A 72089-nucleotide genomic window follows, 5' to 3' on the forward strand; every position below is an offset into this window, starting at 1 on the left:
CATGCCGAAGTTTGGCTCTTCTCTGGCTAGCCACTGAAGTGCGAAATAAGTGCCAAAAGTGGCAAAGAAAGCCAAGAGGCCAGCCCAAGTTTCAAATATCTCTGTGTGTCACATAAATGTTCTTTCACGCGTTCCAGAAGAGAAATAAATTAAATAAGCGTTGAAAACAAGATGGTAAGATGTCATCACCTCCGTTCCCAAGCAGCAAGGCAATACTTTGCAGTATCGCGCCAGTACCGGCCGAAAGTCGGTTCCAATATCGCTCAAATGTCCAGTTTTGCACCATCGTTTGATACCCAGCAGGCATTGCCGTACAGCTGCTTCGCGTCGGCCTAGCGTTCGCGCAATATTGTGCGAAAACTCTACGATGCGTCTGCTCCGTATTGGCCGAACGTCGTGCAAGTATGTGTACGTTGCATGTCATTCGTTGCATATCCAATCCCTTATACGGACGAACAAATTTTTTTTAGATCACTCCCAGAAGTTTATTAAACCACTATCATTACACACAGTGCATTCTCGACATATTTACAAAGGTCACACTTCTCTGTAATACGAAAAGCAAATTATATTATGCAATTAACACTCTCCTCATGCCAAGCAAAACTCATCACACAAAAAACGCGGAGATTGAGAGGAAAGCAGGACGACTATCAGAATCATGCTTGCAGTGCACTTACTAATAAAACCGCGATATCATGTAATCCTTGATAGATGCATAATCCAACTCATGCACCTCACAAACACATTCGAGGAAGAAGGTTGCGCACATTCAACTGACGTCTCGTTGTCGGCGAAGAGCAGTTTTTGTTGAAGCGTGTCCAACAAACAGATCACAAGTATTCCATGAACTCCGGTGAAAAAAAATGGCTGTTACCGAAAAATTGGCATTGACGTATTCCGACCCTTCAGGACGAAAAAACACGGCCGCGTCTGCAACGCACGAAAGCAACAGAACACTGAAGAGCGCTGTTCGAAAACCGGACCTACGTGGCCCGCTTATTTCTACAACTATGCGAACGGCGAAAACGACAGCTCAGAGATCCCATCAGCGTGACAGAGAAAGTCACTTGACAAATTTTCGTCCAAACGTTTTTGTCCTACGCGTCCTACGTAGAGAGGTCACGCCGGGTCATGCGTTTCGCTCCACCCTTTTGATTTGCTTAAAGCGGCTGTCGCGCTCGCTGACAGCCGCAGGAAGGCACAAAAGTAGGGAGCCTTCACAAAAGCAGGTGGGAAGGATTTCCAAAGGCGAGGTCGAAGGGGCATCAACACACGCATAAAAAAAGGCCGCTTCTGCCGGTGACCTAGTAGCCTTGCCTAGTCTGTCAGCGTTCGGCTTCCGTTGAGGGCCTCAGAAAGATAATCTCCTTTCTTGAGAGCGAAATGGAAGGGGTGCTTATGTTTTCCGGGCTTGTCGCCATCCGATAGGCCTCACTTATTTGTCTCCCCACTCGCTCGCAGTGGCCTCTCATGGCTGTCGTGCCGGTGAAATTAAGAGCGCAGCCGGGACATTTTCTCCCGTGAATGACGATCGGGTGCTTGGAATCCGAAGCAGCTCTCTCGGTGTCCATTTGATGTCCTCGGAGTCGGTCGTTGAGGCATTACCCCGTTTGCCCGATGTACCTGGCCCCGCAGGACAGGGGGATTGCGCACACTTCCTTCGCTTCCTGTCCTTCCCCCAAGATTTCTCTTTCCGGTAACCCCACAGAGCGGGCGGGCTTTGAGCTTGAAGCCGAAAATAAAGTTCGCTCTTTCAACTTTTTTGCGTTCCTTCCACTCCTGCCCTCCTTTCCTCCCTTCACCGCCCTCCGCCACCTGTTGACCGCCCTCCCCCGAGGGGTCAACACGGAAACTGAATTAGCAGACGCCTCCGTTAATCCGGCATAACCCGCCGAAGAAGGGGCCTGCTGCTTGACTAAAGATTATCTCAATGCCCCCCCCCCCCCCCCCCCAAAAAAAAAAAAGAAGAAAAAAAACAAACACAAAAAGAAAAAAGAAAACGTTGCGGGCAGCAACGCAATGCGCTTTGCCGGATGCGCAACGCTCCGTCCGCCTTGAACAAGCTGGTATGCACTGGACTAACATTTTTTGAAGCGCGGCAGGTTTAGTGCAGATCCTATCATATACACTCCGTGCGACGCGACTGGCGCGCCGCCGCGCGGCCGGTACCGAAGGTAGGCAGCGAGAACCCCAGAGAAAACGAAACCGAAACCACGCCGCGAACGTTGGTACGCATTGAAGTCGGAGTGGTGCGGTTGCCCTGGGTTCACAGCATGAAGTGCTGCCTGTGCTGCGTCATTTAGTGCTTCAATAGTTATGCGTCGTATCTCGTGGAGACAAAGTTTCACAGTTTTTCACCTCGCCGATGTTTTGTAGGACAGCGACAACGATGGAGCCGTGCCGTACGACGTGACAAATTTGGTCTCCCGATCATGTCTGCCAATGTGTCGGCACGGCTGACATATTCTACACTGCCGCTTTGCGCTCTGCGTTTGTTTTCGTACCTGTAACGCCTACATGTGTCAGCGCCGATGGGACAAACCCACACTCGCAGGTATGCAGTGCCAATTTCGTTGGAGGAATGCCTTCCAAAGAAGCTTCGTCCCCATCGTACGGGTCGATGATATTTCCGGACAAGTATGGCACGCAATCTGTACTTCATGAAGAAAGATTCGAAAGGTAAAAAAGTGACAAATATAAATCTAAAGAAAACAACAATGAAACTCGGAATCACTGGAGAATCGACGTTTGAGTATGGAAGTTTATGTGGTGTGCTTTCTTTCTTGACCAGCCTCCTTTTGGATGTGGAAACGCTGACACCCCGAGTTCTGTAGACAACATTTTTTTTTTCTCGGCTTCTTTTTTCTCCACTGTTCCCTTCCTACCTGTAAAGTGTGCACCTCCCAGGATGAGTGGTATTATCTGACAGCCTTTGACGGTCAAAGCCAGTTCCCATTTAGTTACGCCGCCCAAACTAAATTTCCACCTGGTTTCGCTATGCCAACTCTTTTTGTTATAATAAGTGTTGTGCCAAGTGATGGTCATGTCAAAGTACCTGTGCGCCGAAAATCAGCACCTCGCACAACAGGTTATTACACAACAGCTGACCGCAAAAGCCCTTGGCGGCCAAACCGTGTGTTGGCCGACAACTTTGTTTTCACGGCTTTGGAACCACCTTTCGTGAAGTTCTTTAAATTGGAAGTACAGTCCACTAGTCCCTTCCTACCTCTAAAGTCTCCACCTCTCCCGACCAGTGGTATTCTCTTGACAGCCTTTTCATGATCAAAACCGGTTCCCATTGAGTTACGCCGCCCAAACCAAATTTTCACCTGGTTTCCCTATGCCACCTTTTTTTTTTTGTATAATAAGTGCTGTATCATGTTACTGTCAAGTCCAAGCACCTGTGTGCCCAAATCTGCACTTTGCACAGCCCGCTATAACACAACATTTTGGGTCCAATATTGGATACCCCGTACAGCTTTATTTCTTTATTCGTTAGAAACATAACTTTCACACCTGCTGTCTTAAAGAAACTTGGCTCTCTTCGTGCACAAACTTAGTGAACCTCTCACTCGCCTCCAAATATCATCGTTCCAGCAGTCCTAAATTTACAGCGACGAGCGAAATAAATTTCCCACTCAGAGCAATTAAGGTGGCGGCCGTCTTGTTTTTCGGAAAATTACTCCAACTCCTTTTTCGGCCGCAACTAGAGAAATTACCCCTAATTACGACTCAGACTCAATATATAAGAAGTGGAGAACAGCTAAATGCCCTTCTGCCCAGCACTCATGCAACGTCACCCTCAACTTATCGGCTCAAAAAGCAAAAGTTTCGTCCGTGCGCGCTTCCGCTGCCACGGCTTGGCATGCGAAAAGGCGCCGCAGGCTGCTGGACGCGCCTCACAGTCGAACGCCAGCTCCTCCGCTAGCGGCGCTGCGCGCGTTTTTCAAAGCGCCCCCTATAGTTCCCGCACGGAGTGTATACTGTAAAACCCTTAATGTTCGCGAGCCCTCAATTTTCGCGAATTTCGAGGATTGAAGAATTCGCGAAATGTAAGGGCGCGCGAAAATTTTGGTCCTTAAGATTTCCAATGCAGGCGTCTGGAATTCGCGAAATTTAGTGGTCGCGACTATGTCATCTGTGACCGATTCGCGAAAAATAGTGGCCGCGAAAATAAAGGGTTCTACAGTAGTCCTGCAAGACCTCCCTGTCCGCCACAAGCTAGCCAATAATTCAAGGACATAACGACGGCAGTGTATTCAAATAGTGTAGAATAAAATGTATATATTATTTATAAGAACACCGTTGTCTTTACTGCTTGGATTTCAAATTTTTAGCCCTGCAAATAATCGTAATCAAAATATTTTTATGATTGAAGACCCCTCGTCGTGCATCGAACCCAAAATTACGCTTACGTGAAACATGATTTGGCGCGGGAGCGGCTCGAGTCACCGTGAACATTTTTTTTTCGACGTGGAGTTTGCTTTTTAATCTAACTGAGGTACCACTGGCAGAACACGAATCGCATACTTGGAAGGTATGAGAACTCATATAGCTGGTTAAGTGAATCAATACTATCGCATTCGTTGAAGCTCCATTTGCTGATTCGAACTTCAACAAATCACACGCACCCATTCTCCCTATTCCTGTTTACCCAGTCATAGTCGTTCCCTCACGATGCAATACGAGTACAAGTAACGGCAGTTTATGCAATGTTTACGTTACACAGCCGTGATCGCACGGTTTTTAGAAGCGCTATAGAACGAGCACAAGCGTCGAATTTCGGTACACTGATTGATTTCTGTCTTCCCGCCGTGACGCCACACGAGAAAAGCGATTTCGTTCTGTCTGTGAAACTAGGAACACAGAAATCAAGATATAATCCCGGTAATAAAACAACGCTAAATGGATCTCTGCAGCCAATACCCAACCGTTCGCCAGGTGACTAGGCACCAGCACATATTACCTCGGTGCCTTTACCCTCTGCACACCGCCAGAGAGTCATACAAACTCCTTTGCGCTATTATCAACATGATTGCGTTTGCAAGCCGGCAGTTTGACTCGGCTGCGATTCGTCCCTTTTGGCTTTCATAGCTCTCTATGAAACCAGAAAGGTAGATACTTTTCTAGATTGGGTGGGTTTGCCGGGGCCCTCCAGTTATTTACGGCCGAAATCACACTAGAGTTGCTTCAGTAATGTTCACTCTAAAGCCCCTGTATACGGAAAGGTAGCGACATCCTGTGAAGAATGCCACCTGCTATCTTGGAGCCATCCAGTCGGCGCTACCGTCGTCGCGCGAGCGTGAAAGAGCAAAATATAACAATAAAAGTTTGCATGAGGCACAAGGAGGGAGAAGGAATGCTTATGCTGATGGAGTGCAGTGCATGCTACGAGCTCATGTCGCCAATCAAATAACGCCGACTGTGTAACGTCACAGCTCTCATCATCTTTCTTTGAGCACATTCTTCGAGCCTGGTAGACCGTGACAGTGCGTTTTCGAGCCTGTGTGTATGTATTTTGCGTGTCTTTCAGCCTTTGACTGTGCTCTGACTCAAGTACAGGAAGGCCGTCTGATATCTTGGAGCGATCCAGGCGACGCTATAATCGACGCGTGGGTGTAAAAGAGCAAATCACAAAGATAAAAGGAGTGCGCGTTAGAGGATGAGGGAGAAGATGTCGCTACCTTTCTTATTCAGGAACATTAGTTCACTCTGGTCGACACACGTGCTCTTTAAAAATGCCTGTCGTCTACTCTTTCCGAAAAGATACTTGAAGAGCCAAACTTAGAGACCGACGGATAACGAGGCCGAAATTATGCTTAGACCTCAAAGAAATTATAACAGAAATTTTGCGTCGTCATTCCCAAACTAGTTGCCGGACAAAATTCTCTACGCGAATTGCAAGCCAGGGTTGGTAATAGTAACATCAGATACGTACGGCAGAATTCCCTGCCATAAATGAAATAATTTGGCTACCGCCAAAGTAACGCGAAATAGGTTTTGCGAAAGGAAGCGTAAACCGAAAAAAAAAAGAAAAAAAAAGAAAGAAGAAAGACTGAAGAAAAGGAGAACTTAGAAAAAAAATCTCTGGTGACGTGGCCAAAAAAAAACTTCTGTTCATGTGATTTTTCTTGTCCCGTGACCGAACAAAAAATAATAAACGAAATGAAAAAAATAACACGAGAAAAAAAAGATCCTTTCCCGGTTTCGAAGCCAGGCCCTCTTGATCGTGAAACTAGCGCGCTATCCGTTGCGCCAATAGAACTTTTTCTTTCTTTATTTATTGCAAATTGCTCCAACATAACTCTGCCTGTAATGCTCACGCATTCTCCCAAAATGGGAGAAAGCTTAGTTGCCTTCGTAGTTTTTCATGCATGTGTTATTTTTATTTGTGGCACGAGTCCACGTTCCAGAATGCTTTTAGAGTTTTGGAGCAAAACGAGTTTTCTTCATCCGAGTCACCTTCTAGAGCCAGTAGACCGCACCGGATCGTCTAGCTAATCAAGCAGCTATTTTCAAATTCTCTGACGTGCCCGTCCTCGCATCCGAGGTCGCCGTTTGACAAGCTTATCTTTCTTCCACCTGCTAGCAGGAACCCCCAAGGCAGCTTTGTTCCGTCTCCACTGCCTTTCGAGAGGATGGCTCGCCCCGAGGCTAATCTCATTCTCTAGAGTAGACGCTCTTTCTATCCAACGCTGGCCCTTTCCCTCCCCGTCCCCCAGCTTCGGGAGATAGGTTCTTCTTTGCAGAACGTTCCGTTTGTACAGCGGCCTTTAAAGTTCAAAGATTGTCCTGTCTGTAACGTCCTTTTGTGTCTCCACTTTTTAATGTTTAAAAAGTATCAACGCGCTAAAATAGTACAATTTCCGGGATTTCATTTTCATTCCCCAAGTCTGATGCGGGAGCCGCGCCACGGAGCCCCGGTCGTTTCCGCTCTTTGTTATCGCTAGGATTTGACAGTGCTCAATCACAATGCAAGACACGCACAGAGCCATGCTCGCTTTTGCAATGCGCCGCCTAATAATAATATCACTTGTGGAGACGTGTGCACATCCGTCTTGCCCAGTGTTAGCTCAATGGCAGCACTTTCTGTAAAGGCGAATTCACACCTGGGATGTAAGCAGGTGCGCGATCCAACTAAATCGTATCGCAAAAAAAGAAAAAAGAAAAAAAGAAAAGTAATTAGTTGGTCAATCTGGCGTGCACGATGAGCGAGTCCAACCCCTTTGTTGGCGAGTCGCTTCTCTAAAACTCTCGCTCCGAACGCCGTTGGTTGGCTCGGCCTCTCCGCGACTAGAGTGCATCGCAAAAAGTCGGGTCAGCAAGCGACTGCTCAAATCGCGTCGCTCTTTGCCCGCGATGGTCGCTTTTGCGATGAAAGTTATCGCGCGACTAGATCGCATCGCCGGTGGGAACGCGCCTCAATGTTGGACCAGTCTCAGACACCCAAAATAAGATAAACTGGCCAGCCGAATAAAACTCGATTTCTATTTAATTAAAATGAAGACCCCCCCGCGTACATCAAATACCTCATCAGCCGAACTTCAAGGCAGTAAGCCTATTTCTGGCACTTGTTTGGCAACTTTAGCCCGTAGCTGCCAGATGAATGCCGTACTATAGGGAAGCGAAGCCTAACTTTGGCACTTGTTTGGCGACTTTGGCCCATAGCTGCCAGAGGACAGCCGAATTATCGGGAAGCGAAGCCTAGCTTTGGCACTTGTTTGGCGACTTTGGCCCGTAACTGCCAGATGCCAACCGAACTACAAGGTAGTAAGCCTAACTCTGGCACATTTGTGGCGATTTTGGCCCGAATGTGCGAGGTGACAGCCGAACTGTCAAAAAGTGAAGCCTAACTTTGGCATTAGTTTGGCGATTTTGGCCCAAAAATGCCGAAGATCTGCCGAAATACAAGGTACTAAGCCTAACTCTGGCACATCTGTGGCGATTTTGGCCGGAATGTGACAGGTGACACCCGAACTATCAAAAAGTGAAGCCTAACTTTGGCATTAGTTTGGCGATTTTGACCCAAAAATGCCAAAGATATGCCGAACTACCCGGCAGTAAGCCTAAATCTGGCATTTGTTAGGCGATTTAGGCCCGAAGATGCCAGATGACAACCAAACTACCCGGCAGTGAAGCCTAAGTTTGGCACTTGTTTGGCAAATTAGGGCCAACATACCCAGACTGTTGCCAAGGGAGGTCAGGTTTGGCACTACTTTGGCTTCTTCGGGCTTTTTAATGCCCTAAACTGCCAGACGCAAGCCAATTTTTGGCCCAGAACTCGGTGCTGCCTAGGTAGCAGCCCATTTTTCTGCAACAAAAAAAGAGTGACTTTATTCACACGTGGTGATGAGTGACGCAACTTGGTGATTTAGCGTATTTCTTATCGGAGGTTGTTTGCTTTAGCTGTTTTTAAATAAATATTCAGTTAAGAGTAAGCGCTCGGCCTGTTCGCCTTCATTTTTTGTCCTTGCCTTTGTTAGCGCTTTTAATTTTATAAGTTCTACAAAATCAGTGAAAAATAAAATGTTATCCAAGCTTGTGTAATTCAGACCCCTAACCTCGATAGGTGAAGCATGATATTAATTGCTCTTTACAAGTGACCATATTTCGCTAGTGTGAGCACCAACTCAGAGGCACGCGCGGCAATAGTCTTTACAGCCTTGTTGTAAAATAAAAAAATGACAAGCGTCACCGCACCCTAATTGAAATTAAGAAAAAACGACTCGCAAGTTTGTTCTAGAGGCTCGGTTATTTATGTTTTATACGAACACTATCCGCTAAAAACACGGGCATCGCTTGAAGCCGTTACTCATCTAAAGCGATCCAGAACGTTTTGAAGGTGGTGATTCCTCCTACAACTGCCTCGCGTTAATTTAAGTGATTATCAAAAATCAGTTTTATTTCACTAATAACTACACAAACTATAAAGTAAAGCAAAAAAGTCACGAATAAGCTTAGTTAGCGCTGGCAACCTTTCTCCCCCTGGTTATCGCTTGCAAGTATGCGAGCGCCACCCGCTGGATGGGTTTCAACGCTGTGTATTGCCTGCCGACTTTGGCTGCTTCATAGGCAAAGCCCAACTTAAAAATAAAGACCCCTTACCATCAATACGCAGTGGCGGCGGCCATATTTTGGGCGGCGCTTCGTTCGCGAACTGTGTGATTGGGTCCAAGTTTACGCCGAGCGCTGACGCAGCGTTTGTTTCCGAAGCATGCTCAAAGAGGACGCCCAAGATGAGACAGCAACGGATAATGCACACAGCAGCTTTTGGAGTTTTTATCGATTTATTTTCAGCCATGTATTTGGGAATATACATTGCTCTTTTTTGGTCACAGAATATGTTGTCATGTCTGTAGCTTGGCGATGTTCTCCGTAATCCAGTCAGTGAAGGTCGGCACCCTGGTGTAGAAGCCATACGCCGGAGCCTGGGCACAGCCCCGGCCGAACGAGACCACGCCAACGAGGGTGGATGATTCGCTTTCCATCTTCACGACTGGACCGCCGGAGTCAGACTATATACAAAATACAAACGTGACGCCGCTGTTTTTTTTTTCTATTGCACTCACACAAGGTAATGTGAAACTGTAAGAGATATCGACTAAGTTGCTGGCCTACATGAGCTCATGCCATTCCCTGTGTACATTTAATTATGGTGTACGTTTGTGAGATTAAAAGTGCAATCACCCTTCCATTAACTTTTGCGATATGTCCTACCTAGGGTATCAAATACTAGAGATTCCTTTTTTGCATTTTTTATAAACACATCCTCTACGTACATCCAGTTCACCAATCCAGTTGGGTTTCAGTGCGCATATTTTGACCAATCTGTCCAAGTCAATTTATAACTAACGCGTTGCTTAAAATATTATTCTTTCATTTAAACCTCATCTTAAGATTAACCTTGTACCAACCAAATGTGATTGATTGCAGTTAGATATGCCACTCTGTAGCCCGTCATTTGTGTGAAGGGCAAACTGTCGTAGCCCCACTCTGAGAGTTTGATATTTCATTCAAGAAGCTTCGGGAACCCTATACTACTCGAATTCGCGTGAGCGAAGACTGAACATGCGAGATGCCTCTTACTGTGCATGAGTCTTTTCCAGGGCTTCCGCCGCAGAACATGGTCTTCGAATCGTAAGTGACCTTAGTCTCACTTTCACAGATCTCAGATGATAATACAGGAACTGATACAGCGAGTAAATGCGAAGACTTAGGTCCATCTGAAATGAGATAACACAAGAGATTTCCCTTAATATCCAGAAAAAAGTCCATGAGAATATATTTTTCGCTTTTATACCGAAAGTTTAGTGAAACAGAAGTACGTCAGACATGCCTGCCAAGAAATAACCAGAGCTGGCCAAACATCTGCCGTAATTCAACCATATATTTATTTATTCCCTAGCGATATCGATAAGAGTATAAAAAAACTGCTTCACGTGACCGTAATGTACTGCTGCTGATGAATTTCGTTTCCTCTCGTGGTCTGCAGGAAACTGAAAGCAGCAATCACTTTTTTCAATACTGTTCGATATAACTTTCATGAGATAGGAATGGATTCGAGGAAACCAAGGACCCCCAAATATCTCCACCAGTAGAATATCAAAGAAATACCAGACTCTGACAACGATCGAAGGATATTGAGCGTTCACTCAATGTGGGCTCGTAACTTAAGAGACTGTTAGTCTTTTTTTTTTTTTAATTTGTAAATCGCAAGATTTATACCTGCTGTAAGTAAGGTTTCTGGAAAAATCGAAATTCCATAAATGACGAGAATTGTTTTTTTTTTTATTTTTTTCCAACAAAAACAAATGTTTGCGTCTTAGGAAACACTCGAAAGGTGAACGATATACGACAGCGAGCGACGGGAAACCAAGCAGGTCAAAAAAATGCCCGCCACGGAGACCGGATACTAAGGGTGCGAAGTGTTTGTTTTGCTTATTTCATTGCTGTTAATAAACAACTTGTCTGACACCCTTATTCAGTAGAGTAAATTGGACTTGCGGCACACAAGGTACACAAATAAAAATCGAAATCAATGAAGCGACAATTCTTTCTCTCCTGGTCTTGTCTAATAAATTAAGTAAATGTATAAATGAATGAGTGAACAATTAAGCAAAAAAGTAAGTGACATAATTTAAGTTGTGCATGCAATATATTTCAAAACGAACCTAAATTCGTATGAGTATTTGCAAAATCACACCTGAAACAATGCTGCCGATATGACATGCAAGAAAAAAAAAGGCACAACGTTTGGAGGACAAAAGACAGTGTAAAAGGTCAGCAAAGCAAAACTGAAAGTTAATGTAAATAAAACATCTCAGGGGTATAGACTATACCAGCCGGGGTTCTTAGCTTGATCAAAAACACTTGAGGGATTGCTTGATATAGAAATAGATCTTGCAAACATATATGACCCTAGCGCGAGCTTCAGCAAAGTTTTCGGTACCACTAAATAGGACTGTGTATCCCGGCCCTCAAACGCGGTTACAGAATTCTCTATGAAATTTCTGCTACCCATATTCTAGATTTTTTAGAGTTTGTGTAGCTTAGATAATATCGTGCTATCCGAGAAAATTCTCCCTTTATAAAAATTAGGAACAAACCAACAGCAAAACAGAAACACATAAAAGACGTTTACAATTTTCTGTAACCTCGAATCAGAGCGCAGCTCTTGAGGAGGAGGAGGGGAGGGTATGCCCCTCTTCCTTTCCGCAAAATGTGGTGGGGAAAAGTTTTCGCTAAATTTAGTGGGAACTTTTTTATTTTTCGTGACGTCACACGTGACGTCTGAGGGTATATTTAGCGGAATTTGTTTTTTGCCAAATTTAGCAGAAAATTTCCCCGCTAAATTTAGCTGCAATATTGGCAATGTAGGTGCGTCTGGCGTCACGCGACTTCACACGTTATGTCATACGTCACGTGATTCCTATATTGACGTCACAAATGACGGCACGTGTGACGTTATGAGGGCAACCCTCGTGAGGGTAACACTCGAGACCCTCGTGAGGGTAACCCTCGTAACCCCCGTAAGGGAACCCTCGTTACCCCCGTGAGGGTAAACCTTGTGTGGGTAACCCTCCTGACCAGCGGTGTAGAATTTCCATTTTCCCGAAGGGGGGGGGGGGGGGGGGTGTGCTGCGCGTTACCTTTCCGCCAGAACTGGAGATTGAAGCTAACGAAAGCACGCTGTGATTCCATTTCCCATGTATATTTTAAATAAAAGCAACGTATGAGTTATTTCGTTTACAAACCACTACAATAGAAGCTCGTTACATGGCACGTAAACGGCGTCTCGGTAAGGATCATGGCCCGGGCCCGGGGGGGGGGGGGGGGGGTTCTGTGATTCCCGGATCACACCAGGGGGCGGCACGAGCCCCGATGCCTCCCTGAAGTCTACGCCTGTGCTCGTGACCATCGTGAGGGTAACCCTCGTAACGTCACATGTGACGTCACGTGCGACCTCATTGTGAGAAACGTCCCATAATGCAATGCGTGATTACGACGACGCCGACGCCGCTTAAGCCGGATACGTGCACTAAAAGCTGCGCTCTAAAGTATAAAAAGCACATGCCATTCTACTGCGACAACACACACTGCTAAATAATATCACGTCGCTTCTCAAAAATTTAACTCTCTGCCAAAGTGACACGCAAAAGTGACACCAACTCCCTTTTAACTTCTGTTAAAAAAAACCAAACTCATTTGACTTTTGAGCTATGCTTATGAACTTAGGTCATTCCAGCAAACATACGATTCATTAGAAAATAAAGTATAGTGTTTTATTTTTGCTTTTAGTAAATTGTTAAAAAAAAAGAAAAACAAGAGCATTGTTGAAAGCTTTACTAATCTGGTTTGTGAGGGAGAGTTATGCAGCCAGTGGGACATAAGATAGGTGGCTAATCTTCACGATAAGTAAAAAAATTAAGTACAACTAGTTTTATATATTTCAAACTAGTGAAAATAAACATATGGTTTCAATTGAAACTTTCTGAGCGTCATCAAAAGCCACTATATGAGTAAAATTTAGAAACATTCGGGCCGTGTAGGAAGTGCAGTGGTGCGCTAAAGTTACCACTCGTGCAATGGCCGCAATGCTGGTGGTGCGAATCCTCGGATGGTAAGAGACGGAAAAAAGTGAAGGCTCCAAACCACATTCTAAAGGCAGTTCGACAGCGAAGCTGTGGTATCACATGTAACGACTGCCCACTGCACTATAGAACCTTTTTTTAAAACGCCACCAGGTAGTACTCTACTCTTTGACGCCCCAGATAACTTGCTGTTTATAAAACGAATGAACGACGTGTTGATATGGCAATGAGGCCACCTTAACACCGATGTTTGAAATGAAGATGAAACGTTTTAACACCACTTCTCCAGGTGAGCGCCTAAAGAACGAAGGAGTGCAAGGTCCGTTAAAAAATTACGAGTATTATTGCAAAACAACTTGGGTCCTCCAAGATGTAATATTGTACAGCCGAATAGCCGTGTTAAATCTCCAACTTTGTTGTTCATTTAGCATTTATGTTTTCTCGCACTGGTGACATAAGCAATCTCCAGAGGCTTACAAAGACGATGTGACCGCAAGTCGCTTGAGACGCAAGCGGCAGTTCATGTCTGTAAACAGCAGAAGGGTCTATACCAAATGATTGATAAAGAAGAGTAAATGCACTGTACCAAAGTTTTTAATATATAAAAGACTTGGTACGCTGAAGTTGCCGCCGCAGCTTATGCAACAGCAATCTTTACAGAGAAATGCATGCGGGGAGCGTTACGTGCTTATCATCTATCACGTGGTTTTCTGTAAAATGTCTGGGTTTTGGGTACCAAACCAACGACGGCCATCTGGCACGTCCCAGTGGAGGACTGAGGATTAATTTGTACCACGTGGTACAAATTTTGACGCGCAACGGAAAGCACGGTAACACGGCGCCTTCTCCGTAATAAGCCTCATTAGTTTGCGGGCACCTGGGCCAGGATTTGAACCCTCCACATGGGATCCGTAGGCCGGCGCTTTGCGTCGAAGCCACAGAGGTTGTTTATCACGTGGTTTTGGAACTTTTTTTGTGGTTTGCTTATTGAAACAAGTGTAAAACAAGATGATAAAAGATGAGGCGCGCTGTAACGGTGATAAGCCGCGTGCGTGGGGTTTTCTATCGTCTATTTTTGTCGACTACTGTTCTGTCAACGGGGACGAAACAAACCGACCAACGAATCGTATACAGCATCGCTGTAAAACGCGTGGGCGAGTTTTCGCACCACTCGCCTTGCGCGTGGTTACAGAAACCTATAGCGCATCACCACGTGGTGCGCTACCCACGCTTCCATGCTACGCAGACGCCCCAAATGTTTCTAGCGTTAGTAATTCAGTGTTTTTTTATTGACGATCAGTAAGCGTCTGATTAAAACCACGTCTTCATATTTTATAATTAAGAAGTTAAAGAAGGAATCTTAGTTCATTCAGGAGCTTATTAAGGCGATTATCCCCTATGTTATGTCGCCCTGGCCCTGACCGTATAACAGACCTACAAATATCGTATTAATATAGGGGTATTCACGGGGGGCCATTTGGTTGGACGTTTTTCACAGCGCTTTCTCAAAACGATGCTCGAGGACAAATTTGTATGGCATTTCAAGAGAAGCGGACACCGTCCCGCATGCTCAGCTTTGATCGGTGCTCAAGTTCCGCGAGCGCACGGGTACCACTGCCTGCTAGAAAAGAACCAGTATGCACGTTCAACGTCCACTCCACACAAGCACAATCCTTTTTCTTGGAAGTCGACAAATCAGAGCTAGCTAACTGTTCGCGTTGTAAACTATGTTCAGTATTATGGCACCCCGTGAACATCCCCTATAAACCTCTCCAAAAACGGAGCTCCTGGCCGGATGCATTTTCAGTGTTCGTGCGTAGCGTGTGATTGACTCGCTTTCTGAAGCAATCAACATGCGCGTGAAGGTTGAGGAGATCGCACCCTGGGCTGAAGACATGTCTGTATTCGAATTGTTTCTTTTCATGGGAATATGAAGTTATATTGTGTTGGAGTGAAGACGACATTGCAAAGGCGTGCTCGTCCTACTTGGACCCAGGTATACTCCCTCTAATCTCCACTGATTAAGAAGCCTCCTTGATGCGGCGAAATTGCGAGAAGAAAACCGGACAATTTCCTTCAGTCTTGCCTTTGGAAAGCTTTATGATGTATTTGTGGGATTGAAGCCCCCCACCTGACGACAATGGAGCGCGGCTCATGAATTTTCACGAGAACTGTGTGGGCTCCCGACTTCGGCTCGTAACAATCATTGAATCGGCGGATATTCGGGTAGTGGCTTGTTTTCAACCACTGCGATGGTAAGAATAGCTGAACTCTAACAATTCTTGCTCAGCACGCGTTTTCTCCTTTGCCAACCTTAGCGCGTGGCTATGATTAGCGTTGGCGCCAACGTACAGGTACCAGGCCACGTGGCCACTTGTTATGGCTTCAAGTTGTAGGGACGAACGATGCTCATATTTGTCACATATTTTGACGATTGTCATCGCCTGGAAAGGAAAACTGAGGCAATTTTATTCAGTTATTAAAGTTACACAGTGATTCAAGTAGTATTTAAACGAAAGTAGTAAAATCGTTTCAATGGCTCCTTTAATAAAATTGTAAAGCTTGAGGCCGCGACGCCGGGCCTAAGCGATATTTGCTCTCGTCGTATTTTATTGTTTCATTTTTTGTCGTTTTTTTTTCTTTGTTGCTAGATGTCCTATTTGTCATGAGGAAGATCGGTGGCCGAGCGCTGCAGAACCCAGGGATATTGGGCTCAATCTTCACCCCTGCCCGTTTCGATCTGGATGAGCATCGTACCAGCGTGCGGTCATGTATCACTACAGCGTGGTGCAGGTTAAAGTCCCTGGGCTAGCGCTTGTACCGCAATAGTTAGATTACTTTTCTAAAGCTCCAAGACAAGTGGCCAGAATTGAGGTAAACTAACTTCATGTTGCGTAAACATACACACAAAAACACATGCTTGCATGGGTACTTGAAAGTTCCTAAAGGGATGCTGCATCTCAACGCAATTGTGCCATTCTTCTCTCAGCAATACTGGATTTCTAGAGTTCTATTGATATCATAAACCACTGAAACGGGAGATGACGAACCGACATAGATCCCGCGTTGGTGACATTTCTATTTCTTTTCAACTGAAGTCTACTAGCCACTGTTTTATTTGTTTTGTTTTTTTGCTTTTTTTTGTTTATGGCTGGTTTAGCAATGTGGTAAGGCGTACAGAAACATGACAAACATCATGATGGTGGGCTTTTGACGCTGTCTGATTTCTCCCATCATCTCGTTGTGTGGGCATAGCTACACAGTGCTGACTAGAAACGGCTCTCGCATGCGCATTGTGACGAAGTAAAGTGACCAGAACAGGCACTAACAACACGTAAGGGCCAGTAGTAATTGCATCAAACTACAACTGCCTATAATTGTTCTCACATGAAACAAGCTACCTTGAGCGTAAGCATTTACGTCACACGTAAGCTCTGGCAAAATGTCAGCAGTCACTGATTTGCTTCAAAACTGCTTGAACCCATTTTCAGACAGACCTCAATAGCAACAACAATTTCAAGTCATATTAATTTGTTTTCGCGAATGTATTGAAGTTTTAAACATGGTTCGAGAGGCTGATATGATCTGCTGCTGGGAATTTAGGGGAAATATAGGGGCGTCACAGATTCTTTCCGATGGGTTGCAATGCGTTTGGTGCAGTAAAATGAATCCTAGTTAAACTTCACGCCAGCAAAAAAAAAAAAAAATTACAGACACGTGCTATTTTTAATTTTTTTTCTGGGGTACCTGCTTGTGGTGCAATTTATACAAGATCACATTCCCGCAAAGGGAAAAAACTGCAAAGATTGCAAGCTAGAAACCTTATCATAATATTTCACGCAAAGGTTATCTTATGGTCTCATTGACCACACTTGCATTATAATGTTATATCAATAAGAGCTTTACAGTCGCACATATGCAAAACCAGGAATTCTATAAATGTGGGAATCGTGCATCTCGCGTTTCGAGTTTGTGAGGTTTAAAATGTTGTCGTAAAGGGATACTAACACGAAATATCGGCGCTCATTTTTTGGTCTATATGTCTTCAAAGGAGGAGCATCACATCGAACATACCAATATCTGGTTAAAAAATTCACGAAAAGGAATTTCAAAACGAATTAAACGATTAGCAAAGAGCCCGTGGTGGATGTCTCTGACGCCTCGCTTGTAATGCCCGTCTAGGAACCTTGACAGCTAGTGACGGAGGTTGTCTCGCCTGCGGCCACGACGAGAGAAGAGGGGCAGGAGGAACTCCCCTCTTCCCGAGAATGACTTTTGTGTGTCGCAGAAGTCGCTATTGTCCCCTTACAAGATTACAGAAGATTATTCCGTCACTCAAAATTCGTACAAAAGAAGCCGCTTCGGTGATTGGAACGACTAGGCCATCCTCTCGACGTCAGCCTCGCCGTAGCTCTGCTCGTCCTGAGACGACCTACGTCACGATTGCGTCGGATGTCACATGGTCTTTGCTGCGCCTTCTCTGAGCGCTTGCCAGAGTGGGCCGTTTATAACAAAAAATACAGCCACGAAGCTCACAATACAAAAGTGCGATTGTCATTCACGGATATTGTGGATCATGTTCAAACTATTTTTGAACACGACGGGAATATTTCAAATTTCGTTGAAGTACCCCTTTAAAGGAGGGGGGGGGGGGGTGCAACAATTTCCACACTTCTGTTTAAAAGTTGTGGAAGTCGCCCTCTGAAACGTCTCAAGTAAAGAACAGAAAACTGAACAGAAAACTGATTTCGTCTGCGTGTCCTAGTTGTGTAAAAAAAAAAATCTATATTGCCATTTTTGGCACCCCTCATATCACTCCCAGACTTCATAATCACACCTGGTCGCACTCCTAGTAACGTGATTCAGGGTTCCGTGTAGGTTACCGTGTGCTCTATCGGAGGATGCTTCCTCACCCTTTCTCTGCGGAAATTAGCGGGCGTTTTGCTGCAGCTTAGAGCCGAGCGAGGTCACGTAAGCTTCGAGTCGTAGTTCCTTCGGCTACGGCCGGTGGGGGCGAAAGCTCGACATTTGCTTTACAATTATGCAGCGGAATCGCGACATTTTCTAATGAGGGAGAACTTTTTTGTATTCTCCGGGACACGATAAACAAAGTAAAAATGACGAAATTCAAATTCTTTTAATCTTAAAGACTTTGGTCCCCCCTTTCCTTTAAGCAAGCAAACAAAAATATGAATGGTTAGCAATGGAGGAGTTAAAACTAACCTCAGCATTATTTCAATCGGCACCAATCAAACAGGGGTAACAACTCAAGCCTCTATTACCCTGTGATGTTAGTCCCCAGCCGGTGACTACAACGTCGCCCTCCAACGGGCGATCCTTGGCGGGAAGACAGACAGCGCCGATGTGCCCCTCGCTCTCGCCAAAGTCAAAAGGCTCAGCCAACTTGAGCAGTGCTATGTCGTTGGGCTTTCCTTCATTCGACCACATATCAAACGACTCGTGAGCAGCAAATTTTTGCACCTGCGGGCAGTGAGAAAACGGTCGATTTGTTGTTTAGAATTGTATATTTTGAATTGCAGTCTTAACTGATTAGTTCGTTCATCAAAATGACGTATCGAGAGCCAGCGTAACTGCCAATAATAAACTTAGTAACATATCGCTAGCAGACATGTAAACGTTGCCTCAAAATGTTCATTAAATACCATTACTGGTTACTCGCGCAAGAGGAAACTAAAAACGTTACTGGTTACCGATTTACCGATTACCGAAAAACGCTACTGGTTACCCAAATATAGACAGTTACTTTTTTCGTTTTTTTTTGTCAATCAAACACACAATTGCTTTTTGTTTCATAAACGTTTTTTTTTTTCAGTAGTCGTTGCAATTAAGCAGTAACTAACTCTCAAAGTTTTCATCAAATATGATTCCCTGCTTCTTTGAGAATACATCTCAGGCGACGCCCAAGAGTCGTTCTACTGACGCGTTTCGTTTTCGCTCCACACGTTACTCATCAAAAGTCACCTAGAATACCGTTACTGGTCATTTTGCCTTTAAGGTCACTAAGTACGTTACTCATTCCTTTACTTAAAAAAAAACTAAATACGTACTCGTTACCGAAACAGGAACTAGGCAGCAGTAACTCGTCACTAGTAACGTGTTACGAACTTACCGAATCTCTAGTAACGACACCGCTGGAATAGAACAGCCCTCCAACACCAGTTGCTAGCCTCAAGCCAAGAGTGCCGAATTAAGCAGAGCTGTTTCGAGTATGTCTTGTTTTCTTAATAACCTTGATTTGTTTATTCACTGCTCAATTACACTATAATCTCGGCAAACATAAATGATTCACTGTGTGGTCGGTTTTCCTTGTTGCATACCTGACTCGGAGGAATAACACGGAGCCAACGGTTTCAACAACAAGAAACTACATTCATTGGACATGGAAAAGATGATTAACATTGTTACAGGCGGTGCTGAGTCCAGCCAGCGACTCCCTGAGCGCCGCCTCTGATGCGCCTTATCAAGGCGGCGCACACGATGTGCGCGTGGCTGGCGTGACATCGCCGCAACGCGGGAAAAGTTCGGCACCTTTACCTCGCAGTCGGGCAACTGGGCTAAGACACCGCCGGAGTGCCCCCCCCCCCCTCCGCCCCCCCCCCCCTCCGCCCCCCCCCCCCTCCCCCCCCAAAGCTTCGTCCGGCATGTCGATGACGGAGACGTTGTTGTGGGCGTCGGGGGTGGATGACGCTGCTGGGCGGACTGACGTTGCAAGTCCGGCCGACGCCTGCTGGATGAGCGCGATGGTTCGTTGGCGGTCGCGCTCGCCACATTTGTTGACGCGCGCGATGCGTTCAGCGTCCGCTCTCCCCAGCTCCTTGGTCACATGCTGCTCTTTTTGCAGCTGTTTGGTCAGCTTCAGCTGTCGCTTGAGCTCCTTGCTCTCGATTAGGGCTCGCCTGGCGGCCATCTTGATACCCCGCAAGCTACGTCAGCTTCTCATCCAATACATGCACGACTGCCTTGGCAGGACACAGCAGTGGAGCAAACTTACATAAAGTTATCACAAATTGCTACCCATGGCCAGGCATGAGGCAGGATGTGCTCCGATACGCTCGTAGCTGCTCGGTGTGCCAGAAAGCGAAACCACGTGGTGGTCAGCCCCCCGGTCTCATGCAACCAACTGTGAGCCAGAGCCCTTGGCAGATTTGTTGCTGTGACGTCATGGGGCCCTTCCCACGTAGTACCCGGGGCAATCAGTACTTGTTCGTGGTAACCCACCGCTTCATGAAGCGGGTTGAGTTATTCCTTTTGCGGAAGCCGAATTTGCAAATAATCTGGAAGTGTCTACTTGAAACATGCTCTAGGTTGGGCTTTCCAGCACAACATGTAAGCGATAATGCCTCCTACCTAACGAGTAAGGTGTTCCTGGACGCTTGCGCGGTGCTGGAAATTAAGCACAACAGAAGTTCCCCATACCACCCACAAGTAAACATCACGGAAAGGGTAAGCCGGAACCTTAAGATGTTGTTTGTGGCCTACACTGAGCGCCACAAGGACTGGGACGCGAAACTGCCGGAGCTGGCATTCGCCACCGGTACGACGTCTAATCGGTCAACGGGTCTCATTCCTGTCGAATTGAATTTCGGCAAGGAGCTCGTGTTCCCGCTTTTTAACGGTCTCCTTTCCACAGAGTCTGGGAAAAGGCTTAGCCCTTACATGAAGTTCGCAGAGGACCTGCGAAAGCGCTTCTCTGATAACCTTCGAAAGGCCCGAGAAAATGTCGACGTCTCCCGAGTGCAGCAAGGCAAACCGACCACAACTGTTATAACACACTCCTCACCGAAATGCATTTGCACCTACGCTCGCTTTCTCTTCTAGTGTCGTAGCAAACAAAAATATCGGTTTTTCGCGGAACGTTACTAATTTGACGAATCATCTGTTGAATCAGTCTGTATGTAGGAGCATCTTAGCCTAGGTTTGTGCCATTTTATCAAGACGTACACGTTTCAAACGCTAAAACATTCATCTTCCTTTAGCGACCGTATCTTTTAAAAACTATATTGCGAAGAGCGTTAATAATGCTCAAACCTTCATTTTTTTGACGTGACGAGTATAGAGGAAATACAACTTCATCTTTGGTGAACAGAGTGGCTAGTGGACTCTCAATTATACAATATCTCTCTAGTAAAAAAAACCCTAAAAACTCAGTCAACACTATAAATAAGAATGCTGTCATGTTTTTAACGCTATGATACCTACATTGCGTACTTGGCTGTAGTTGGGCGGGTTATTGAGGTCCAAGAGTCCAGCCTGGACTTGTATATTGGCTGGAACTATTCTGGAAAAATGAGTGCACTGCTTATGCCATTTTTATCAGCAAGCAGAACGTATACGTACCCTCGTAGACAATGCGCAGCTGTCACAACAATGTCCGGTTCGATGATAGATCCCCCACAAAAATGAGACCCGAATGCGTCCTGGATAGCCACCTGCAGCAAAACACGGTGCGAGTGATAAACTTTTTGCTAAAAATACCTCCACCTCCACCCTCTTTACACATATACACACAAAAAAAATTCCACAATGTGAGTTGTTTGTAATAAAGATACAAGGAAGCACGCTTTTGCCCAGTTCGCCCTCATAATGTCGACATCATGCAGGTGTTACATACGTCCAAAGTTAGGTCGCATACGAGAGACAACTGGACGGCACCTCAACGCCTCACCCCAAGTACAGCCTGATTTTTCGGTTTATACAAGACCGCTCTATGCCAAATCGTGTGTATTTTGGTTTTATGAGCCACCGTGTTGAGGAACACTTTGGTGCCAAAATCCAATGCTAGCAGCACAAACGGTTTGTACATATCGAACAAAACTGCAGGAATAAAAGGTTTTGCAAGATGTGGGCAGCTCCACGTCAACACAAACACTGCAACTATCTCTCTGAACCAAACTGCGCGAACTCCGGATGTTCTCATACGAAAACATTTGCCGGCTTCTCCAGCAAGAATGCTGCCCCCGTGCTGAGGAAACAGGAAATACTGAACGGTCGCGTCCCCAGCCGTAGATCGGCACCTCCGAATCCAGAGACGGTACACGTGCCTGAAACACAGAGTCTAAAAAGAAATATCAACGCCAAAGAAAGAACGGACGTACTCACATATCTTGAAAAGACCTTCGAAGAAACAGTCAAGTACCACAAAAGTGAAAGCTCAACGTGATCCAATGACCTTTGCCCCAATTTTACTGGGAACATCTCTAAGGTCACAGCCATCGGTGCCTACCGCACCTGTCGCACGCAGAGCTTCAAGAACCTCAACTTCTCGTCTAAAAATGTCCAACACTTGTGACATGGCCATCCGCGGTACTGGCACACCGGTAATCCACCACACCTAGGGATGGATCTACAATTGCTTCTCCAACTGGTCTTTCTGGCAGTGAAAGCAAACATCATATCACTTCCCGATGCCCTAAACATCTCCGTAATAAAAACGCGTCTTGCTATGGAGACTCTTTCACTGGCTTCTAATAGATTCATATAAATGAATGAAGAACTTCGCTGTACGACAATATTTTAGTGGAACGCCAATTCGTTTTGTACAAAAATGGGTGAATTCCGGAAGCTCGTAGCCGAATTTCAGTTTGCTCTTATTACAATATCTGATGGACAGACGAATGGCCAATTCAGACTTGCTGGCTATGTCTCATACAGCTCTAAACATCCGCGTTGTCTAAGTCGAGCCTTGATTTGTGTCAAGAAACAATACAATTCGATCTTTTTATGCACATCTTCACCTGATATGCCAGAATATGTTGGATGCAAAGGCAATTTTGTTGAGAAAATATTTAGCGTACTTAGCATTTACATCGAACCAAATATAGTTATTACAGAAAAATATATCACGTCCATTTTAGATTGGGTTACTAGTATTCACCCACATAATACACTATGGGGCGGTAAGCAATTTGACAAGCGCGGTAAAGCAATAGACATCATTGACAAAAATAATCTATGTGTGTTATACGATGGCTCAAACTTTTTTTCAAGAACGCAGTTATTTCAGTGTTCTGGGCCAAACACATTACTGACAAGGCCTATTATGTTTCTGATACGGTCTGGCACATAGACGTTAAAACGCATGGGAGTGACCACCTCCCCATTCTTGTACAGTTTTCAAAAGTGTTGTGTTCAAACCGGAAACATAGAAATATCAATATCACGAACTGGCGTAGCTTCCGGAGGTTGAATGCCATGCACTGCAAATTATGGACGCGTTAGAAGAGTTTACTTTGTTTGTGAAGGCAAATTTTGATCGTGTAACACGGCCAGTGTCTGCCCCCGAAGGGTATGCAAGAATAGATGCATCATACGAAAAAATTAGGTTGTTATGCCGTAGAGCAGAAAGAAAATATCGAAGGTCTGTGATGATGGAGGAATATCAAAAAGCTCCGCGCGTACACGACCTTCTCCGCCCCAAGCTGAAATAGCTATCTAGGCATTGATGGCAACAACGCTGTAGCAACTTGGTAGCTGTTAGAATTCTCACAAGGCAAAAGAGCATAATCACGGCATTCCGTTTACCAGTAATACAGATGTATCCTCTCCGCGCTATGGCGTTGTCAAGTGGAGTCTCAGAATTGGCACTCACCGACCGATTTCGTGAATTACTGGTAAACTCGAGCAATGCAGCGATGACGTTAAGGTACGGTACATCCTGTGTCATAGCCCAAAAAGCCATTGGCTGCGAATTACATGCCTTGGATACAAAATTGACCACCCTTCACTACTTTGTGAAATGAAGTGCGCCTTACAATCACCTCGCAGACGGCAGTCACCCGATCCCGAATTGATGACATGGGGAATACTGGGGAACCTCGGTCCGACTGCCTCTAGCAATCGCCTCAAAATGTTTAACTCTATCAAGATTTGTGAAGTTGTTCTTTAACAGTGGACAGCCAAAATCATGGCTCTCCTCAAACCAGGAAAGACCCCAGTGAAATTAGCCTCGTCCCTGCCAGTCAGCATGACGTAGCTGCGTTGGGAAGCTTTAAAAAAAATCAACACTTACAATGGTGGCTTCAATCATCCAAAAACCTTCCGAATGAATGACTCGGATTTCGTTAAAAGCGTTGCACAACGGACTGCATTCTAGACTTAGTCGTATGGACGGAACACGAACATAAGCTTGAAAAAATTACAGTTGCCTTATTGTTAGATATTAAGCGAGCATATGACATTGTTAGTTATGTACACCTTGCACGCAGTTCTCTCGAACTCTGAGTTAGAGGCCGTGTTTTTCGTTAAATTAAACTTTTCGTTACAAATAGGACTATATTAATGCAGACAACAAATAGAAAGTCCCGAAGGCACGTTTTCAAACATGACGTTCAGCAGGAAAATGTTCTCAGTCCAACAAATTTTAGTCCAATCATGTCTGAACTATCAAGAAACATTCCATCACCGATTGGCGTCACAATATATGCAGACGATATTTGTACACGGATTTCAAATAGTTGTGTCGAAACACAAAGAAGACAACTTAAAACTGGACTCAACATCATCGAGCAATAGTTAAATGAATGCGGCATTGAAAACGGTTGAAAAGTACCTAGGTACAAGTAACTGGAAGTCGGTATCTAGGTGCTTTTGTTCTGCCTGAGGTGCAAACCTAGGTACTTTCATTTCTCAAAATATGTATCTGTATATTAGTTACCTTTTAAGTATCTTGTAACTAAGTGAAGTTACTGTTTACCGATGCTTTTCTATTAGCTTCGTCAAAATGGTAGAATCTATAAATCTTAAAATATTAACACAATACCATGTGCCGTAATTTCCGTTGAGTTGGGTACAACCTGGGAGGCGCTCACTTAATCAAATGACGTTTTAGCAAACGAAGCCCCGCCCATAATATTTCATCGAACGACACTTTAACGAATGGCGGTGGTCATTTAAGCGAACGGTGGATTCGCCATGCCGTTCTAGCGGCACCAATTTATCGAATCGCTTCGGAACGCCTTTAGGGTAAATAGCGACCTGCCTCCTGTGTGCCAAACAGAAATTGACTTCATTGTTTGTTTGGAGCTCCTCTGACACCTATACAAGGGAAGAGATAACTTGAAAGATCTACGCAGTTTTTTGTTGCCTGTACCTTGTCCTGGTGATGGCCTCTTCTGCCATAAATACAATATAAAATATAATTTAAATTAAATTTTCATTACAAGCGTAAAGCAATATAACACCGCGTATATAATACAGTTTCCACTTTTAAAACGGACTAATATTTTGTAGTTATCAAAACTGATAAAGTTCAGAACGGAAAAAAGGCTTTTTTTTCTTCCAACAAAATAAAAAGGTTCGAGGTACGCCTAAGGACTTCTTATTAGTTGCGGATACGAAAGCATGCATGCCGTTCCTCCGGTCCCTTATTTCGTCTGAGGCGTACTTGTGTCGACGGTCGAGCGCGCGCACTCTCCTCGCCACGCTGACCTTGGGCGTGGAGCGGTGGAGCCGCTGCCTCGCGTAAAAACAGCGCCATGGGGAGGCGCTAATTGAAACTGACGCGTGGCAGCTTCATATTACTGCTGTCTTCTGTGGCTTTCTGCGTTGTTTCATAGCTGGGATGCCTCAGATTGTGGCTTCGTAAATTTATCTGCCGTTTGGCGCGGCTGATGACGTCGACTCGCTCCACAAAACCAATTAATGCTTTCGCATTAAAAAAAAAAAAAAAAAAAAAAAAAAAAAACGCGGAAGTTTGAAGCCTCTAGCTTGTCGTCTCGGAAGTTAGGTGCATATGCACTCGACTCATGGGTGTCTTCACGCGGCCAACGTTTTCTGGGCCCGTCGACGTCAGCACCGTCTCCGAGGGCAAGGTAGTCAACATGCCAGTTTCGGCGGTTTCGGCGTGGACACGGTAAACAGTTGAAAGTGTGGACTCGGTGAACCATTTGGAGCGTGGGGCACGTGAAAACTGAACTCCGATGTGGACATCGGGTTGTCATCAATAAAGCACATTTATCGAACTCGTATTGGTGCGCATCCTTAAAAAAAAAAGCGTTACTTCCAATATATTCTGACAAATTTGTGGAAAATAGTTCAAGTATCTTAGAAGTAACTGTACCTGTACCGAAGTGCATTTTTAAGCGAGTACCTTGGTATCTTTTCACATGAGCAAGTGTAACTCTATCTTAGGAACATTTTAAAAGTAACTTTTACAATCCTTTATGAACATAGCCCCTACAAAATTGGTGGTGCTCCCTTTCACGAGGAAGCACCTTGAAGGACTTAAACTCTCAAGAAGAGTCAGATACTCGAACGCGTAAAATGCCACCTATTTTTGGAGTAATCATGGATCAATATTTTACATAGTACAAACAAATGGACATGTTGGAAGACAAAATAAACAGAACCATAAACATCAATTGTTATTTTGCTCGGACAAGCTGAGGAGGCCCAATGTAGTCCCAGTCAGTTTTACACTCAAATCTGGGACGTCAACCGATTGCTTACTCAATTTCAGAGCTATCTGCGTTACCAGCAACACAAGGAAATAGACTATCTTATGCCGGCTCGAAGCTTGCGAGTTTGTCTCGGCGTACCACATCCGACATTTGGAACCCTTGCATCAGCAGACCCTAGCGAAAATAAGTCAAAAGGGCCCTTCAAAACTTTTCAAAGGGTTTGAGGGGGCCTTCAAGAATTTTTAATAGGTTTGACGTACCCCTTAAAAAGTCTAAAGGGCTCATCAAAACGTTTTGATGGGTTTGACGTACCATTTAAGAAAGTCTAAAGAGCCCGTCAAAACCTTTTGAAAGGCCTAAGGAGGACTAGAAAGATTTCTTAAAAGGTTTGAAGAACCCTTTAAGATTCCTCGATGCGTTCTGGGCCACGTCAGAATCTTTCTTAAAGGGTTTGAAACGCCCTTTAGACGGTTCTAAGAGGTTTCTTTAGATGCCTGTGGGGCTTTCAAACACACCCGTCAAACAATTACAAGCAACTCCCAGAAGTTTGTTAAAGTAAGACAAACTGTAGCCAGCCAGTTCTATTTGTATGCAATTTCTAATTCAACATCTTTAGTGCCTAAAATACTAAGAAAAAATTATGACTTCACGTGTCTTTCTTAAAGTAACAAAAACTAATCCAGTCAAGGTACAAAATCAAGGTGCATAAAATGCACCGATACATTCACTGAAAAACTTCAAGGAAACTCAATAACCGTAGCAATATGAGCGCACACTGGTTGTCATGCTGTAAGCTGTTGAAGAAGTAGAGGTCGAAGAAGAGCGGAGAGGCGCGGGCTGGAAGAGCTCGCGGCAAGGACTATTTGGCTGCGATCCGAACAAGCGACCGACTGTGCTTGGCGATGCTCCGAGCAGGCACCGGCGGGCTAAACCACATTTGGAAGGTGAGCTGACCAATCCCCGAAGCGACGCACTTCGACGGTGAGGTGACCGACTCCCGAGGCGACGGACTTCGAGGGTGAGCTGACCAATTCCCAAACCGACGGACTTCGACGGTGAGCTGACCAATTCCCGGGGAGACGAACTTCGACGGTGAGCTGACCAATTCCCGAAGCGACGGTATTCGACAGTGAACTGACCAGGTGCGGAAGTGACGACCTTCGAATATCGACCAAGAACCTAAAGGCTGGGGCCAACCTCAAACCTACCGTCAACCGGACTGATTGTGACATGAACCTCTTTATTGCAACTGTACATTTGTAATTAGTCGTGCTCTCTGATAAAGAGCCGCAATACTTAAAGCGAAGAGGGCGAATTAGTGACAATCTTGTATTGAACACGTGATATGTATTTACTTTTTTCCTTCATTTATTTGGTATGGCATGTGTGCTATTTATATTGAATGCTAACATAAATCTTTAGATGATAGTCAGTGCTGTGTCCTGTCGGTGACTTTTCACTTTGTCCTTCGCATTGTTTTGTCTTTAATTATGTCTGTATACCAAATAGCCCAAACTTCTGTGATAATCACTTCAATGTCCCTTTAATGGTAATTATTTTTTTTATGTGATACAGCAGTCATGAATATTTTTACAGAGCTTGGTAACCAATGTGCAGGTCGTGAATATTGATCGAAGATAAATTAGTGTTTTGTTGTTTTTTGTCTTTTAGTGAGATTCCAGAATGACAAACTAGCTTCTTTGGTTTTTAAAGAGATCGTGCCATCGGTAAGTGTGATATCCATTATTTTAGTGAACCAGTGCTGAATGATGACTTCTCATTGCAGCATAGTAGTAAATATACTGAAAATAGTGCGTTTCTGAAAATGTGGCACTGAACCCAAACAGAAATTTAAAGTGTAGGAGTTCCGAGCTCTTACCTACATAATAGTTAGCTAGGTCATCGTCGTGCAGCATCTGCCACTAAATCTCTGTGTTTATCTCGACTTGCTGTAACGATTCGTTAGAATATGATCATGTTTTATGTTGTGTTACCTACAACTTAAGTACAAATGTTTGTTCTGCGTATAACATTCAAATGAAATTTTGCTTTCATCCTACGTTGAAATCTTGTCTTGGTCAGTTGTTTGAATTAATCTGGGCCTGCCATGCAGCTATTTTAAAGCTGTATTCCTGGCTCGAGAGGTTTGTGAACACCTATACTCCATTTCATACTTGGCAATGCTGTCAAGGCTACTGGCACGAGCATGTGACTATATGATGAGCTTTGTGCACGCCTTTGCACTTGATGAAACCACATGCGCGTGTTGGTAGCCTTGACAGTGTTTTACACTAATTATGAAACGGAGTATAGAGAATTCAATTTCTTAGGGGCTAATGGGTCTAAAGGGTTGAAAGGTCTCAAGGGTTGATGGATCTAAAGGGTTTCTGGGCGTAAAGGGTTAGTGGGTCTAAAGGGTTTATGGGACTAAAGGGTTGTCGGGTCTAAAGGGTTGGCGGGTGTAAAGAGTTGACGGGTCTAAAGGGTTTGAAGGGCTAAGAGGGTCCCATAACACATCAAGGCTGATGGGTTATTTTCAATAGGGAGGCCAAGCAATTACCAGTGTTATCATTGTGTGAACGGGAACTACTGCTTCATTTCCTACGAGTATCGACGCAGTGCTGTAACCAGCCCCTCGCTGATGCATTATTCACTCGAAGCGAATTATATACCAGCTATGCGCTTGTAACATCAACTTTCAACAACCTTGCTACAAGGTGTGGGTTCAAGGATCTAACAAACTACCCTGGATGTACCAGGCTCCAGAGATCAAAATAGATCTACCAGATTTCAAACTAAAAGCAACAACGACTGCATTGGTTATTGCTCAAAGTACCCTTGCACACATTGAGGAAACATATGCTGATCATATACATGCATATAGTGATGGATCCACAAAGGAGGACGGATTAAAATCGGCATATTTCATACCAACACTTAGAGACCAAAATTCATACCGACCTTCCCACAGAAAGTCATCGAAACTGGCAGAGCTACATGCTATCATCTCTTCGGTAGAGCATATAAGAGAGACACGCGGTTGAATCAAGTGGCTTATATGGACTGACTATCAGGCAGCACTTAAGGCTATCAATGCAATGAACCCTTAAAAGCTCGAACTCATCACTCGTTTATAGAATTATAGAAGCTACCAATAATTGCCTAAATTCTGGACATGCAATCAGGTAACAATGAATCCTAGGCCATAGCGGCATCCAAGTAAATATGGAAGCGGACAAGGCTGCAGAAAACGCACACACTTGTGCAGGGTGCAAATTATACCTTATACAAGTAAAGGCATAAATATATAGGAGAGAATCGCCCTAAAGAAATATGATTAGATATATGATTTAATGATCGAGGTAGAAATTCTACAATAAATCAATTAAGTAGACCCAAATATCATTTTACCAATGCAAAATGACCTTCCAAGAAAGATCGAAACGTTAATACACCGCTTACGTTTGAGAGTAGCATACACAAATGAATTTATGCTAAAAATTAACTAATAAATTACCCTAGCTACGAATGTGGGCAGAAGACAAAGAAAAATATAACATCATTTCATCGATTGCCTTCGCATCAACCAAACCCGATCACGGCTAAAAATGCGGCTGCACATTATTGAGAATTAACCATTTTCTCTACACAAGGTAGTAGGACCGTGGCCTAACCATAGCTCGGAGAAATAGGCATTTGCGATAATCAAACAAGTCCTGAAAGAAACTGATATTGTAAATAGCTATTAAAATTGGAAGTACTATATAAGGCTGTATATATCTGTTCAACTGAATGAAATTGAATAACTTTACATGCTCGTTGAGAATTGTGGTGTGATAAGGGATGTCAAATGTGAAAGACCGAACTTGTCTGATGATAGTGTGAATTTTCAAGTGGACTCAATGTTACCAAATAATTGACTGTTTATTTTTTTGCGGTAGAAAGCTTTGGAGGGAGGATGGAAGGTGGATGTATACAGGGTAATGTGGGATATTCTAATTTTTTTTTTAACGATGAACTGAACATGGAGTAGCCAGCCATGTCTTCATATTGGCCAACATTTCCGATTTTTTCTTTATTTAACTAAGAAATAAAAAGGAGATCTTACATTTGTATAGTCCTACGCGATGTACTGGTACTTCGATATATAAAAAATACAGTTCCTGGCAGCACAAGAAGCCTAGGGCTTTGCTTGTTATCATCACGTATTTTGCTTCGTTCTTTGGCTTTCTAATTGGCTAACATCAATCAAAAAAAGCCGTCATCGCCTGTAGAGCGATAAGATGACACTCGCCATGGGATAAGATTCTTATGCTCAAGAAACGCAGAACATAGCAGTGACGAGCACCTTATTACCTATCCAATGAGCTTAAGAACAAATCACGACGCAAGATCCGTAAAGACATCCCACTCTGAGCATCTAAATGGCCAGTGAGTTTACAGTTATTCTTCACTTTCTCCTTTCCCTACAAAATAAGAGACATAATTCATGTTAGATGTGTGAACATGATTTCTGTATTCCAGGGGCTGGGCGCAGTTACACGCATTTTCTCCTTTATAACTTACGAGTAAACAATGAGAAACAGCAAAGATTATATGGGAGCTGTGGGAGATTGAATTTGTCGTTTATATTGTAGTTGCCTAGTGAGTTATACAAAATATTTTTATGACTAATATTCATTCAGTGTTTTTTTTTTCCGTTTCGTACAGACATCGTTGGTCAGCCTCTGCCCATTTCGACACTTAACAGTGACCGGTAAGAAGAACCGTCCGAGTATCGTACTCAAGACTTAAAACAGTAAAGCAATTGTTCAAGCTGCTTATTAGACGGGCAGACGGCAGAAACAGCGTTAAAACAACGCCTCATTCCCGTTTGAGTACACTTACCATCCACGGAAATTCCCCTTCTGTGGCGTTCCGTCCTCCAACTATTCGTCCACCTTTGTTAAGGCTCGTACCGCATTTTTCACCTAAAGTTTCAGCCATTTGGGAAAAAGAGAAGAAAATAATGAAATGGCCTAAGCCTATTCATAATTTAACATGTGGTTTAAGATTTACATACATAGTTCACCTAAAGGTATGTCTCACTGCGAAGCTCGCTGAGTGCATATCACAGACTCTAAAAAAGGTCGGTAGGTCTACGTCTTCGCAAAAGAATCGGTAAGCTTTGAGAAACCCCCATTAAATCGTTCACCATGATTTGCCCAAATCTTGATTTTGACTGCTCTTCCGCTAATATTTCTTCACTCCTTAAATCCTAGCCGATGCAATCGCGCATTCACTCACACAGAGACAGTAACTGTAAACAGATTATCTTTCTTTTGTAACATGTCTCACAAGCCGCGGACAGATATGACGTTATATTTAACGGACAATTATACATCACTTCGCCTCTCTTATAATTCTGCAGACTATCACCTCTCTTATAACTGTGCAGACTATCATTTCGGATGATCGCCTAATATAACAAAATGGATTAATTGGAAAGACGGCGAAAACAACAATAGTTTCACGCACCACATGGTAACTTTATTTGAAACATAAATAATCACTTCAAGAGGTGATTGCTGCACTAAAGTTTTGGTTCATGCTAGCGTTTGCAGATGAAAAGCAATTTTGTGATCTGTGCTACTAATGCGTTCCAGATGTGTATACATTTAGGAATTCTGCCTGGATTATGCCTTTTCCTACGTCTGCGTTATCGATTTGTGATAACAAGGCGGGAGTTACGTAACCTTATTTTGCTGTCGCATTTGCTGACTCTTTGCGTCGCCGAATAAGAATGCGTGACACATTTAAGCATGTGCGCATACACAGGGTGCTGTAACTTCAGGTACTGACCCCGTTACTTCTTCGTATAACTTACCCCAAGACAAAGACGCGATAAAATTCCTGAAACTCCCGCTTTACAGCTGGATCCAGAACAATCAAATATGACACGGAAACTATTCATTCATTCATTCATTCATTCATTTATTTTTCGTGCTCATGAACGGCGAGTAGCCTATGTAATGATGCACAGAGTCAAAAGAAACACACATAAGAAATCAACAGCACATGCAACAGCTAATATCTATTATGGGGGAACAGGAAATAGGTAACAGTTAAATATCAGCCAGAGAACACCTAAACGCTTGAACACTTGAGTTGAAAATGTCGATGTCGATGCTGGTTGTACTGAACCTGTTATAAAAATGTTGGATGCGGTTCATGGGACTGGAGAGGTTGATTTTTTGAACTGAGAAAGTGGGATTAACCCTCAAGAGCACTCGCGGTACATATATGCTAATAGCTGATGTAAGGGTCGAACAGTCAATGCAACCATGAACGCATTTATACAAAAAAACTAGATCGCGCTCAAGTCTTCTCGAGCTTAGTGTGGTACAATCACATCGTCGTAAAAGCCTGTTATACTCATAATAAACACTGCGGCCAATATAGCGATCATATACAACACGGAAGAAACGTCTCTGCACGTTTTCGATTTTTGCTTGGTTTGCATTACCAATACAATTCCAAACAACAGAACTAAACTCAAGCTTGCTACGTATTAATGAAAAATACAAAATGAATATGCAAGCTGACGAAGGGAATTCACGTGTTATTCTCGAAATAACACCTAGCGTCCGATAGGCAGCATTTGTGATGTTGGAAACATGTTCATTGAATGACAAAGATGAATCAATATATACTCCTAGATCTCTTGTGCATTCAACCCTACGCAGAGGTAGGTTCTCAAGATAATAACAAAAACTTACAATTTCCAGTTTCTTAGAAAAGGACATAACTACAGTTTTTTTAGGATTTAGTGTTAACAAATTGCGGCAACACCAATGATGCACAGCATTAACATCCTCCAGTATCATTTCACAGTCATAGATGGATGAGACCTGCCTAAACAATTTGATGTCGTCAGCATATTGCAAAATATGCTATGTATGTATTTTACAATATGTATGTACTATGTACTATGTATGTATGTATGTACTACTATGTATTTTACAATAAAACAAAATAAAGAGACGTCTAATTGGTTCCTCTCAAAGGCGCAAAACAATTAGGTGACTCTGATGACCGTTCAATTATTAGGCGAATAATTTATAATAGAGTAATCATATTCCCCAAATTGCGACTAGAGAAAACAAAATGGTAAAATGCGGTACAGGTCCCAGGTTGCTTCCTATTTTGTTTTCGATTTAACTTGGCTGAAAATCCGTCACAACCTTTCGCTTCCAACGTAAACGTCGCGACAGCCCAGAACAGGATTATGAGAACCAAATTCGCGAGAGTGACGGCCGAAATAAGGAGTGCAGCTATATGTCGAGCAGAGAGGGGTGGCGGAAGTGCGTTTTTTTGCTTGGTTCACGTAGTCTTGATGGAGTTTTCAATTATCTTGTCGGGTAGATTGGTGGTGTGGTGTGTGGGTGCAGGTCACTCAGTCTGGCTCGGTTTTGCCATCTTTGCGGCGGCATGTATTTTTGTTTTCCTCGTTTCTCTTTGTGTGCGTGGAAATAAATTTATGTTTCCTTATGAATAAAGTAAGCTGCGTTTGAGAATCTGTGACGTCTTGGCAGTTATTTTATTTCTCAGTGTCTTAGGGTTTAGATTGTGATTTAAACTATTTGAGGCGGCTCAAGACACCTTCCCAACATCTACTTGAAGTAGGAGTGCTGTCATTTGCAGAGTTAAGGTGCGAAACGCACGTAAACATAACTTTTTGCACACCAGCATGTTTCCCCTGGCCTGCCTGTCTATTTCTCAGTGCATGGCGCCTCGGTTGCAAAAGCGCCATGAGCTATGCAAACTAAACTGCAGAAGAGATTTAGTTCCATAAATATATCTAAATATTTATTCATTACCGTGAGAACTTTGTGTGACGACATATCCGTGTAGTGCTAGAAACGAAGTCTTTCAATGTTGTTATGAAAGGGGATGACGATTTGTTGGTTTTTTACCCACTGAAACGCTTCGTCGCTGATGGTCTGCATATAAAAAAGCAACCGTCCTTGTGACTTCGATACTCATTCCCTCCCTCCTGACAAGTGTATGCCTCCTTCGCCTCCACAGCGGAGCACGTGTAGAGTTACCCTTTTCCCCAGAAGTGTGAGATGGGATTAAATCCCGATACTCCAGCGACACGGCGACGACAGTGTGCTTGCTCTAGTCTTGTTTAATGAAGAAATGCAAGCAGGCTAGCAGCGCAGTGTCCTTCTAAATTGTGTTATCACCTCAGGAATGAGTTCAACGTAGTTTCTTAAAAACGTCCGAGTGCAGTAGTTAAGTTAAGAAGGAAAGGGAAGAAGGTGAAACACGTGATCTCGAAAGGAAATGAATGATTCAGTTTCTGCTGTTGGCACTCTTACAAAACCTGTGGTGGTCTTTGTTCAAAATCTGTTTAAAAAAGTCACCAGGCGCTATTAAGTGTCATCAGATTTTCACCCAATTTTCTTTAGCTTTTTTGTGATTTTCTTTTGAATATTGGCCCAGTTTTTAAAAGAAGGTCAACAGAAATTGTTTCACCACCAAGATGCTTTTTCTCTAGCTTTTCAGTTGCAGCTACAGCTTTTAAATTGAAAAGCAACACCCGTTTAAAAAGTGAAACACGTTTGCAAATATCTGTAATGCGAAACTAGACAACGCCACCTAAATCTGGATCTTAATGCCCAAAGCGCTTCCCTCTCTCCCTTCAAGGAGCATCTCTATGAGAGGGCTAAACTGGTAGTGCGCTTCTTTGCAAGGCTCCCAATGACAGTTGGCTTCTTTGAAATGCACGTTCTCTTTTACTTCCCCTCTCCCTCTACAAAAGAGGCGGCGGCATAAAAAAAAAACAAAAAAAAAAAACGTTTCGTTACGGTGTCGCGTTTCTTTTTATATTTTTCTTCTCCCCAACAGTCATCTGTCGCGTTCGTTTCTTCGAAAGCCTTGTTGAGCTACTCCTGCGGGTTGGGTCACGGGACAGTGAGGCCAGTGGAAGCAACAAGAACAACGCTAGACGCGAGTAGGTTTTCGCACGCCGAGTGTCGGAAGTTCAACTCTCGAGCGTGATAGAGCACATTTTGGAATACGACACAACCTTCTCGTATCTACTACGTTTCCATTCGATGGTTTGGTCGGTTTGATGCTATCCAGAGTTGGTGCTATCAATGCTATCATGCCGTACAAATGTTGTATATCTGCTATTTAAGTTTCTGCAAGGATGAGTACGGAAGCGTGGACTACAACGAATCAACGGGAAGATCTCGCTCTTTCACGGCACGGCAGGGTGAGAACTTTTTAATTTTTATTATCATTGGTTTGTTTCTTTTTGTTTGTTTTTTTAATTTTCTAGTAGTAATTTTCTTTGTTCTTTTTTGAATATAATTTTTGCAAGGTATAGTAAATGAAAAAGAAAACATGTACATCCTGTCGTTTCTGCGGATCGTCACCGTTGCGCAGAAATGATCCGCTACAACTCCTTAGTAAGACCTAAATTTTAGCGGGTCTTTGAACTGTGGTTTGGAGTGCAGGCTAGCCGGAATATGGTTCATTGACCAGTTTACATATACAAATAATAGAGGGATATACTAAAAATTTAGCTGGAGCTCTTCATGTTCCCCAAGGAATCCCACCACTCACTACGTAGCTCTATGGAGAATATTATTATTATTATTATTATTATTATTATTTGCCCTTGATCGGATAAACTAACGATGAGTCACATTGATTTATTTTACGAAAACGTTCGCGGCCTGCGTACAAAAGCCGAAAGCTTTTTCTCTAATGTTACCTTATCCCATTGCTTTATATTCTGTTTAACTGAAACATGGTTGTGTTCTAGCATCGGCTCCTCCGATTACTTCCCTCATCGTTTTGAGGTGCACTGCCGCGATCGTGATTCTACCCCGCGGAGCAGAACGGGAGGTGCAGTGTTGGTAGCAGTCGACAGGCGCTACCGCTTCTAGGAGACGCGAAGACTTAGAGAAATTTCCCTAGAGCTTATGGGTCGAGGTTGAGGCTGCAAAGGGAGCATGCGTTTTAATCGGTTTATTTTACCTCCCTCCCCAGGCACCGCCATATGAATTTCATAGTTTTCTTGTTGGCATAGAGAATACAGTGAATGACTTACAGGGATGCGAACTCTTAATCTTGGGGGATTTTAATGCTCCTGGAGTCAACTGGCCGCAGTTTGATGTTTTTACGGACAACTTTTACAGCAGGCAGAACGGCACCAAGCTCTTAAACTTTTCTTCTTTCTTAAATCTCACACAACACAATAATGTTCTGAATCACCAATTTAATGCTCTAGATTTATGCTTCTCAATAATGGACAGTGTGCGTGTTGCACGGGGTGAACTCCCATTAGTTCGTCAGGATACATATCATCCTGCACTTGATATAGTACTTTATTTCGAAAATTCCTCTGTTCGTGCTCATTCTGGTGGTTCTCCGCCGCACACCTCATATAACCTGTCGGGATGCATCATTACCTCACGAGTTTTGATTGGACATTGATCTTGGAGTCGCCTGATGTAAATGACCAGGTCATGCTCTTCACGAGAATTGTTCGGGGGGCCATGGATGCTTTTATTCCGTTAAGGACAGTTACTAAATCTCGCTTTCCTAACTGGTTTTCCAGTGAGCTAAAGACACTACTGAAAAAAAGGACTTCTTTCACAGGAAGTTTAAGAAAAGTGGCCTTTTAAAGCGGGAGGTAGAATTGAAGAACTGCAGAAAGCAATGTACGACAATCCTAGATCGCGACCGCCAGGCTCATCGTTGCTCAGCGGAATCAGATCTTGCCAATAATCCGAAGAAACTCTGGAGGTACATTAATTCACGTTCTGGGAGGCATATCGTGTTGAAGATTGTTCTGGATAATCACGAGAGAAATTTGAAGTCCGTGCCTGAGTTGTTCGCTGAGCATTTTACGTCCGTCTACAGAGATAGTACGCAGCGTTCTGCACCTGCGCTGCCTCACTTAGATGGGTTTGGTGACTTGTTAAATTGCATTAATTTCGATGAGGACTGTGTACGATCCTGTATTAAGAAAATGAGAGCAGCATTATCAATAGGGCCCGACGACATTCCCTCTGCGATTCTCAAATCGTATCACGACATATTCACGCCGGTACTGTGCTCTATATGTAACAACTCGTTAACGTTGGGCGCCTTTCCTGAAACGTGGAAAGTCGCTGCTGTTTTTCCAGTCTTAAAGTCGGGGAAAAAAGGTGATATTTGTAACTATAGACCTATTTCTCTTCTCTCTCCATTTTCTAAGCTCTTCGAAATGGTCGTCCATAAATTCCTCTCTTTCAAATTTCTAAACTTAGCAATTCCCAATCAGCATGGTTTTATTAGCGGCAGATAAACAACTACTAATCTTGTTAGCTTTATGTCTGCCGCATCTCGTGTGATATGTAACAGAGGTCAGTTAGATGTTGTCTATTTTGACTTAAGTAAGGCTTTTGACGTAGTTAATCACAATATTCTTCTATCCAAACTTTCCTCATATGGAGTATGCGGTTCAGTACATGACTGGTTAAAGAGCTACTTGTCAGAGAGAGAGAGGCGTATGTCCGGGTGAGCAACATGAACTCTTTGTTATACAGGACTCGCTCTGGCGCTCCTCAGGGATCTGTTTTAGGACCCCTTCTGTTCACAATTTTCGTAAATGACGTCTCTTTTGCTGTTTTAAATTCTTTGTTCCTGCAATACGCTGACGATATAAAAATTTATCGAGAAATAGTTACTGAACAGTATTATGCTAAGCTCCAGGAAGATGCATGTTCTTTCTACCGATGGTGCTCTGAAAACGACCTTTTCTTGACCCCGTCCAAAACCAAGGTCATGACGCTCTCTCGGAACACTCACAATATCTCTTTCGCATGTAATATTCAAGGAGAGACTTTGTCTCGAGTAAGTGTGATGAAAGATCTCGGAGTCATGGTTGATTCTGGGTTGCGTTTCTCTGATCACGTTGGTGGGCTGGTTAACTCGTCATTGCGAATGTTGGGTGTTTCCTCTCGCTTAACCAGGGAGTTCGAAAACCCTATGGCTTTTATCACGTTATACTGTTCGCTATCCAGGTCGCAGTTAGAATATGCCTCAGTTGTTTCGAATGGAATTTCTAAAAGTCACTCCTTGGAGATCGAACGTGTGCAAAAAAAGTTTGTTTCTATCTTCAAACATCGCTACATAAAGGAGGATGTCCACTGTTTAACATGTGAGTCTGCGTTAGAGCGTGTTGGTTTGCTTAGCTTGCACCGGCGTCGGGAGAACGCCGACTCACTATTCTTGTTTAAAACGCTGCATGGACTCATCAATTCTCCGAGCCTGTTATCTGAACTGTGCCTTAGGGTCCCACGTGTGCCCACTCGTCTTCTGTCATCTTTTTATGTTTCTAGAACGTTTAGTCTGGTAAACACAATTGTGAGAATGACACAGCGTTTGAATCATTACTCGGAAATACTTGATATTTTCCACCCTTGCTACAGGACGTTTGTCCTTTCTATTAAAAACTTGCCCGTGCAGGATGAGCATTGCTGAACGGCTCTGTTATGTCTGAATTTCGTCATCTTTATGGCGTGTTTTCTGGTTGTGCACTTGATATCCTACGGTCTTGTATTCCGTGTCTACTGTTACTGCCTCGTGTTTATCTCATTCTACGAATTACTCGTGTACTGGCTAGTATTGTACTTAAAAATGTATCTTATTTTCCGCGGAGATGTGTACAATGTATTTTTTTTATCCACCAGTGTACCAGCACCAAGACCTCAGGGTTGTTCCTGGGCACTGTATAATAAAGATTGATTGATTGATTGATTATTATTAATATAAATTGTATCTCGTTTTATGTGCCCGTTCAATACGAATTTGTATTATTATTATTATTATTATTATCATCATAGTGCATCGAGTATTCGGTGCATCAAATTTCAATAAAAGTTTGATGTTCATGGTTCAAAATGGCTGATCGAAACAATGCCAATGTTTTCTCTCAAATACGAACCCAATTCAGCTGCCCTCTGAAGAACAGAATTTGCTTTTTTATTTAACCATTTCCGATTACATTACCTTTCTTTGGATTAAATATATTTTCCCCCTTATTCGTTCTCTTTCCTGCACAAGTGGTCAGATACACATCCCAGATATGGTGCTTTGATGAACTCAATCTGCAGTACGGCCTCCATGGGACAAGCTGAAAACTGACAGCTCAGAAGATCCTTTCCGAATGTGTAGGCAACTGGCTTGCTTCTAATATCACGTGTCTTCAAGGCACATTTACGAAGGTGAACACAGAATACTGCTGAGGAGCACACTGTCAACGATCACTACCGCTAGCAAGGATCGAAGCTGGGAAGATCTTCACAAGCGAGCGGATACTTGACGCCCTACCTGCAGCGCGGTAAACCTGCAATGGGGCACTAGGCTGGAAAAAATAAGACAAACACTGTCGGCCCTGGGCTATGTGGCCTGCCGTGCAGTCTACACCACCTGGAAAAACTTGAATGGCGAAAAATGCAAGGCCGGATCAACAGCAGGAAATAAGTTGGCTACAGTTTGCTCGCACAGGAAGACTATGCTCTCGAAATGAAACTCGTTATAGGAGGGCTTGTTGTTTCTGGTGTAAATCCTGTAGAATTTAAAGAAGTTGTTCTCTAATTGGTGACGCCCAGCCAGCGCCGACTTGCTACATATCTCAAAGGGGAACTACTCGCCAAAAAGTAGACTTCCGACTTCCACGCCTGTGATAATGAACATACGAGGGAGCTCATTTTGAAACACCTGTTGTCACCAGAAAACACACAAGCGTTTTTTTATATCACCTTTCACCAAGATGAATGTTTCGATTAATGACAAGAAAAGAATGTAACAAAAGAAACGGACAGCTGAAACTTTTCAATCAAAGACACTCGCTGCCATTCATTACTGATGTCAAGCAGCGAACTGAGACTAAGGGAGATAATGACACCTACGATGATGAACCCATTGTGAGTTCCATCTGAAGAAAATCCTGGACTGCAGAGAAAACATTCAACTGAGAATCCTGTGTAGCCAAATTACAACTGTATTGTGGGTGCCAGTGCAACATCTAAAAAAAAAGAAGCTAAGGGATCAAGGCTAAATGACTTAAATCCTCTGCGGCCAGCAAGCTGCTTGCGTTTCGTCCTCATGCAAAGGCAACTATTCATATAAAAAAATTCCGGCAAGATTGAACCATTTCAGTGCCGTACTAACACTTTCGTTTTTTGTCCCCTAGTACTTTGCCTCGCTGACTGGAAGAAACTACTCAACCATCTCGTAACTGAGCGTAATCCCATTTCATTTAAAAACACGTCCATCAATTTGAGTAACTGTGAACCTTGATTTGTGAAACTGAATCATAACATTACCATGCTAATAAGCGTCTTTTTGTGTGTGTGTGTGTGTGTGACTTTTACTTTTTGGTGTCTATATTTTATGCTCAATTACATTTTGTCCTTTATTGTTGAATTCCCCCTTATGTAATGCGTCTTCGGATGCCTTTGAGGTGAATAAAACGTAATGAAATGAATGCCTCTGCGTCACTTACCCGATTGTTACTCTCGTTCATATGAAACGGTCTCAGTACTTCGATTATTGCCATTTCATTGGTATTCTCTATTATATACAACTCACAGGTCCTTCAGAGATAATTACACCACCCAGTTTATCGCTTAAAAATACCACATCTGTCTTAATATATCATTTTGTTGTGTTTCACCACAATAATTGTAGGTTATATTAATTCTCGTGAGTTCTAAAATTTGTCTTTTAAATCACTTGGCGTTCACAGCTCTCATGTTAGCTGAGAAAAAATAAATAGCGCGAAAATCCTCGTTTTTCCGAGGTAAAAGCTATGCGCGAAGTCTTCGGCTCAGTGCTATAGAACGGCGCACGTCAGCCTGCTGCCGTGACGTCACTGGAGGAGTGTTCTGGCCTTCTCTTTTATAAGGTTTTGAACTAGAGCGCAGCTCTTGAGGAGGGGTAGGGGAGGTGTACGGAGGGGAGGGTATGCCTTCCTCCTCCTTCGTACCCTCCCTTCCTCCTCTTCTCAATTCCTCCTTCTCTCCCCTGCTTCTCTCCTCTTCACCTTCTTCTCATCTTCCCCTCCTCCTTCTTCTTTTTCCCTCCGCCTCCTCCTTTCCTGCTCCTCTCCTACTGCGGCAGAATTCGTTCACGGGTGACGTGACAGGAAAACGTGGCGTCAGGTTCCCCGCTAAATTTAGCGGGAAAATTCCAAAGCTAACTTTAGCAGGCAAACGTCCCATAATGCAACGCGTGGTTACGCCGGCACCGACACTTACGCCGCTCAACCCGGAAACAAGCACCTTAGAGCTGCGCTCAAAAAGAAAGAAAATGCTTTACAATTTAGCTGGTGAGTCAAGAAATATTAGGAGGCTTATTACGGATTTTCACTCTGCTACGAATAAGCTGCCGCAAAATCACGTAATAAAACACGCAATTTTTTTTTATTTATTTTAGTTTAGATTTTGTGAGGGTATTGTGTGCCTGTGCAATTTGAACGCACTACAAACATATCACAAAAGCACTAAAGAAACGAACACAAACACAAGCGCCATGCAGCACTCAACACATAAGTCAAACTTCCATAGACTGCTCGGAGCCTTATGAAAGCTAAAGGTAATCATTTGGTCCATGACCACCTCAGCATGCATTAAGGTTCTAAGTAACCGAAATCCTTCTCAAGGTTCTGTCCAGAAAAAAAGAAAGTTTCGAAGTGCGTGAACTTCATATCTTTCTAAAACAAAACGTTGCTAGAAATAACCTTATTTCGGCACAGTCGCCAAAACGTATTCCACAAAACGGCGCCTAGGAGGAATGTTATCGCTTTTCTGCGTAGCACCTCTTTGGGTGACGCGAGTCAAGGCTGTTGCTCTCCTTTAAAATCGTTATTTTGCTTTTCTTTAGTAGATGACTATAATCGGTTACAAGTCAAGAAGGTAGGAGAAGCTCCTCCCACAAGCGCCCGTTTCATATCCCTCCGCAGTCGAAGGAAGAGTTACCGGAAACGCTCCCTCTTCCGCTTCAAAGGAGAGATATTGGCCACAGGGTGATGCCAACTTGTCTCCCGTCCTACGTTTTAAGAAAGCGACTTTTGTATTCATCCGAGGGGGAACCGGGCCCCTGAAAGCAGCCTTTGTATCCATCGGAAGGGGAACCTGATCCCCGAAAGTCGTATTCCTTTCCATCGGAGGGGGCGAACACTAATCTCCCTCCTGTGGCTTCAACAATGCTAAGTCAAAGTCGAAAGATAAAGCAAACATATACAGGAAGGCAAGACCCTCCTCGCGCTTTCGCTGCAACGTCACGGAAACCATGGGACGTTATTCGATGCTGAGGTGGCGGAGGGATATGTGATTTCCATTGAGGGCCATTTGTATCTAACTTCTTGACTTGTAACTTATTGTAGTTTAATTGAACCAATAAAGTCACTATAGTCACTAATTGCGAACGGCAGGGCTTGTCTCCCGAATGCCTGACCTTCAGCACGCGCTGCATGCCTTCCGCCGTGCTTTGACTCTGACTGCGCGCTGGAGGTGCGCGAAGTGCTGAAGCGATGTCAAGAGTAGGAGGCTCGAGGCGGGACAACTGAAGCACCTCCCTACCGTTCTCACCTTGTCAGAGACTAATTAAAAGTAAGTGACTTTTAACACAGAGTGAAGGTGTATTATATTCAATAAAAAGACAACAGAAAGTTTGTAGCTTTTCTATTTTCCTAGCTAAAGTAAGTCAACTAAATGTTTGCAACACGAAGTAAACAAAGTGTTTGCATCCTTTCCGATGACACTGTCCACAGGAAGTCAGGAGTTCAAATCAGCGTATAGTTAGCGGAAAATCAACAGCTTTTTTTCCCAGGCACCACAAACATTTCAACACAAAATCAGAAAGTTTCTGTTGACAATTTCAACAGGAAGTGAAATAATAAAAAAAAAACTATTCAGTGCCCACGAGTCAGCACATTTTCAATAAAAATTCCAGAATATTTTTATTGGGGCGCTAATATGGTGCAAACATCAAAATATAGAATGCGCGGCTCTGAGAGATTTCGCTACTTCTCAGCGGAAAAAACAGTTTGTTTTCTTTGCTTTTTGTGTTTAAACTGCTGAGCAACTGTGAATGTCATTATTAAGAGGAAACATATAGGCAGGGACCGTTACGTTCAAAGATCAATAATGCATGAATTGAAGTGTTGAAAAAAGCAAGGTTAAAAATATATTAAACAGTCGTATGAGAAAGTGATGAAGATATACTTTATTATTTTAGTGGGGAAACTGACTCGGTGGTCACGTCACGTGACAAGAGTTTCCCCGCCATATTTACCGGGGAAACTTATTAAGTTGTGTATATATCCGTGACGTTTATTTCCCTACTTTTCTTAGCGGGGAAACTGACTTCATGAATAGGTCACGGGACATCAATTGTTTTACTGCATTTAGCGGGCAAACTGGATTGGTGTAAAGAGCTCGTGACAAGTCACGTGACGTCAACAGTCACATGATTGGTCGGAGTCATTTTGGAGTAGCTCTTGGAGCAGCTGAGAGTTCATGTTGAAGCAGCTAAGATAACTTTTGGAGCACGAGCACACAGTTCATTTTCAACAATACGGCTGCGAAATATTGTATTAAAGTCCATGTATTCTTCTATCAAGAAACAAAATGTCTGCTTCGCTTTTTGTTTAGTTTTGAGAAACCTTTTGTTAGCTTCAGTTGCCCGACAGGACATAGGACGAGCTACTTAGTTGTGCGTAGGAGCACCGAAGCCTGCCACAAGGTGCTGATTGATGAAGAAGAGAAGAACTGCAGTGCATAGTCTTTTTTCGGTAGAAGATCATAGGTAAAGCAAATAGTGAATCCCACTGAAATTTTGTTAAAATAAAACAATTTAAATCACGTAAATTAATGTTTCGTTAAAAAATCAGAAGGGTCTGATAAAATTGCAATTATTAAATCAGGTATAAAACATTTTTTTATTTGTATACTGAACCTCAATAATAGCTTATAAGTATAATTAAAATAACAAGAATCGGCATGTGAATGCTAAATATGCCGTACTTGAGCAATCCCATTGAACTCGCTAAGGTTGCTTCAAAGTGTCGATCCACTCCTCCACCTAACTTAGTTTTAATGTGCGTAGCGTCTAGAGTACCGTCCAATGGCACTATTGCAGTGCGTTACAGTGCCGTCGGACGGTACTTCATTTAAACGTTAAAGTGCCGTCCGAAAGTCTCGTATAAAACGCATTTTCAAAACGAGGTTTTCGAAGCGCTAGCGTAGCTTAGTGGTAAAGATGTCTGCCTTATGCACAAGCGGTCCCGGGTTCAATCCTAAGTGCGGGCTTACTTTTTTTTTCGAACGTTTTAGGAGCGAAGCTCCTTAGGGGCTAGCCATGTCCGTATGTCCGTCCGCCGTCCGGCGTGCGCCTGCTCGTAAGCTCACGAGCAGGAGCTCACGAGGTCTTGCTCGTGAGGTCAGCAACGAGAGCAAGAATAAAAAAGAAAAAAAAGAAAAAAAGAAAAGATAAAGAAGACAAAAAATAGGGGGCTCTGAGATGCCATCCCATCTCTCTTCTTGAAAAAAAAGAAAAAGAAGAAAACCACATATTCTTCTGCTGACATGAATGAAAACGACACCATCAGCACTACCTATGACAAAAAATCAGTATCAAGAAAAAGAAGAAAAAAAAAAAAGAGTAGGGGGTTCTGAGTTGCCATCCCATCTCTCTTCTTACAAAAGGAAAAAGGAGAAAACCACACATTCTCCTACTGACATGAATGAAAACGGCACCATCACCACTACCTATGAGCAAAATCAGTATCATCAGCACCACCCGAGCTTCGCCCCAATCAACATCAATCACCACGTGGAGATGCGGTAATTTTTTTGTTTTCTCGAGGCATCTGGCAATACTTGCGACATTTTTTTTATTACAATTAACACCGAAAAAAAAAAAAGACACGAATGTTACCGTTTTTTGGTATGGGACTTCCTTTCCGGAGGTGCATGGGGGACGGCGGGGCTTTGGTTGCCGGCTGGACGCCGCGAAGCGGCGTGTACGACGGGGCAAGTGGATTAATAGTGTTGTAATTAGCAGCCGCAAACTGTCGCCGCGAAGCGGCGTGAACGCAGGCGGGGGTGTGTTTTAACGAGCTCCGCAGCGATAGAGGCGTCGTTTGACACTCTTTCAGACGGCACTTGTAGGTGCGAGTGGAGTGCCGTCAGATGGCACTGTAGACACAGCCTTTAATATAATCTATTGATTGTGCCTTCGAACAGATATGAAGCCCTATAAAGGTAATCCCAAAATAAAGTGTTCCCATAAAGAAAAATAAACCTAGAGCAGTCCATACCAATATTTTAGGTCGTAGACAATTATTCTAGTTAAATCTAGAATTGAAAGAAATTTAAAATCCTAATATTGCGGGTCATTAAATATACGTAAAGAGACATGGCTTCAATCAGAAATCGTATGTAACATCCCACTTTGAAAGGGTGCTTTCCCCTTAGCACAGCAGTGGTCTGCGGGGAAACATGAGACGACGTTGATTTTGTTGTACCGAACCGAAACTCTTTTTGGTTCAGTTCGGGTTACGGCTCAAATATTTTGGTTCGGTTCAAGTTCAGCCCCGGAGCGAAAAATATAACGTTTCGAACCCCTTTAGACCGGTTCATACGGGTTCCTATAACGGCATAAGGAAAAATGTAAAATTCAACCGACTATTCACACACCACAATTGCCAAGGAGTGGATGACTACGGTCTAAAATAAGCGATCATTTATTGTTTTTTTATTGTTCTCGTTTACCAAACATAAAATAAAGGTATCTAATGCAAGAATGAACGAGTGCCTCTCCAAAACTGTTAAATGCACAGCCTTTTAACACGCGAACGCCTTTGCCGAAGATACGACAAAACTCTGCCGGGAAACATAGGCGTAGATTACGGAGGTGGGCATCGGGGCTCGTCCCCCACCCCCTGGTGAGAACCGGGCCATGATACTTACCGAGACGCTCTTTACGTGCCATGTAAAGAGTGTCTTGTAGTGGGATGTAAAAAAAAATAATGTCCACGTTGTCTTTATTGACAACATACATGAAAAATGGAATAGCGTGCTTCAAAGGGGGGGGGGGGGGGTACTTTCGCGCTTGCGCAGAAAGCACCCCCCCCCCCCCCCCCCGGAGAACATCTCAGCCTGCTCCCCCCCCCCCCTCCCCCCCGGAAAAATGGAAACTCTACGCCGCTGCCGGGAAGTGAACATCCCAATATGGCCTAATTGTCGCGATTGTCTTGCTCATCGCCGTACCCTGCCATTGGGGTTTAGCGCGTTTGCGCTCAGCAACCAACCCGGGAGCGAGCTCCGAAACCAGCGTGCGGACGACAAACAGGCTTGTACATGACATAAAAATTCACGGCCTCCGATTTCGCTCTATTTTGAATATTTCTATAGCTTAGGATTGCGCAATAAACATGTTTACAAAAATCCTATTGCGAAAGGGTATCATCATCATCATCATTTATTTTCCTTGAGGGCCCCAGGGGGCATTATACAAGGGAGTGAACACAATAAAAACATCAACAAAATAGTTAATAAAAAACACGCTGTAACCTATACTTGTAATTCAGAAAGAAGGAGGTTGACGGCTGCAGCAAACTTGTTAGTGTCAGTCATGTTTACAATGAGGTCAGGTAATGAGTTCCAATCGCCAATAGCAGATGGTAAAGTCGACATTTTATAAGAGACAGATGACGAAGTAATCGAGCGCAGTTTACATGAGTGGCCAAAACGAGGGAAAATACGGTAGGGAGGTGATAGTAAAGAATCTTTTAGATGGTTGTTATGGTAAAAGATTTTGTGAAGAAGAGTGAGACGTGACACCCTTCGACGTAAAGAAAGTAAGTCAAGGTTAGCTGATTTGCGTAATCCTGATATGCTAGTGTATGGGGAGTAGTCAGAGTAAATAAAACGAAGACCTCTGTTTTGAACGGATTCAAGGTTGTTAGTTAGATATGATTTCCATGGTGACCATATGGATGAAGCAAATTCAAGTTTAGATCTGACCAAGGTCGTATAAGCTAGTAGTTTTACTGAAGGTGTAGCTAGTCTGAGGTTACGGCGAAGAAATCCGAGAGTACGGTTAGCATCGGCAGTGACAGCATTTATGTGAGTAGTCCATGACAGATCAGAGGTCAGGTGAACGCCTAAGTATTTATATGAGGAACAGGTAGCAACTGGGATAGTAGAAAGGTGATAAGAAAAGGATGAAACATGTGAGCTGCGGGTGAATGATAGAGATTTACATTTATTAAAGTTTAAAGTCATTTGCCATTTGTGGCACCACTGAGTTATAAGTGCGAGGTTATTCTGCAAGATTTGATTATCGTGGTTTGAATTAATAGGTCTATAAATTTCACAGTCGTCGGCGAACAGACGTATTGAAGAGGAGATGTTGAGGTAGAGATCATTAATGTATATTAAAAATAGAAGGGGGCCAAGAACGGTTCCCTGGGGGACGCCGGAGGTTACAGTGCAGGTGGTAGATTTGGTGTTGTTAATAGATGAGTACTGGGTGCGATTTGTGAGGAATTCGGAGATCCATCTGACGACTGAGGGATGGATATTAATATTTCTAAGTTTCAGTAAGAGACGTTGATGAGGAACCCTGTCAAATGCCTTGGAGAAATCAATAAATATGGCGTCAGTTTGCTTATTAGAATCGAAGTTTGAGTAAACATCAGTAAGAAAAGCTGTTAGTTGCGTTTCGCATGAGTATGACTTGCGAAAGCCGTGCTGATGCTCGAAAAGAAGGTTGTGGGAGTCTAGAAAGTTTATTATGTTAGAATAGAGTATATGCTCTAAGAGGTTAGACGACACACTGGTGAGCGAGATGTGGCGATAGTTGTTGATTAGTTGGCGATCACCTGCTTTGTAAACGGGGATGACGTTAGCGATTTTCCAATCGCATGGAATTTCATAAAGTTGAAGAGACTGCGAGAAAATGTCGCAGAGGAAAGTTGAAGAGACGTGTTTAGTATTTATTAATATTTTCGAGTTTATTTGGTCGTCGCCAGAGCTAGAAGACACCTTCAGCTGATCAATGGCCTTTAGTACACCAGAGTGGTCGATCATGATAGGATTCATAGGAGGATGAAGGGGTTGGCACAAGTTGGGCATACTTGACAAGTCTTCATTGGTAAAGATCGAGCTAAAAAATTTGTTAGTTTCAAGAGCACTCTGTTCGTCAGAAATTGGAAGGCCGTACTCGTCAACGAATGGTAATGGAAGAGAGAGTGCTGGGTTAATTACTTTCCAAAACTTTTTGGGTATATTGGTTAAAATGTTGGGGAGGTCATGAGTATAAAATTTGGAGTTGGCATCATGAATCGCGGATTTGTAGGCCCTAGCGCATTCGTGATAGGCGTTCCAAGATGCGTTTGTGTTGTGAGCCTTTGCCCTCGTATAAGCTCTTTTTTTCCTGTTGGAGTGACAACGAACTGTTTTATCGTACCAAGGGTTAGTGTTATCGAATATAATTCGAGTGAGGGGAACGAAACGTTTGATTAGGGATGTTAGTCTCACTTTGAAAAGAATCCAGTTTTCATTGACCGTCCTTTCTGCGAAGTTAACTGAGAATATGTGATAAAATTCTTCGAGGTTGGTGTTGATAGATGCGTAGTCGGCTCTCGCGTAATCGTGAATGAATTTGCAATAACGTGATTTCTTAGGAGTAGTGATGGAGAATGTTAGCTCAATGACGAGATGGTCGCTAATGCTGGGTAAGTATGTGACGTTGCTGAAGAGTGAAAGGTCATTGCTTAAACACAGGTCGAGTACGTTGCTGCAGCGATTGGTAATTCTAGTGGGTTGAGTGATAACATTAGATAGGCTAAATTCTAAACAAAGGTCAATAAACTCTTGAGAAAATGCACAGTTAGAACAAATAGTAGGCCAGTCAATATTTGGGTAATTGAAATCACCAAAAAGGGTAACTAAAGCGTTAGGATATTTACATGCGAGTTCAGAAAGGCATTTATACAGCACAATAACAAAATCTCTTTTACTATCCGGCGGCCTGTAACACACACCCATTATTACGGAAGGCGTTGTGCAAAGATATACCCAAACAACTTCTCGGTCAGTGGTAAGCGGTATTAGCCGAGATGGTATATGGTCTTTTATGGCCAAAAGTACGCCCCCTCCTTTTCTAGTTTTTCTATCAGACCTATACACTCGAAAGTTTAGGTGCGAGGGAAATGGTTCAGCGTTAGATATGTCAGGGCTTAGCCACGTCTCTGTAAGTACAACAAAAGCGGCATTACACGTTTCAATTACTGAAATTATTTCGTCTCTCTTTGGTATTAGGCTTCGAATGTTAGTAAATAGGATAGAATGACTTGAAGATTTGTTAGTGATAACATGGTGCTTTGCCGGTCGACTCCTAGAGGGCGACGAGAAGAAGCGCTGGCGTGGCTATGTGTGTTTTTCTTTAACGGCGCCAAGAGCGGCATCGAATACGTAGCACTTATCATTTATAAAAAGTTTATCATGACGCAGTGTGTAGGGGGTGCCTTTTGGCCTTGCAAAATCAAGAAGGTGACGGCGTGCGAGTCGTACAGAAATTGGGAAGTCTTCGCTGATGGCTACGCGAGTTCCTTTAAGCTTGTGGGTTGATGAAAGAACGCTATCTTTATCTTTAAACGAAGAAAACTTTACTATTATTGGGCGACATTTCTGAGGCTCGAATGCTCCTAGGCGATGCGCCCTTTCAATCCTAGATGATTCAACTTGCACGTTTAGTTTTTCGGAGCACAAGCTAGTGACCAAGCACTCTGACTGAGCCCACGTTTAGACCAAGCACTCTGACTGAGCCCATGTCGTGATTGTTGCAAGGCGTGTCAAATATCTTTGTCCGTTATATTGTAAAACGTATTTGGTAAACTACATATTATGATATGAATAACCACGAGCCCATGTCGTGATTTTATGCACAGAAATTAATTGCTCAGTTTAAGAGCACCACTACGATTTGGCTTTCATACTGCGATGCCAAGTTTTTCCAATGACGGGTATTTTAGGTGAGATACCAGACTTTGCGAGAACCTTTCGATTCTGGTGTATTTGGTAATAGACGACATTCCATGTTCAGTCGTATAAACGCAACTATCTGTACGTAAATCAAGATTCTTTTAGTCTTTCGTCGAAGTTAAACAACGCAATTTCTTATTTTTGTAACCTGAAACTTAAAGCGGATTGTACTAACGATGAAAAACTATACTCCTTTCACCCCTAAGATGAGACTGGGGTTTCTACGTCCTCGTTGGACCAGTCATACGACCGTGTTCCGCCACGACTTAAGGAAGTCTTGCCTGCATAAGATAGAAGACAACTTTAGTTTGCAGGTTTTGAAGCTAAAGGAAGGAAGCTTTCCAGCTACTCTTCCTGGGGGGGTGGCAGAGGGCCTGAAAAAGAAACTTCAGGAAGGATGTGGTGTTGTAGGAGAGAAGCTAAGGCGTAGGCCAGTTGTAATACCTTATGTTCATAAGTTGAGCCACAATATAAAGAAAGTGGGGCAAACACTTGGGGTTCCCGTACTACTCTCAGCTCCTCAAAAACTTGGCAGATTGTGTGGAAAAGTGGGACGGGGGAGACACGCGTCGGTGTCTGTCAGAAGAAACATAAGACCAGGTATGTGGAGTGTAGCGAGGGTGTGGTTTACAAGATTCGTTTATGTATAAATGATAGGCTCAGGGAGCATGCACTGTCAGTTCGAACGTCACCCTCGGGAAATCTGGATGTGCACTTTGACAATTGTGGGTGTGTCCTGAAGTTTGACAACACCATTACCTTGGCCCGAAACCGAAACAAAAGGACAAGGGAGATATCTGAAGCTTTTTTCATATCCGAGTGTGTTGAAAGAACGTGCGTAAGCTCTACATATATAGCCCTGTTTGGCTTCGAGGTGGCATTTTGAAAATCTTTCGTAAAGTAGATAGCGGACAGACGAACACTGAATTAGTGATGTCGCATTTCTGTAGTACATGTCGCGATTTCACGGTGTGTATAGATGCGTGTTTTCTGAGAATAAGCTTCAGTTGCAAGTAGCTCTGTGTTCTTCGTTTCTTTTACTTGTCCGTTGTTTTTAGCGCTTTTACCCTCACAAACATGGATCACCAACTAGCTCAAGTGCATACCCTTCTACAGTTTATTTCTTTTCACTGTTCTCCGTGTTATCAACCAGACATCTACTTCATCAATGCCATCGCAATCACGGAGGTAAAGGCACGACACTGCGTCTGCGCCATCAGGACGGGATGCTACCTTGGGGAGGTATTGACAAGCTAGACTCATCCAAGAAAGCCTTAACGTATGGTGCTACTCTGTTTACAAAGAAGAGAGGGTGGCTGAGTGGAAGTTCAAAGAATGTGTACGCCAGGCTAGTCATAACACGGAATTTCTATGGCGACTACTACTTCTGTCGTTACCGAAGCCGTCGAGGAGAGCAAAGACGGGAGTATGTGATGTGATAATTGTGGGTGACACCGACGATAGAGCGCAACAGGATGAGAGGGATTGATGCATTTTGGATGGGGGTGACACCCTCCCTCGGAGGAGGGCTCCCCCAAAAGGTCCTAACGTGGGAATGGTTGTATCCTTTTGCTTGGAAGAACGCCTAACGTTGGTTTTGGCAGATAAGGGGGGGGGGGGGGAGGGGGGTTCGTCCTCTCACTCGAAGGGAATTTTTCGGTTAGGGGAAACCAGGCTTTGGAGAAGAATTTTAAGGAGGTGAAGAAGGTTTCACTTACAAAGATTAGAGACGGGGCTATTGAAATGATTCAAAACCTGGGTCTTGATAGATTGAAAGCTTCGGTCATGCGAGCCAAAGGTCTTCACCTAAATATCGTTTTCTCAGTTAAAATAGACAGGGAGGCTATTCACTTTAGGGCGAGAGTCACGCAGAACGGGTCGTGGCAATCACAGGTGTCGTCGTACCTTCAACGACACCTGTCGCTGCTTCATTTACGTGATCCTTTTAGGGTCTGTAATTCTGAGAGTGTGGTGGAATTCCTTAAGGATTCAAATCCCGGCACTTGTGAAGCGGTTTCTTTCGACGTCGAAGACGTTTTTTTTTATTCTATCCCACATGAGTCACTTTTTGAGGCGGTTAATGGTTTTTTTAATAGTTTTATTAGCCCGAAAACATTCAAATACATTAATTACTGCCTCACGAAAGCACTTGCGTGCTTGTGTGTGAGAACAGGCAGTCCATGAAAGAAAAAGCTATAGAAACGTTTGCTGTTTTAAAGTTTCAAATTGTGTGTGGCGTGTATGAGTAGGGGTTTCTAGAATTGTTACGCTTCTATCTGAGTTCTACCTATGCTGTTTATGAAGGAGTAAAGCTCATACAGAAGGAAGTTGTGTGCATAAGGAGGAGCGTGGCGCCCGTGCTGGGTGACTTGTTTTTAGAAAAGTGTCACAGAGATAGTGAAAGCCGGTTGGATTAATAAGTTATTCGTGTTTTTAGGTATCTGGACGATTACCTGGTGTTCATTCGTTCAAAGAAAGTTCTGAAAGAGAAGGCTTCATTTCTAAAACGTTAGGAGTGTTTAGGGACAGTGCATCAGGGCTCAGTTTCACCAGTGGAAATCCCGCAGATGATAGCTTACAGTTTTTAGATATTAAGATTTTATTTCAGAATTCAGATGTCTGTGAATTCTTCGCCCTAGGGCTAAGAGGGCGTTACCATTTGATTCTAGTCACCCAAAAGTAATTAAGAGGGGCATTGCCTCTAGATGCCTGAAGGCTGCCTTAAAGAAGTCTTCCCCACATAAGGTAGAAGACAGCTTTAGTTTGCAGGTAGTGAAGCTAGAGGAAGGAGGCTTTGCACCTACGCTTCTTGTGGGGGTGGCAGAGGACCTGATAAAAAAAACTTCGGGGAGGATGTGGCGTTGTAGGAGAGAAGCCAAGGCGTAGGCCAGTTGTAATACCTTATGCTCTTTAGTTGAGCCACAATATAAAGAAAGTGGGGCAAAAGCATGGGGTTTCCTTATTACTCTCAGCTCCTTAAAAACTGGGCAGATTGTGTGGAAAAGTAGGACGAGGGAGACACGCGTCGGTGTCTGTCAGAAGAATCATAAGACCAGGTATGTAGAGTGTAGCGAGGGCGTGGTTTACGAGATTCATTTATCATGTGGCAAAGTATACATAGGCCAATCGGGACGTTGCATAAATGATAGGCTCAGGGAGCATGCACTGTCAGTTCGATCGTCACCCTCGGGAAATCTGGCTGCGCACTGTGACTGATGTGGGTGTGTCCCGAAGCTGGACAACACCATTATCTTGGCCCGAAACCTAAGCAAAATGATAAGGGAGATATCTGAAGTTTTTTTTCATATCCGAGTGCGTTGAAGGAACGTGTGTCAGCGTGTTCCCTCAACTGTTTGGCTTTGAGGTGGCGCTTTTAAAATCTTTCGTAAAGTAGATAGCGGACAGACGAACACTGAATGGGTGATGTCGCATTCCTGTAGTACATGTCGCGATTTCACGGTGTATATATATATGCGTGTTTTCTGAGAATAAACTTCAGTTGCAAGTAGCGCTCTGTGTTGTTTTTTCTCGCTTGTCCGTTGTTTTTAGCGCTTTTACCCTCGCAAACCGCCTACTATTGGGCCCGGACTTTCCCGCGGCCCGCTATCTATTTCCGACAGCCGGGCGGGCCCGGCCCGAAGCTAATTTTCACGGGCCAGCCGTGCCTTATTTTAGCCCAGTATCAATAGCTCACAAATTGCGCGGCATGGTAGCTGGCTTGCAACTGCTACACATAAGTTGATTACGATACCCAGTAGTAAATACTGTAATCATTTTTTGCTGCTATCATTACTGGACCAATCTGCAGGCCTAGGCAGCTTGTTAAGAAAAATCACCCGATCTTCCTTTTCTGCGACGAAACACGCGCGGAAAGGACGGAAAAACAAAAATGGCAAGCAGAAGTAAACAAAACCGCGTGTCACAGTTGGAAAGGAAGGGAAATATCGCAACAGGTGTGGACAAAAGACGGGCAAAGTTCTGAATTGCCACTCTCGCTGCGCACAAGCGTAAAAAAAAACAAGAAAACAAAAAAAAACACCAATGTTGTCGTGTTTAGCGGTGGTCTGCGAGAAATTGTTCAGGAAAGTACCCCTCAGGGGAACCTCTTCCGCCCTATTGGTATGCAAGCCTTCGTGCGTAAAGATGGTTTACGCCGGTGAGGCTACGCATTGTATAGGCGCGTGCATGTGCGTGTTTGTGGTGAGAGGCGATTGTATGATAACGGCGCCGTCGGAGACGAAAAGGAACGCCGCGCCGCTAATCCTCTGGAAGAGCGTTCGCTGCACACAGCGAACCATACCAAAACATACAACCACAGACACATACTTCAGCATCTGTTTATCCCCCATTGTGGTTCATCTTTCAACCCCCAAACACGGTTCCGAAAAACAAGCCGATAAAAAGGATGGCCCGTTTCGCTTGCTTTGGCCCCTTTTGTAAACTGAATGCAAGGCGCATACCCGGCTCGGGCCCTTCATGAATGTAGCCGTAAAGCACGAGCCCGGCCCGTGGTCCGCGGTCTGGCCCGTACCAGTGCAGATATCTACCTGGAACGCTGACGGCTCGCCCTAGCCGCCTCGGTGGCTCCGAGGCGAGAGCACTGGCCTACGGATCTTCATGTGGCGGGTTGGAATCCCGGCCGAGGTGGCCGCAATCTGACGAAGGCTTATTGCGGAGGAGGCGCCGTGTAACCGAGCTTTCGGTTGCTCGTCAAAAGATCCCCAGGTGGTCCAAATAAATCCTCAGTCCCCCGCTGGAGCGTGCCAGATGCCCGTCGTTGGTTTGGCACATAAAACCCCCAAATTTGATTTTGACGGCTCGCCCTTCTGTTACGACTGGGCAGACAGCGCCGCCTCGCGGCGAGCGACGAAGTTAGCGCAATTACACTCTTCTGCTGGGGAGTGACTCGAATGGGACGGGCCGGAGAAGCCTTCGCGCGCGGGCTTCGGGATCTCGGAGGCTATGTCTTTCCGCTTCGGTTTCAAGGAACGCTCACTCGATGGCGCGGCGTGTCCGTGAGTGTGCCGTTAACACGGAGCGTCAAGGTCAACGCGCTAAGGGGAGCGCCGGCGCTGACCGGTAACGAAAAGTATGCAGCAGACAAAACAAGGGAGTGGACGAGCGGTTCGCCTGCGTTCGTATTCACAACTCATAAGAGTGTTTAGGTGTACATATAGCTCTATATTTCTCTCCACCAGGGAATATTTGAAATCAGCGTAGTTTCGTTAGTCGTAACGGCTACTGTGTAGCTTTATTCACATGATAAAAGCGTAATATATTTAGTTGCTGTTTTTTTAATGCGAAAGCATGAACTGGGTCTCATAAAGCGAAAGAGCCAAACGGCTCTTTTAGACCGCTTCGATCCCATTGGCTAGCGCGCGTCCACAGCCAACGGCAGCTTTTAAATCGCAGCGATTCCATTGGCTAGCCCGCGCCGACCAGGCACCCATTTGCCAGACACGCAGCGCCATGGGGTGGCCGGTCGTTGAAACTGAAAAAAACTGACGCTGGGCGTTAGTTTCAACGACCGGCCACCTCTTGACGCTGTGTGTCCGTCAGCCCCAGTCAGCGTTTTATTGCTGAGCCATGTTTAAGTTTGTAAAAATTGAGGCCCAGTTCTATGTTGTACACCATGATATGCCATTACAAGCTATCAATTCTTGCAAAAAGAACAATTTTATCTATTTCAGAGCTACAACACCCTGTTACTGCTTTCTTTTGATTATTCATGCATTTTTTTTTTACTAATCCCCCTTCCCCCCCCCCCCCCCCCCCCCCCCCAAGTACCTTCTTCGTTCAACAACTCCATGCTTCGTTCTTGTCTGTTTTGATTGTTTGATTAGGCATACATTAGTATCTTTTTGGTGTTTTGTCAAGCTGATTCACTCTGTGTGCTTCATAGCATTGTCTATATGCGTCATTACGTCCCTATAATAGCAGACTGCAACGTCAACACGTATTATACATGTGTATTAGGCAATGTTAGCGCAGTGCTCGACGCCATGATATTTAAAGAAAAACGATCTAACTGACACATACTTTTGTACATCCGATTGTAAAACGTTCCAAACTTTTTATTCTGTGACAACACTAAACAATATTAGCTTTTAAAACCGAGCGCAAAGAGGAAACACTTTTGCGTTTTCCTATAGGAATGCATTTTTGGAAGTTAAATGGTAAACTCGTTGTTGTCCGCTTCAAAACCCAGGAGCACAATAGCGCCACCTGAGTCTCTAGCGTGTATTGTAATAACATTATAACGCCTACGTGCGCACAGCTGGATCAGGTGATTAGACGGAAACGGCTGATTGGTCCGGCGGGCAAGTAGCTAACACCGTAGCCTTACCTTAAAGGTGAACGTAGTGTACAGGGTGTTTTAATGCGTAAGTATTAGAAGGCACGTCTAGACGAAAACCGAGCGGTGTCTTTTTTTTTCAGCGCCGGAGAGAGAGGGAGAGGGGAGAGGGTGACGCGGGCGCCGCTCCGTAGTCCTGACGCCAGCACGCATCACCCTTTCCCTCTCTCCCGACTCCGGGAAACTGACAGACACCGCCAGGTTTTCGCCAAAACGAGCCCTTTCATTTCGTCAAAGGGACGCACACCGCTGGCGCTGAGACACAGAAGAGGAGGCGCAGCGCAACACCTTCTAGATAACAAAGCCGTAGTACTGAAATAGATGGTGTCATCAGAGAAGGCCAACGCGGGACACAGAATGGAAACGAGGCCTGCGCCAGCGCTCGACTTCGAGTTACGTTTAAGCCTAGCGTAGCCGCAATGATGGTTTCCAATATCTGCCCAGCGTGGCCTTCTCTAATGACGCCATCTGATTGAGCACTACGTCCTTGTTATGTAAGAGGTCTTGCGGCGCTGCAGGTTGGAATTGCCGCTCTACCGTCGCCGGATGATTTTCGCTTTTGGTTTTCGTAGGAGCGGTACGTGGGCCGTGATGTGTGTGTTGGTAAAACCATTGATGCGATTTCGTCGGCGAGTGATATGAATGGGGTTCCTTCCAAGAGTGGTAGGAATGTGGCACTTTCCACGAATGATATGGATGACCGCATCCAAATGAATTGACGTACTCTGACAAGCAGATAACAGCACAAAAGTCAGAAAAATTGCAGGGTCATTCAGTGGTGGATTTTTAGAGAATCTGTTAGCACTGATCATGGGAAACGTCATGCACATCCCTATATAGGAAATAATAACAATGACTCCTAACGAGGCCAAAGAAAGAGGCAGCAAGAACTAGAGGAAGCAAAAGAGAAAGGCAAAAGAGAAAAGCGAAGGGTTCAGCGTTAGCGTTTCCCAAAGGGCGACGTGTGTAGAGTTTCAAAGGGTCACGCTAAAGAATTCACTAAGAATCCGTGCAACAATGGATCTTCCTGTAGCTTTTTTAAAGCTTTATACAATTGTTTAAAAAAGCCGTGGAAGCTTCACTTATGCCTTGTATGCAGGAGAGTTATGCGGCAAGGGGGACATAGTATATTGGACTCCCATAGCAATCAGTCGGCTAATTAAGTACAATTTGTTCGTTAACTTTTCATTTAGTAAAAATCGACACATGGCTCCAAGAAGTAACTTGCTGAGCTTCATCGCAAATCACTAAATGAATCATCTTTAGAAATACTCTGTGCGCGTTTGAACCGAAGTACTGCCCTAAAAATACAACTCGTGCAGCAGGTATAAGGCCGGGCTCTGAGATAAGAGTCTGAAAAATCGCACGGGCGCCTTCTCACCAGTTGCCTTGCTTCTGCTACACGAGGTGTCAGTTTAGCGCCCTACTGCGCTTCTCACGCGCTCAAATTCCTTCTAGTATTGAGTGATTTTGGAGTTTTCGATAACGCTCAGCAAGTTTCCAACTACTATACGTTTATTTCCACTAATTAAAAAGTTAATTAACAAATTTTATCTAACTAGCTAAGGGATTGTTACGATAAGCCTCCTCTCTTATGTCCCCTTGGCCGTGTAACTCACCTGCGCAAACCGCATGAGTGTAGCTTTCACGTTGTATTTTTTTAACAAATCACTGAAGTTTAAAAAAAGAACTGTACATAGTTACTCGATACACGGCGGAAATTGTGCCCATTGCCAAAACAACGTGGAAGATATATTCTCAATTTAGCGGTGCAAACCGGTTTCAACCGTTAGTTTTGCTCCCTGGAGCTGAACCGGAACTGAACTGAAAGCCGCAAACCAGAACAGTAACAGAACCCATAAGAGTTTCGGTTCGACACTCTGGCAGGCAATACAATTGGCAGGTGCACAATATGCTTTCGGACAACAGTGAATATTAAATGTGCTAGCACAGCCACCGTTCGTGGTGTATGTGTTACTAAATTCGTTCTAATACACTTTTTAGCATGAAGAGGTCACCCTAGGTGCAATGTAATGCTGCGATTACAGTTTTGACGGCGTTTCCAAATACAGGTTAAACAAATTTAACCACATACTGAATGCCATGTGACTTCGAGATATTCATGAATCAGTTTTCGCGTTTTGGTGAAATTATCTTAGAACTGGACACAAAAACTCGAGTTCCTGAAGGGCTCGTAGAAAAGTATAGGCTCCTTGCACTGACGTCACATCGCACACATTTGAACACCAAGTAAAAGGAGGAGAGGGAAGCTGCTTGTGTAAGATTTTTGAGTGACACGTTAATCTTCTATAAACTTCTGGGAGGAGAATAGCGACGCCTGTGCAAATCCGGGAGGCACAAAGGAGGATCTTGATAAGAGGAGATCTCCTTCTTCCCCTCTTCTCTGGAGGGCAACGGAAATGACGTCCTGTGCAAGCCACGTATAGTGCGCCGACTCTTGCTTAATTGCCTGTTAAGTAATGTTATTTTAAGTCTTCGACTTCCGGGCGAAAAAAAAAAACATTTTTAAACTTTCGCAATTGGTTCTATAGATTCCTAAAGTGTAATAGTAAAATCATAGCAACAAATCTGCAAACTATAATGATTGAACTTTGCGACTTTTAACACTCACGACCTTTTTTGCCATTACTTGAATCTTGATTTCCTTCATTGGACCAGTCTGTTACAGATGCTGCAAAATTTGAAGTCATGCATTTTTATTCTCTCGTCGGGCGGCTGTGTTTCTCCAGACGATTGCAAAGTTTGTGTGTAACGTACCATTCAGTAGAAGCAACATGGAGAGTACAGAAGCACCCATGATGAATCAGGAAGTGCGTTAATCTGACTGCAATTGAAAAGAAAAAGACGAGCTGATTTTGGATATCTCTAAACAAAGGTCGCTGCATTTTAAATTCCTAACGATGGGGGGGGGGACGCGATTATTTAAGTACTCGGTAATATTTACTTATTCCAAATTACCCCGCAGCGCCAGACACGTTATTGCCGGGTAAAGGGTGAATACAGTCGCGAAAAATAATGACCTAATCTTATATTCATATAATGAACCAGCAAATAACAAAAACGCAATGCGCTATCCAAGCCAATTCACCAGCATGGCAAAAACAAACACAGAAAAACGCAAGTTGGTTATCGGAATTTCTTCAGAAAAATGTACCCTTTCCCTCCCTTTTATCATCCGCCCCCTGCGCGTGGGTGGAGAGCCTAGATTGAGAAGGTTGTCCGCCTCGCCCCGTGGACTACAATTTAAAGGAGGACGCCTCCTGCCGAGGTTTTTTTTGTAAGCGCTGTTGGGGGGTTGGGGAAAAAGTGTGAGCCAATCGCGTACGCTCTCACTTTCCCAAGCAACCCTCCTACAAGGCTTGCAACAACAACATCCGCTGAAGGCGTCCTCCTTGTTCGCAATTGCGCACGCGCTGCCTCGTCACGTAGCCAATAGGAAAGGCCGCTTGCAGACCACCAACGCTTCAGGATTAAAAGCGCTAAAAGACGAGGACGAGTAATAGAAGACACACAAACAGTAATGCGCAATTGCAATTGAGGTTTAATCTGATTTAAACCAAAGAAGAAAGATATATGTCTTGTCAACAACCATCCATGTCGTGTAAACACATACAAACTTTCTAGCTTGAGTTAACAAACGACTGAAGATACGCCACCTGCAAATCGTACACTGCTATCGATCGCGCGCTAATGCACGTGTCGACGTAGCACTTCCTTGTGAAAAACGCCTCCGAAATCTCTCTAGTCATTTTGTCACCATTCCTGCTCACGATAACAGTTTCCTGAAGCTTTGTCCCACAATCGCATCGGTTGCAGTGTATCGCAAGATTACCCGTTGCGAAGATCTTACTGCCAGTGCGTGTTCCCTTAGTCTGTCGTTGAGCAACCTTCCGGTTTGACCTATGTAAACCCTCCCACACGTTAAAGGTATTCTACACACCAACCCTTCCTTGCACTCCACATATTTAATTATATGCTTCTTCTTAAATACACCCACCCTCAAATCTCCCCTTTCTATTCGTGAACACAGTTTGCCCCGTTTCTGAGGCGCTGAGAGTAGTCCTTTGTTAACTCAAGCTAGAAAGATTATATTTGTTTACATGACGTGGATGATTTTTGCCAAGGCATATATGTTTCTTCTTTGGTTTAAATCAGATTAAACCTTAGTTGCAAGTGCGCTCTACGGTGTGTGTGTCTTCTTTTACTCGCCTTTTCCTTTAGCGCTTTTAATCCTGAAATATACCACCAACTAGCCGAAGTGTATACCCTATTGACGACCAACGCGTTCGTCACCTCCTCGCAGCTTGTATTGCAAACGCGGCCCATAGACCAGGCGACCCTGGCTCAGCAGTTGGACACTTTCTGTGCTCTCTACGCGTGGGTATGGGCGTCATCACGAGTATCGACGTCCTATTGGTCTAACGAGCACGTATATTATGATTTCCACTGGCCTGTCGTTTATTGGTGAGCAACCATAGAATAATGTTAATTTTTGTTTCAAAACAGTCATATCGACCTTTACTTTCAGTTCTATAGACCAATTTAACCTTCTGACGTCACACCACTACGGTGGCTATGCTGTCTGTACTGAGCAAGCGCAGGTGCTTTACCTCGCGGGAATCTGGTCTCTGCGCACGTGCCTTTCCCACACCTGGCGGGGGCATACGCGGGCTTTTTTTTTAAGCAGTGTTGGTCGATAGCGAATGAAATGCAGATTTTAGGAGCGATTGTTCAGGAAGTCAAGAGCTCGTGTCGCAGAAAATTCGGCATCGGCGTCGGCGGCGGTGGGACCGGAAAATCCTGATTGGGTGATAGACCCACGACGTCACAGTAACGTGCGAAGCCACACGTGATTGTGATGTTATGACTCTATCCACCCACTAAATTTGGCACCATATCACGTGACACGTGAAGCTACCGACTAGACCACGCACACACGGTTGCACGGCTTGGACACGAGTGAGGGTTTCTTTGAAACGGCTCTACCAACGGGTCCCGATTTCGCTATCGCGTTCCACGCTTAAAGCTGCGCTGACACCCCAAATATCGTTGTTGTTGTTGTTGTCAAAAACAATACAAGTTGTAGTAATAAACACGCGAAAATTTCCAACACGCAAAAATATTTCCTTACGCACGCCCGCACTTTTTTTTTTAATTTTTGGTGCTTTTCTCCCCCGCTCCTTAACACCTCCTCGCCTCTTTTTATTTTTGACGTATTTGAATATAAAATTTAGAAGCGTTGTAAGCGACATTTCTTGATATTTAATAACGGCATTCGCAGAACTGTTCTTTAACGTGATTGTGAACGCACTACGGCCCTTCTTTTTGAAATACCGAAACTCGGAGTCCGGAGTGATGTCGCCTCCTGCCTTTCGATCCTCCCTCGGAAAAGATGGCGGCGCTCGACGGATGACGCACTGAGGATGATTGGAGAGCCGAGGAATCGAACGAAGTTCCCTTCTTTAGGTGCCCGATGACGTCTTAGACTTCGAAAAGGAAATCTTCAAACGGTCAAGACAACTGGGTTTGGTGTCTGTGTAGCGTAGTTTCGGTTGTGACTCCGCCGGGCAGCATATCACGCAGATCCGGCGTGACGTGGCCCATCACGTCGCTCACAAAAGTCCACTGCGCCTTCTCTTTGACCTCACAACGTTTAAAAGAATTTGAGATCGCTGAAAGAGCCCTAAAACAACTTCAGACTTGAAAGTGAAGCGTCGTCTGCTCGCAGCGATAAGCGGCCGAACGGAGCGGCTCATCGCGGGGCCGCGGGCGAACACGAAACGGGTGCATATGAGAGAAACTTGAATTGCAGGACGACTCAATCTTCGACGTTACTGCACTGGCGCGTATTGCGCGGGAACTTCAATGTCGGCTTTTGGAAATTGTTTTATAGAGCGCAGCTCTTAGGCGCTCGCTCCTGCGTTTGGCGGAGTCGCCGTCAACGTCGCCGTCCCCTTAACCGCCCCTCTAAATTTAGCGGGAAATTGAATGGTGTTGGGGTCACGTGACGTCAATTTTTCCGCTGAATTTAGCGGAGAAATAGAATTTGTTTATAGGTGACGTGACACGAAGTCATGTGACGTCACTTTTTCCGCTAAATTTAGTCGAGAAACAGAATTACTGTTGAAGTCAGGTGGCGTGAATTTTCTAGCAAAATTTAGCGGGGAAACTGTTTCAAGTTTTGGGGGTAATGTCCAGGGCATCGTTTTCAATTGTTTGTGAAAATAAAAATGAAATTAGTTTTACCAGTCAGTGCCCTTTAAAGGCGAAGCTGAACCATCCTCAATGATTATTTTCATAAATTTAGAGAAATTGAATTGCCTTGTCACATGAGCATGAAGAGGGAGAGGGAAGGGAGGAAGTGCAATGTAGGAGGGGGATGAGGAGGGAAAGACGAAGCGGAGGGAGGGGAAGTAAGGCAGATGGAGAGGAGAAGAGGCACTGTAGGAGGTTGAGGAGTGGGATTGCGAGGGAGGGAGAAGAGGGAGAGAGAAATGCGAAGAGGGAGTCGGTGTGTCATATGACTCTTATTTCTGCACTATTTTTAGCGCGGAAACTGATATGGTGTGTCACATGACCAATGAGGGGGAGGAGGAAAGAGGGGAGGGGGCGTAGGCATTGCCAGAAGATAGGGGAGCGATGGGGAAAAAATGAAAGCCGCTTACAACTCCCTGTAACGCCGAATTAGGGTGCAGCTCTTGAGGAGGAGGACGGAAGGGTACTGAGGGGACCTAAGGTCACCTCCTTATCCTCCTCCTCCCCTCATTCTTGAGTCTCCTCCGGGGAGGGGGTTACGTGACCTCGGGTGGGGGGGTGTCACTTCACCTGGGGGGGAGCCACGTGACCTCGGGGGTCATCTGACCTCGGGGGGAGGGGGGGCCACGTCACCTCGAGGAGGGGAGGTCACGTGACCTGGAGAGGGGGTTACATGAACTTGGGGGTCACGTGACCTCAGGAAGACCGGGGGTAGTCACGTGACCCGGGGGTCACGTGACCTCGGGGGGGTTACCTGGCCTCGGGAAGGGGGGGGGGGTCGCCAAAGGAACCTCGGGTTCCTTCGGTGACCTCGGGGGGGGGGGGGGTAGGGGAGTCACGTGACCTCGGGGGGAGGGGGTCACGTGACTTCGAGGTGTCACGTGACCTCAGGGGGTCACGTAACCTGAGGAGAGTCACGTGACCTGGGCGGTCACGTGACCTTCGGGGGGGTGTCACGTGACCTCAGGGGGAGAGGGGGCACGTCACCTCGGGGGGGGGTCACGTGACCTGGGGGTTCTTGTGACATGGGGGGGCCCGAGGTTACCGAAGGTACCCAAGATCCTCCCCAAGGAGCCCGAGGTCCTCCCGAAGGAACCCGAGGTCCTCTCGAGCTCCTGGGGGGGGGGGGCGGGGGGGGGGGGGGGGGAGGCGGGGAGGGAGAGTGGGAGGGAGGTCGCGGTTACGCCGACGGCGACGGCAACGCCGCTCACGCCGGAAACGGGCGCTTAGAAGCTGCGGTCTAAAAAAGACGCGAAGAAAAACTGAAAAAATGCACATGGCTCGACACCACGGCAGAAATGAAGTGTAACTGTTTTATGTTTTGGAAAGAAAAAAATTAAAGACGTTTGCGATTCTCTGTAATACCGAATTAGAGCGCAGCTCTTGAGGAGGAGGAGAGGGTAAGCTGGGGAGGGTCACGTTTTACGTCACATGTGACGTCATACGTGATGTCACGTGCGCCGTCATGAGGATAATCTTTCCCTCTAAATTTAGCGGGAAAATATCCCCGCTAGAATCAGTGGAATATTTTCACGCTAAATTAAGCAAAAAAAAATAGCAGGAAAAGATTCCCGCTAAGTTCAGAGAAAAAATTTCCCGTCAAAATAAGCGGGAAACGTTTATCTTCATGACGTCACACGTAACGTCACGTGTGGTGTCATTATCAGAAATGTCCCATGTTGCAACGGGCGGTTACGCCGACGGCGACGGCGCTCAACCCCGAAACGGGCGCCTAAGAGGTGCGCTCTAAAATAACGAGTAACGTAATCCCGTTATTGCAAATAGGTAACGTAATTATGTCACTCTTGGGAAAAAAATAACGTTAACGCAGAAAGGTAACAAATTATCGGTAACGCCGTTACCGCCAAAATTGATTAAAGTAACACTGATTCACATAATTACTCGATTTCTCCGTTCCACGTTAAATCCGACTACGGTTATCGGAACCTTCCGATGGAGCTAGTGGAGAGTTCTAGTAGATCGTTCCGATACCTTCCCCGATAACGATACGATGCCTGCCCAAAGGCGGACTATTGGGTATCCTTATTAGAGTTAATGGCAAAAGGCGTTCTTCTCTGCGTGATTGGTTGAACCGGCAAGTTAAAGTAAACCCTCGACGCTTTCGATTGGCTCATTTGGCTGCGCTCAGAGTGAAACATCTTGAGGACGATTCACACAGTGGCATCGAGTTCTTCCCGAGTTCAACGGTTTGCGACATACTCGTTGCTATGGCAACAGCTGCTGCGGATCCAACTATGCCGCGTTTTACAACTCTTTTGTAGTAGGCTGTATCAGAAGCCCATCGGTGGCACCACCGGCGGCCTATTCTTGACACTAGGCGATACACGCGAGTCTTTGGGAGATACATACAAAAGTAGAAATATTGAAGCTGGTAAGCTGTGCTGAAAGGCGGGTATTTTTTCTCATATGCTACGATCATTATATCGGGCGTTTGGAGATGGAATCAGCATTTGTCCAGCTTTCGAACGTTGATTAAAACAATCAAACGTGCCGGAGCACCCACGCCTGGGCTGGCAAATGAAGATTGCTCTGATAGTTAAGTAAACAAAGTAACTTGCCGTCATTAACACTGCCCTCGAGAAGCCCACAAGTTCATAAATGTTTTAAAAGTTCCATCTTGAAATCAACTTTGCTGGTGTCAGTAACTTCCGCGTAACAAAACCTTCAGGCTTGTCGTCTGCTAAACCCAACTCGTCCAAAGCGATTCCGCGGCTACTAGGTGACTCTTGTCCATTTGAGCCGCACTTTTTTTTTCGGCCAACGCAGTTACTCTTGAACTTAAAACATTTATTTGTAAAAACTTTGATGGCTATCAATGAACCTTTTCCAAATACCAACGGCACCAGGCGGTGGCTGCACGAACTAAAAATTGAGGAAGTGACCAACCTGCGCTACCAATCGATAATGGGAGCTACGCTACCAGTTGCTTCACTCTCTGCGCTACGCTACCAGTTGCTCCACTCTCTGCGCTGCATCGCGTGCCCAACGCGACTTTAAAGAGGGGAATCCGCGGCGTCCACCGACACGTCGTGTTTTTCTTTCTGTTCACTTTATTTTTTTGTGTAACACAATTATATATATGGTGCAATTACGTGTTCTCCTCGTTGATCTACAGCCTCATTCCGAATTTCCTCCATTTTTCGTGCCGACTTCCACCGCTTGGCATCGGGCGCTCGCGCGTGCGCAGAACGCTTCTCGGAAAAGGTCCATTCTAATGTTTGTGCTCCAGCTATTTGACAGGCTTCCCGAAAAGCAGTTAAATGTTTCAGTGTTGACAACAGCATAGAAATGGGCAAACCCCGCCTTTTCTCGTTTTTCCCATCGCGTCCCATGCATTAGCTCGTGTCAAATGATGGCTGCCGGTGGTACAACTCGACTCCAACAAGACATGCCTCGATCCGCTCTCCAGCCTACGAGAATAAAGATTAGCGTTTTTCACCCCGTTTTGTTGCAGCCGACGCAGTTGTTTTTATAACAACCCGTACGTCGCAAGCCGCTGCAGTCGCCCTCAGGGAGATAACGCAAGTTTGAGAATCAACCTTAAGGCAGTAGCTCGCAGTACATACTAAACTTATTAACCGCTTTCAACATATGTAACTAACTTTCTTATTTTATTAACTGATATGATTAACAGGAGTGTTGGTGATAGTTACTAACCAAGCCAGTTAGTAACCGCTCTTTTTCTCTTCTTGAGGTAGAGCCACCCAGCTCGAGAGCCTATATATGACGCCGTAGCTGCCGAGAAAATCAGACTGCGAAATATTTTTTTTGCTCGCACGGTTTAGGGTTTTAGGCATTGCATCTCCCACACCTAATGTTACGCACAAATTGTTCCTTTTATTTATTTTTCTGAATGTCTCGTAGATGGAACACATTCACGGCCCATGCCCACTAATGACACAATAGGCATGCTCTTCCGCCTTTTATGCCCGCCGTCTTTTTAGTTGCGCCTCTCCTCAGGAATAACCTAAGTAATTTATAATTTTGCAAGAATGTTGCTTTGTTTTTACTAATGTCGTACATCAAAACTGATTTTTTTATGGTCGAAGTTTCCAAGGAATGAATATTTTACTCAAAAGAAAATGTGCCAGCTGTGACTACAAGGCACATTTCCTCTACATAAGAAACTATACACGCTCTATTTACCGCAAAAATAAACTAGGCATCGCCGAACGCTCATTCTTCACCAAAAGGTAGAGCTAGAGGTCACAACCAGATGCCAAAGTTTCAGCTCGCTCCGATAACTTAATAAAAAGTTAGAAGTGACTTTCTGAACATTTCAATGCGAAATGGAGCCAATTTTTGCCCGTTTTCGGTTTTTGTGCTAAAAAAGATCGTGTAAATTTTCTTGAGTGACACCCTGTATTTACGTCACTCGATATAACAACCTGATCATCTGCGGCTCTTTGCGGCCATTTGTTTACTTTTCCTCACATCTACGCACCAACAGTATTATTGATCAGCTGCTCGACGGTTTTGGATCGCAATAATAATTATTTGTATTTTCTTGCCTGGTAACAACCACAGTTACTACTTGAAGTGTCAGTGATGTGCCGAAGAGCTAGTAGAGTGGTAGTAATTGCAACATAGGTGTAGCATCTGCTGCATTTGCTCATATTTTACTCAAACATTAATTCCAGAGGGGTTCAGTGTGAATTCTTAAGAATGCACACTGCAATACCTGGAGACGGAATAATTGAGAGGCATTTCCCTTCCCTTCCCCAAATATAAAAATACATGCCTGAAACATGAAGAGGAAAGAAGACTACTGTCCCCCCCTCCCAACCCCCTTCCAATACCACGGTATATATGCTTAGAATTTTCTCTCTTTGAAAAAAATGTTTGTATTGGAACTGTCAAAGTTAAGTATATGTTTTTGTTTCCTCTCCCGATATTTTCTCACATAAGCGAAGTATTGTTCCGAACGACACTTCTTGGGGGCTCACCTTTGCCTGCTGGATCTAGAATGAAATCAGTAAGACAGTAACAGCACGGTGATGCCACTATATTTGTAGGAACGAAGTGTGCATTGTCTATAGCGCAATACAAGCTTTACCAGGAACGTTTTGAAAAGTTGCTATTGATGAAAGCCAAAAATACTCCTCGGTTCAATTCTACGAGTTGCGTCCTTACTAACTCGAGAAAGTTTTCCAATTCTAATTAATGCTTATTTCTTGCTGGTCGTAAAGATATGAATGAAGCAACGGTTAGGCTCCAGCACGATTTGCGTATTTCAAAAGGCAACAAAGGAGCCCGAGAAATTTAGTTCCACCTATACGCGTCTGGAGTGATTGAGACCTTTCACAAAGGATCGTTTTATTATGTCCCGATCGCACTAATGCCTAAAGTTCCAAGTAATTTTGGGAAATTAAGACACTAATCCACAGTTAGGTTGCATGTTTCTTCGTGACGAACTTCCCTTTCCTTTGAATAGATCTTGGATCGCATGATAATCAGGACGCCTTTGGCAACTGTCCTATGGTGGGCGAGTCTCCGTGGTATCGCTGACGTGGAGCCGGGTGCCTTCTTGCTCCACGTCACCTTCGTGTCATCCCACTGCTTTATTTAGCTTTTTACCTTCGTTAAAATAAAGCGTTAACATTGGAAGTTGATTAATAAATAATTATGGAAATATGAAATGATATGCATTTTGTTGAACGTCCTATTCTTTCTCCTCATATTCAAGATTACACTTTGTGCGAAGATTTAAATATTTTATTGCTATAGCATTATTAAGCTACTCACCACAGATTTCTATCTTGAATCTGTCCTAGAATAAGTTTCCCGCTAAAGGTTGCAGAAAAGTGTTGCCGCCGAAGTTACCAGGTAATTATCCTCCCAAATTTACAGGAAAATTGACGTCACTTGTTCTCTGAAGAAATACAGTTTCAACGCAAAATCTTTGAAAAAAAAATTGAAGTCTCGTGACTTATGCCCCTATTCAATTTTCCCGCTACATTTATAGGCAAAACCGACGTTAACTAAATTGTCGAAAATTCAGTTTCTGTGCTCCATTCTTATTTCTTGAGACCAAGCACCTGACCGTGTGTGCAACGATAAATGCTATAGCACTCAAAGATAATCAGCGTTTACAACCGCATGTTTGAGGAACGTACTCCTTATTCCCATAATAGTACACTGCGTCTCACTCTACAATGGACTAAAGGCAAAGGCTACGTACTGCCAGATCCAATCACGAGCCACTTAGAAATTGTGTGCTCTTTCGCTTCGACACACGTATTTGTGCCCGGTTCTCGGATCACTGATGGGGAAGGGCGGATAGTGGTTCAAATCGAATCGCAGTGAATGACTCAAGAACTTTACATTGCCAAAAAAGCCCCGACGTACAGGCTGTTTGCGGTGTCAAAGCTAATGAAATGATGAGGCGCTTTTGGGTTCGGAGCATTATTCGTTCATTCGGAATCAATGCTAAGCATGTCACAGTTTAGCGTGGAACGTGATTGGAACTGGCGGCCCGTGGGTTTGGCCTTTTGGCCATCATAGGATAAGACAAAGTATAGCATAGTTAGCGGGCACAACCACAGATTCGGAAAAGAAATCATTGAATCATGTGCCATGGAGACTGCCAATAAGAACATTTTTGCACCTTCATTATTCGCAACTCCAGCGCGCCACTCCTTCCGCGGACGAACGGAGAACCAGAGGAGCGGGGACGGCAGCGGCCACGGCGGCGCGGAAACGGCGGCAGGGACTGTCGGCCTTGATGCGTGAAGCCGTTTTAACGATACAAGTGAGCGCGTTAAAAAAGGAATTCTTGTGCACCGCCTAGCAACAGCCTTGCAAAAAGGACCGGGAGTTATAATTTCATTAGCGGCTTTTCGCGTATCGCGTACGCTGCGGATTTTTGTTCTTGTGCATGGCCGCCAGCTCAATCTGTGCTTAACGTGACAGCAAACGCTCCTGCTACTAATGAAGAACTTTATAGTACGGTCTACTGAAAGTCTATTCTTTGCCATAAGTAGGAGAAAACTCGTCGCGCAACAGGTATGTCGAGCAATACAAATCGGGAATGGGTTCGCGTTTTAATGCCGTTACTTGGAACATGACCATTTATTCCAAGCACTTTAAAAAGGCAAAACACCCCTACTTGCTTTCATGTAATTACAAAGGAAGTAAAGAAATGCTTGAAGCATTCTAAGCGCGTCTGTGTTAGCCAGCCGTTTTTTTTGACGACAGCTTAGAACAAGCAGTTTTGGCCAGAGGGACCGCTATGATGCAAATGACACGGTGCAACCAATGTACGGTATATTATTTTTTTTTATTTGATAGAGCAATATATAAAACCCTTGAAAACGAAAAAAGGCAAAACACCCCTACTTGCTTTCATGTAATTACAAAGGAAGTAAAGAAATGCTCGAAGCATTCTAAGCGCGTCTGTGTTAGCCAGCCGTTTTTTTTGACGACAGCTTAGAACAAGCAGTTTTGGCCAGAGGGACCGCTATGATGCAAATGACACGGTGCAACCAATGTACGGTATATTAATTTTTTTTATTTGATAGAGGAATATATAAAACCCTTGAAAACGCCGATTATGTTAATAGGCAGTTTTTGGATAGCGTACAACACTCCTAAACTTCAGTTGGACGCACAGCGCACTGTCGTTAAACCGGCGCTACCAACTTTCACGTGCGGCTTGATAGCCGAGTTATGCAAGTTATTAAAATAGCTTAAGTGTAAATGACTGTAAAAAAAAAAAAAAAAAAAGTTGTCCGGGTTTTTTTGGCCCTACTGCAAAACCTCGGTGTTCTTTTCGTGTTTTTTCTTTCCGGTACTCTTTAAAGCGTACTTTAGCTATTTAATATCTTATATTGCGCCGTAATCAAGCCTCTCGTAAAGGTTGGGGCCGTCAGTTTGACGTGAGTGGGCTGCACGGCGAACTGAAGTTTTGGAGTGTCGTATGGTTGACAAGGGGTGTACGGACTACTACATTTTTTTAGAGTAATTGAGCACGGCAACGCTTCTGGCGCGCACTGAAAATTGTGCTTCAAAGGCGCAGCGCGAGTTTGCGGTTGTAATGCTACGTCGCACGGTAGCCTGCGGTAATAAACTTTTTATCAATAACCATAGAGCAATTAATTACGTGTTGCAATACACTAAAACCAAGACAGTGAGCAGCAATTTGAGAGCCTGCGACGCGAAAACACCTATACTCTGTATTGCTGCTCTTCCGAAGATTGACAGTAAGCGTTCGCGTCACTCTTTTTAGAGCACTAATGGCCAGGCAAAGCGCAAACATTTCTTCATCACTCTCAAAAATATTCTGCAATAAATAGTAACGTGGCCGGTGCCTAAAACGCGCTCGGTCACCAGAAACCTTCGCAGTTTGAGGTTTCTGCAACTTTCAATAACAGCATGCTCATTTTCCTAACGTGCATCAGCATCTCCGTCACCTGTAATTTGATCCCTCTCTAACCGCTTCGCATCTGTAGACAAGTAAATGATTTTTAGCGCGCTGAACAGCGTCAGCAAGCAGGCGCACGGAATATACTGGAGAATCTATCCCCGTCTCTTCTGCCATCTTGGAACTACCGCCCCGCCACAATAAGGACAAAGACAGAGGTCGAATTCCTAAGAGCAGAGATCACTGGAATACTGACACCGTGCCGCGACGCTAGTGCTTTCTTAACTTTTAAAGTTATAGTACATTTTCCTTTGTGACTGCAACAATGTGTTCGCAACTTTATTATCACTGATAATAGCAGATGCCGAAATCCTAACACATGAGGTAACTAGATTTCTGATACCTCGTCATGACGCCAGTTATTTTGAACTTTTAAATTTTTAGGGAATTTCCCTTTACTTT

General features: G+C 44.3%; 1 protein-coding gene across 1 annotated transcript; it reads right to left on the bottom strand.

Annotated features, from left to right (window-relative positions):
- Positions 1-18281: 18281 nt before the first annotated feature.
- LOC8037455 (chymotrypsinogen 2-like) lies at positions 18282-59786 on the bottom strand. The gene is made up of 5 exons (XM_040215253.1): positions 59747-59786; positions 31400-31482; positions 21453-21544; positions 21315-21393; positions 18282-18575 (listed from the first exon to the last, which is right to left on the bottom strand). The coding sequence occupies exons 1-5, from the start codon at positions 59784-59786 to the stop codon at positions 18330-18332; spliced, it is 540 nt and encodes a 179-aa protein (XP_040071187.1). The 3' UTR covers positions 18282-18329.
- Positions 59787-72089: the final 12303 nt, after the last annotated feature.

This window comes from Ixodes scapularis, unplaced genomic scaffold, assembly GCF_016920785.2.
Source record: "Ixodes scapularis isolate PalLabHiFi unplaced genomic scaffold, ASM1692078v2 PGA_scaffold46__3_contigs__length_2488377, whole genome shotgun sequence".
Classification (NCBI taxonomy): Eukaryota; Metazoa; Arthropoda; class Arachnida; order Ixodida; family Ixodidae; genus Ixodes; species Ixodes scapularis.

Excerpts from the sequence above, each read along its gene's own strand:
- LOC8037455 (XM_040215253.1), bottom strand. The coding sequence starts at position 59,786 with ATGGGTGCTTCTGTACTCTCCATGTTGCTTCTACTGAATG. Across the intron at positions 31,483-59,746 it reads CATGTTGCTTCTACTGAATG|GTGAAAAATGCGGTACGAGC; the intron begins GTACGTTACACA and ends CTGAAACTTTAG. Across the intron at positions 21,394-21,452 it reads GCTGCGCATTGTCTACGAGG|AATAGTTCCAGCCAATATAC; the intron begins GTACGTATACGT and ends TCATTTTTCCAG.